This window comes from Protopterus annectens, chromosome 11.part0, assembly GCF_019279795.1.
Source record: "Protopterus annectens isolate FY-2018-M chromosome 11.part0, PAN1.0, whole genome shotgun sequence".
In the NCBI taxonomy this organism is placed as follows: domain Eukaryota; kingdom Metazoa; phylum Chordata; order Ceratodontiformes; family Protopteridae; genus Protopterus; species Protopterus annectens.
The window spans coordinates 1,389,449,938-1,389,522,026 of record NC_056745.1 but is presented as its reverse complement, the minus strand read 5'-3'; positions in this window follow the sequence as shown (position 1 = coordinate 1,389,522,026).

Here is a 72,089-nt window from a genome sequence, read left to right as displayed (position 1 = left end):
TACAATGCCCCTTTTGGTATGTACCTCACAAGACATCTACAACAACTGGAAAGGCCACAAAAATACCTCACAAAGAGGATTACTGGCCTCAAAAAGATGCCTTACGCAGACTGTCTCAAAAAACTCCAGCTTTACTCTGTCGCATATCACCTACTCAGAGGCGATCTCTGCCTAACATACAAAGCTATGTCAAACCCAGAGCTGTTGGACATGCTCCACTTAAAGAAATCTCAATCCCTCCAAGCTACATGCTCTAGGGACCTAAACCTTGTCACCACAATAAACAGAACATGCTGGAGGGATAGATTCCTGTCCCAGAGACTTCCCATACTCTGGAACAGACTACCTATCTAAGTCAAACAGAGCTCCTCATTAGCACTCTTCAAGAAAAATCTTGACGATTGGATGGGCAATAAGAAATTCACCCCAGGGATCACTTCTATGGTTCTGCTTGACAGGGGCACAGGAAAATAATTTTCTTGGGTGGCGAAAGCCAGGGTACCTTTTTGGCTAGGCTTGTATAGGCCCTAGGGCCAATAGCCTTGTACCTAAATATGAACCTATGAACATGCTGGAGGGATAGATTCCTGTCACAGAGACTCCCCATGCTTTGGAACAAAATTCCTATCTACATTAGGCAGAGCCCCTCACTAACACTCTTCAAGAGAAACCTTGACGAGTGGATGGGTAACAGAAAATACACCCCTGGGATCACTTCATTGGCTCTGCTTGACAGAGGCTCAGTTAATTAATCAATGGGGTGGTGAAAGCTGACACACTCTGGCTATGCTTATAGCCTAGTACCTACCTATGAACCTATGAACCTATGCGTGTGTGTTTTATATAAATCAAATCTCAAAGTGTGTGTGTGTGTGTGTGTGTGTGTGTGTGTGTGTGTGTGTGTGTGTGTGTGTGTGTGTATGTGCGTGAGAGCTACTTGGGCAGGGACATGAAGCACTGGTCATTGGACAGAGAGGGTGCTGGAGGTCTTGGCTTGACCCCTGAGCTGAGACTTTAACCCTATAGCTGTGCCAGTGGGGAATCTTACTGGGGATCTGGAGAAAGAGGTAGAAACCAGCCCCAGACTGACTGTGATTTCTGTGTGCTCTTAAGGGAAATTGTACTTTACTGTGTGTATACTTGTCATCCTCCCATGTGTACATCCCTCACTGCTGCCAGTGGTGAGAACTGAGACTCCTTGATGACTAGGCCAATGCAGGGGCATCACAACCACAACCATAGCAAAACAAAACATTACAATTTCTAAATACAGTAAAGTACCCTAATCTGTATAATATAAAGTTTTCTGGCCCCTGTCCAGATTCCATAATAAAACTTAGTCATGCTTTGAAAACAGTTTGTAAGGTATACAATTATTAGAAACTTGGATTTGATTATAGCTTTGCAGTTCTAATCGTTAAAACACTATTAAAACTATTAATACCCTCCCGTCTAGACTAAACTTCAGGCCATCCTAAAATCTAAACTAGAACAGTATTACAACAAGGTAGCTAGATTTGCAGTTGATACAAATTACAGAACACGTCACTGTTCTGGTCTAAATTGACTAGAATTATCCTAACAGCTAACACAGACCCTACCTCTCTTAACACATAAAGTGATGTATAATCCTTCTCCCTGCCCAGCTGTAAGTGCAATTCTTCATCATGACCTTCCAAATTGTCACCTTTGATCTTCTGAGAAAAATCTGCTTGACAACTATAAGTCTTACAAAAGGTTTGGTCAAACCCTGTACTCACACAATGTAACAAATGTCTGGAATGCAATTCCTGCACCAATCAGGGCAATACATAATATTTGTTTATTTAAACTGCAACTAATAGAATTCCACTCCAACTCCTGGCTTTGCACTTGCTGCTCTCCTGGCTACTAATTTCATCATATTCTCCTGTAATACCTATATCCCCTTGTCCTTCTTTTTATTTCTCTTACACTTGTTTGCCTTACTGTTAATCTTGCTTTTACTCTTTGTTTCTCCTGTCTCCCAAATCTACTCCACTTATCACCTCTAACAAATACATATTTCTCACTCTCTCCTTCTCCTCTGTATCCAGAATGTTGCTCTCTGACAATTGTTTTATGAATGAGTAATATACTCACTCGCTTATAACATAACAACACATTTCAGTGCTACATAATATTGTATTTATCTTGTTTTACTGGTGGTATATGCATATTATTTTGCATGTCATATATGTGTTTACAGTACATTGTAATATGATGTCAGTTTTCACCTATGTATATGTATCTTCTGTTCTTATATATGTGGAACTTTTCTCCCTGAGCCATCACTGAAAATGGATAAAATTTTCCCATTGGACTTTTCTAGTAAACAAATAAAAAAATAAGTAAATAAATAAACAACAGTTACAGTGATAATATCTCTCCATAACTCCCACACTATTTCTTGTTGATCTAATCAAGATTCCCAGTTGCTTCCTTTTTCCAGACACTGTAGATATCCTGATATATTCTGGATCTCTACCTCTTTTCAGCTTTAGCAAAAAAAAAAAAAAAAGCCCCAGAATGAACAACAAGTGAGATACACTACAGCCCTTGTTCAACAATTGTATCTGACCTCTTCCATCCATGATATATACTTTGCTTGCTAAATGGCCCGATTTACCTCATTTTATTTTTTATTTTATTTTTATTTTTTTTATATTTTATATATATATATATATATATATATATATATATATATATTTTTTTTTTTTTTTTATGGCCACTGGCTACACATACTGTACTTATAGGCACCTTTTTGAAGGCACATTTTGCATGAGTCCACCTCTGTGGTTATTTTCAAGCTTGTTTTTTAAGTTCAATTTCATATTTGTAAATGAATTAATGGGATTTCCAACCCCACCAGCCGGGATAGTCAAAAGGCAAAATATCCCCCAGTGATATTTCCTAATAATTTCTTTAATGTGTTTGGAGTCAGCACTGTAAATTAAATCCAGTGCCTTTTCAAAAGAGGTGTTATCCCTTTATTTTTATCTTGATTAATCCAACATATTTGTCTTTTATAATATGAGAATACAGATGGTTTATCGCTCTGTGTGAACCTCCTATGATAGTTTATCCAGTAAATTAACTGTGTATCTTCTCTCAATAAACAGTAAAATGATAGCAGAAGAAATCCCTTAGTCACAGACGCTGAGCCCGTAAAGCTGGCATCAACCCAATAAACATTCTTGTTTTATATGGCTCCATTGTAAGACATACAGATGTGACTCTTACCAGGCTGAGGAAGGGAAGACTAACAGTTAGTTGCTTGTCTGGTACCAGGATCCAGTTACTGCTTGTCTGGTGCCAGGATCCATCAGCTCACACATGCACTCAAGTGTATAAATAAGTATGAAGGTGACTGATTAATGTTAGGAGCTCAAACAAGAAAGTCCACTCCCTACAGTTGTTCTCTTTCTTGAGGACATCGGTGACTGTGTAGTAACTAAGACATGGTTTAAAGTAATTGAGAGCACTCTGGCTGAGCAGGGCTATAACACCTTCCTCATGTTTAGAGCAGCTACTGCACAGGAGGGGAAAAAGATGGAGGTGTCTCAAGCTACATCCAGAAGAGACACATATCAAGGCCGATAAAGCAGCATGATGCACTAGGGCTTCTTCATGTCCAAATAACCATCAGAAAGGTCCCGTGCCATGTTTTAGCTAGCTGTAGAACTTCCTGTATGACAAAAGAAAGCCACAACACCTATCTGCAGGAACTGGAACCACTCAATATTAAACCCAATATCATTTTCCTAGGTGATCTAAACTATCCAACTATACAATAAGAAACCTACAAGCACTACTGCACAAGCACATGGACTCCTGGACTTTGTCAATACAAATACCTTAGAACAGTCAGTTAGTGTACCCACTAGTGGGTATCTGTATCTGTATCTTGTCCTTACTAATATAGGAGCATCCTGCACCATACCTTGTGTATCTTCATCACTTGTTAGGTCTGACCAAGGTCTGACCATAAAGCAATTTCATTCTAAATAAAACTGAAGCTATATATTCCTTCCACTCAATGTACCTTTAGAAATAGTCCTGTCTGATACATTGGCAAGCTTCAAATCCCCACCAAACCCAGTTAACTCTACAGAATATGCAGAAATGTACACCACCACACAATACCAGCATGTAAACAGTTGAATAGATGCAAGAACAAGTGCAGGACTAACTCCAGAAAAAAAAAACATGGTAGAACTATAATATCAACAAACTTTATAATAAAAGGAAAAAAAATACTAAAAGTAAGAAGAGTAATTATCAGAATGTTGGAGCCCTTGCCACTGAAATAAACAAGTCTGAGGTTAAAACAGCTACTCAAGCCAAACACAATCATAAGAAATGTTTTCGTAATGTTTGTAATCTTAAAAGCACAATGCAGCAATGCACTGAACTGATTGGAAACAATGTTACCTATGCTGAGGTTGAAAATATAGCAAACCTACTATCCAATAAATTTCTCTGAATTTATAAACTGAGCAAAATGTGTATGCAAAAAAGAATTGTTTACCATTAAGATGAGAACACCTAATATCACTCATTAGTATATTGCATTGAAAAAGGTGAGTGATTTACTTGAAAAAAATACTAATGATATTTGCATTAATTTTTAACAAAAACCTTGATATGGATTATTGTAAATATTTTTATTTGTTATGTTTTAATAATATGTTTGTATTGATATATTGTGATTGCTGATAAAAATTGAATATGTTTTAAAGGTAAAAGTACTGCATTGATGAGTCCTGACTATATCCATGGATGCATGTTAAATAACATGAGGTGTGATTTAGCCACACCTTTAACAGCATTGTTCGATCACAGCCTCCATACAGGTTTTGTACGAAGTGAAACAGAGAACAGCTACAGTCATTGCCCTGAATGAGGAAGGACCAACCTAGCCAATTACAGATCTGTTAGTCTGAATACACTCATATGCAAAACGATAAAAAGACTTATCATGGAAGTAATCAATCAGGAAATAGGAACCTCCAAACACTGGACTCATCTCAGTTTGAATTTATCAAGGGAAAATCATGCTTGCTCAACCTGGTGGATTTTTTTTAAGGTCACCAAAACAATGGATGAAGGTGAAATAGTACACACTACATACCTGAAACTGGCCAAAGATTTTGACACAATTTCCCAATCAGGCATAGTAGAAAAGCTAAATAAACTGGGAATAAACCCCAGTGATACCTGCCGGATTGTCAAATTGCTCACAGATAGGATGCAGGAAATAAAACAATGGAAGTTAACTCCACAAAGAGACCAGTCACCAGTGGAGTCCCCCAGGGAGCTGGGACCTCTCCTATTTGACATCTACTTTTCTGAAGTAAAAGCCAATACCAAAGGGCTCTAGCTGGGTAAGTTTGTAGATAACTGCAAGCTAGGAGCAGTCATTGAATCCCCAAATGACTTAGCTATCTTGCAGGATGGTTTGTCCCAAATAAATAACTAGCGCCAAAATAATGGACTGAAAATAAATAAAAAATACATTATTGCATATTTTGGGAATAATCTAGCCCAGGGAAATACTGCATTGACAATATGACCTTAAGAGTTAACCCAGAGTCAACCCAGCTTTTTTGCAACTTAGGAACTTATATGTGGAGAGTGACCTAACTTTTGACCAATATGTGGCCATTGTTGTAAGAAAGTCCTTCTATATTGTAAAAGGGATTATGTCTAGCTATAGTGATGCCATTTGCCCCATTTATTCAGCCCTCATTAGGCTAATCATTAAATATAATACCCACTTTGCTATGTCTCTATCCAGACACATGCAACAACTGGAACACCCACAGAGATTCTTACTAAAAAGATACAAAACCTAAACAACATTTCCTACATGGACCGACTCAAAGCCCTGTCACTACAGACTGCTAAGAGGTGACCTGTGAATGGCATACAAGGCATCTTCTGACCCAATACTGATGGATTTACTGCACATCAACAAGTCAAATGGTATCAGAAACATTCAGTCTAGCAACATCAACACAACTTTTTGGAGGGACAGGTATATCTCGCAGAAGATACTACTACTTATTTGGATACAAACACTATTCCTTGTGAAAAATGAATCCCATCTTGTATTATGCCTGGATGAAAAATAACTTTTTTTTCTCTTCTAGCTATCCTGACAGTACACCATTTCTTAACATTCCCATTATAGTTTTCAGTTCAGTACTATGTATGAATTCTTGCAACTTTTTCTTCTGCCTTTGATGAATAAGTGACAGTAGAGAGCATTTCTAAACCACGGTACAAACAATTCTTTTTACGTTCGTTTATGTATTCTCTCGGTAAGGCATCTAATATGTGAATCTCCTTGCTAGGTCTACATGGAAAATCAGTTAATTTAATCTCTGCTAAGATAACAACATGTGTTGTTATGTGCAGTGGTGGTTTATACATATGCAGAAGCTTACGGAAGTGCTGTGGGGTGGTTTGTCTTCAGGTTCATCATAAGCATGTCTATAGTAAATAGTGCCAATAGGAAGGGTGAGGTGAATGCAGCAGACAAGACAGAGATACATTAAAGATGTCACCTGAGTAGTTTACTTTTTAGCTTTGTTATGAATGCTGCACTGTATAAAGCTATGGTGTTACTGAAGACATCTGTGTAGTTGCCTTATGGGGTACCTTTCTGTCTTATGCAGATGATTATGTCATTATACCCAAGTCCAGAATTTAGCTTGAGATAGCAGTCTGTACTTAAAAAAAAGACATTTGCATGTTGTTGGACTAGAACTTAATAAGAAAAGGCTGGTATTGATTAACGCCATCACTAAGTGTACACTAATTGTACACTTTTCTGAATGAACAGACAGCACACACATAACTCACTCCTTCTTCCTTTATAATTTTAGTTTTCCTACTGATGTTCTTGCAGTTTTAAATAATGATGGTGATTCATAAAAGTTACCACAAAATATAGACTACATTAGTGTAATCTTTCTGAGTGGCTAGATGCAAAAAATGTGGTAGGGATATTCTTGAATACAGATCTTGTACAATTAGTGTACACTTAGTGTAGATGTTATTGAATCTGGTGGGTTTCAGGCTTTTGGATTCTGTCTGCAGAATTATTTTTTCACACAACCAGGTCATTTTGGGAGTAACAGATCTGATACACTAGAGGGTATAGAAATCAATGATTGCAAGTAGCAGACGTTGAAATCTGCAGTGCAATTCTGGAAAACATAAACAATTGTAATTTCCTAAAAAGTGTACTTTATTAATTACACCTTGCTACCTATATGTACTTATGTTTTAGCTATTTACATGCATATTCCTACTTGTAATAATACTGTTAAGAACACTCCCTGGGATTCAGTAAACTTTTTTTTCCTTGCAGGAACAGTGTAGCTGCTCCTATACAGAATATGGCCGCAGAGCGATCCAGTAAACTACTGTTTTGACGTGCACGAGCCTGCCTACACTATTCCTGCACAGACACCACTGCATAATGCTAATTACCTCGTTTGCTGGTGAAAACCATGCAAATGAGGTAAATTAGTGATTCAGCAAGCAGGCAGGCATCAATGCAAGAATAGTGTTAGTTACTACTAGCCGAATACATTTCTGCAAAAATTAACACAGAGGCATGACAGCTCAAATAAAAGCATGCATTATGATCTTTAAGCATGCCAGTAGCCAAATATATGGCCATTGGCATGGAAAAGTGTTTAATGTTTACAAAAATAAATATTTTTTTGGCCAATCTCAGCCGTTTAAGCATATGGCAGCGGTGCACAAACGAGATTGTGTTGAAAATAAAAAAAAATGTGAAAACTCAATTTTAAGGGAAATCTGCATTTTGCCATTATAGTCTATGGCATGCAGAATCAAAACAATACCAGGGAACAGTGTTTGTTAAGGGGAAGGGCTCTTGGGTAGTGCAGTAACTATGGACTAAGGCAGTGGGGTATGCAAATGAGGGGAAATTTACTGAATCACAGAAATATTCCAAGTGCCAAACTGCACCTAACCATGTAGGTGCTATAACATGATCGTGTAAGCAGGAGGAGCAACAGACATGAAAAGGGGGTGTGTCATGCATGGTGTAAGCACATTGGACCTCTATGGCCCCCAGATAAGCTTAGCTAAGCACAACTAAGCAAGGGTGTGTGTCAGAGGCTGTATTGACTTATTCCATGAAATGAAGAGAATGTCCGCATCCAGGGAGGGCCATTTCTTAGAGTTTACATTAGCTAAATGGGTTTGCAAGGCATGCACCGGGTCTAAAACAAAAAACAAAAAAACAAACAAAAAAAAAAACCCTGGAAATAGCAGGACTGTTTACATTTGGGCACTGGGTTTGCGCAGTGCACCGCAGGGCTTAAAAGGGACAGAAATGGGAAGGGAAAAAAAGTTAAATAGCAGAATAACAGCAGTCAAGAACAAATTACATAGCTAGCAGGTGGAATGCATCATAGTCAGCCAATCATACAGGCAGCATCTGCAGCACAACAGTATAAACTATGGAAGCATCTTACAGCCTGCTTTTTCCCACAAACTCTGCACCATTGGTGTACACATGCGGGGGAATTTTAACCGGAAAAATGTTAGGGGCTGCCATTGCTTTGATCCATCAGTATGAGCTAGAGGCTGAGGGCGGTGAGGAGGATAATGCTGACAACTGCCACAGGCCGAGGATGAGGAGGAGAAGAGTGTTCAGACCCAGGGTAACCTACGAGGGGCTACATGATCTGGAGATAGAGCACTACAGGGTGGACAGAGACATACTTCAGCAAATCATTGAGTTGTGCCAGCCTCAACTCAGACCTAGAGTCAAAAGAGAGGAACCCATCCCAGTGGTTACCAAGGTATGTGTAGCCTTAAGAATAGTAGCTACAGGTACTTTCCAAAGAACTACTGGGGACATCATGGGGGTTTCAAAAGCATCTGCATCCAGGGTACTCCACCAGTTCCTGGATGCCATGCTACCACATGCTGGTGAGCACATTTACTTCCCTAGCACCCATGAGGAGAGGACCAGCAATATGCATCTCTTCCACCATGTAGCAGAATACCCGGAGGTACTGGATGTGATAGACTGCACACACATCCACATCAAAGCACCACCCAGTGAGCAGGGTAGGTTCTATATAAACTGCAACGGATTCCCCTCCATCAACTGCCAGGTCGTGTGCAATGCCCAGGGCATTATCATGAATGTGTGTGCTGGCAGCCCTGGAAGCTATCATGACTCCCACATCTGGCATTCATCACAGCTGCACCAGGCATTTGTCAGTGGGGGCATCCCGTATGGCCATCTGGTGGGGGATGCTGGCTATGCACTGGAGCCATGGACGATGACACCCATCAGAAATGCACACACACCCACACAAGAATGCCATAATGAGGTACACGCACAAACCAGGATCATTATAGACCATGTGTTTGGGATGCTCAGGTCACGGTTCCACAGCCTTGACATATCTGGTGGAGCCTTGCAGTACTCTCCAGTTACATGTGCACACATGTTCATAGTATGTGCAATACTACACAATATGATCCTGCGGAAACAGCTGCAGCAGGAACAGCATAGGGAAGGGTCACACAGCCCACCACCATTGCCATGGTCCCCACAGGTACAGAGGGACTCAGAGGAGGAGGAGGCCGCTGACCTACTCCTGTAGGCAGACAGAGGCATGCCCAGTATGCTCAGGCCTTGGCAAAGAGGCAACACATAACACACACACACTGACAATGTAGGGACCCCAGGACTTGACACCTCTTTTTGACTTGCACACACAGTAAAATGGATAACACACACATCATATTAACTGTAACTTACCATGTATAGGCAGTGTACTGTGTGCATCCAACATAAGCTTCCCTCAAGCACCATCCTCGCAACTGCCACAAGCACAAGGTAAGTCAGTCTTCTTAATAATAAATGAATGGATTAGTTTGTTTTGGTAGCATATATATGGTAATACTGCATGCATTCAAGGGAATGGGGTGGCCTACTGGGATAGCAGCAGACAACTGACAGCTATGTGGGACACCAGGAAATGTCTGCCGAAAACTGGCCTCCCCATACTATGCAGTAGTACCCAAGGTGGCAAATCCCACTGCAGTATATGTGTGGGGACAACTAACTGGGGGGTCATAGGTCACAGGCATGGATGTCAGTGTGGGGGTCCCATACCCACTCCTCACACTCACACAGCAAGTCAGCTGTAGAAAACCAGAGAGAAATGTCTGGTAAAGGCACACAAATGGTGGCAATGTTGAATTATCCCCTACAAACTCACACAGTGATAGCACAGCAGGTCTTGCAGTTGCAATAATGCTATGAAGGGTAAGAAGTCTGAAACTCAAATGTATGCCATTGCAATCTGACCTGTGCTCTTTACTGATATGCCTCTAGTTCCCAAGACAGGGCACAATAGTATGGTAAATGGAACCAAAATGTAAAGAAAATATCAGCACAGTCTGTGCAAATTTGTACAGTTGACAGGTGCCCCCTCCCCATATACCCACAGAAATGCAGTAACATGTATGTTTGCAGGGAAATAGCAGTGTAACACACATTGGCAGGGCTGTACCAATATACATGAAAACATGTTGCCTGTCCACAATATGCAGGGGTCAATGAGCTATGTGTATGTGTGGTTAATACTGTCAGGATCTGGCCAGCACATGCTCCTGGCAGTCGTCTTGTAGTGCCCTAGGTACAGTGCCATGTTTGACAGGGCCATGTGCAGATAATTGCATTGCCAACTGTTATGCATGTCTGTGACACCCACTGCTCTGCCACTGACATACCTGGAAGTCACAGTGCTATGTGGAATATACTACACATATAATGGACATCTTGAAGGATGTGTAGCCGAGGTGCTAAGGCTTTTGTGAATATAATGCTTTTTGGTACTGTTGTCAGTGATTATTTTCAATAATAGTTTTTTCTTAAGTTTGCTTTTACATATAATGGAGATGCCTGCACAGTAGAATGCACTCTGTACCCACATCCATAACTCCCAACCTCTGACAGCAAGATGCCTGGATAAGGGCAGAAATAAAAGTGGAACAAAGGCACAATGATAGGCATGTGTTGTAAATATCGCACTTATATACTGAGAAAGTTGGTAGGGTGAGGGGTTTGCAGTAGTGGGAATTCTCTGAAGGTTATGTAGTCTGAAACAGTAATGTCTGTCATTATGTTGTAACATAACTTCAATTATATGTAACTAACTTGCCATAAAAACACAAGTTTATGTAGACAGGGTGAAACCTCTAGCCAAAGACCTGGACAACCTGCCAAAAAATGTACAAGTGAGAGGTATGGTCATACAAGGATATGACATCTCAGGTTGAAAGATACCACACTAGCAGGAGATCCCCACCAAGTATATCACCAAGTTACTGGACTGTTTACACAGTACCTCATCACTCAACTGGCTGCCGCCACACCTCACAAATGGCCTTGTTGGGCAAGAATGTCCATAGCTGCCCTCATAATATTGATCTATGCATCATAGAACTAGTATTTCTCTGGTAAAGCACTGTGATGATCTGAGGATGCCTGGCACTAGGTAATGGCACAATACATTGCAGTGTCAGACTACAGATATGTCAGAAAATGTTTGCTAAACAAACCCAGTACCCCAAGGAAAGTCCTGTGTACTCCTAAGAGGTATGGCTGTAGCACACAAAACCCTAGACCGGAGTGCAACTGTCTTTGGAATGGAGTCACACTCTGACTATAGAAGGTCACACTGGGCATGCTCCTACACTTAGAGAATCAAAGGACATGTTGGAACCCACATAGGACTATATGACTGTATTGTGTATATATGTCTGTGCATACAGACAGCTATGTACACCTTAACTGTCCCCCCCTCCCACACACACACACACACACACACACACACACACACACACACACACACACACACACACACACACACACACACACACACACACACACACACATCAGACAGGATTACCCTCAGCTAGCTGTAGGTGGCCCTTATGTGATATATCTGCATCTGTTGCGTGAGATACACAGACATATATATGGGCAACAGATAACATATGTCAAGCATACACACACATAGATGTGTGGAACTGAGAGACAAACAGAGATAGAGAGACACAGGCAGACACAGACAGAGTGAGTCACACACACGGATACCCAGAATGCCATACAGTGATGTCCTGCTGTAGACAGTGGCATACCAGTTGTAAACAGTTGCATGTGCGGCATAAAAGGTGAGCTCCATTGTGTAATAGTTCTGAGGTTGGGTTTGTAATATCACATCACCTGCATGTGTGTGTGTGTGTGTGTGTGTGTGTGTGTGTGTGTGTGTGTGTGTGTGTGTGTGTGTGTGTGTGTGTGTGTGTGTGTGTCTGTAGGTCTAAGTATTAGGAGACTGCTTCCACTCAGTAAACTTCACATTGCCCTACTTCACAAGATCTGCTGCTGTCCTTCACCTTAGAAGTACCATTGGACACCTATCACTGCTATAAGCTCTGTAGCATGTGTAATAACTGTGTAACACCATAGTACAAATAAATAGATAGGTAGGGGTTCTGATCTCAATACTGGCAGCTGTGTGTATGTGACAGGTGTGTGTGAGAGTGAGGGAGTGTGTGCTTGTTTGTAGGTGAAACAGTTTTAGGCCATTCCCACCCACAACACTTCCCAGTGTCCCCACTTTATCAGTCCTGCTGATGTCATTCCCCTTATCAGCACCTATGGCCAGTTGTCAACCCAGTAAGCTCTGTAGCATGTGCAATAACTATGTAACACTATAGTACAAATCACTAGATAGGTCGTTTTTTTACTCTCAGATATGGCAAATGTGTGTGTGGGTGTGTAAGTGTGTATGTTTGTAAGAAGTATTTTGATAAGTTTCCCACCCAGTGCCCTACTTAATTAGTCCTGCTGATGGCATTCCCCTTATCAACACCTTTGGCCAGTTGTCAGCACAATAAGTTCCGTAGCTCATATGATAACTGTGTAACACTATAGTACAAATAACTAGATAGGCAGGGGATCTACTGTAAGATCCAGCAAATATATGGGTGGGTATATAAGTGTGTATGTTTGTAAGAAAAAGTATTTTGATAAGTTTCCCACCCAGTGCCCTACTTTATCAGTCCTGTTGATGTCATTTCCCTTATCAGCACCTTTGGCCAAATGTTAGCCCAGTAATCTGTAAAGCACATGCGATAACTGTGTAAGACTATAGTACAAATCACTAGATAGGCAGAGGTTCTACTCTCAGATCTGGCAAGTGTGTGTGTGTGTGTGTGTGTGTGTGTGTGTGTGTGTGTGTGTGTGTGTGTGTATGTGTATGTTTGTAAGAAAAAGTATTTTGATATGTTTTTCACCCAGTGCCCTACTTTATCAGTCCTGCTGATGTCATTCCCTTATTAGCACCTTTGCCCAGCTGTCAGCCCAGTAAGCTCTGTAGCATGTGTGATAACTGGGTCTACTTTAGGACCTCGAAAGTTTAACAGCTTGAATGCATATGGATCGAACCATATGCATCAAACTATTAAACAATCGAAGTCCAAAAAATATACACAAAAAAAAATTAAACTAGTGTAGGCAGGGGGGGGCAAGCCCCCTGCACCCCCCCACGGGGGCTGCATCCCCACACCCCCGCTACTTTAATATGCCAACTCCAAGATCACACTACATTGAAGTAAATAGAAATCTCCACCTACAGAGATTTCTATTTACATTTTTGATGTTTAGCGCTTTCAGTGTACTTGTGTCGAGAATATTGTATTCAATAATCTCGGACTTTGAGCACATAAAGTAGACCAGTGATTACATAATGCTATAGTACAAATCACTAGATAGGCAGGGGTTCTAATCTCAATACTGGCAAGTAAGTGTGTGTGTGTGATACCATTATACACTTCCCATCACCTTACTTTTCAAGGCCTGCTGATGTCATTCACCTTAGAAGTACCTTGGGCCAAGTTGAATTCATATAAGCTCTGTGGTGTGCCTGATAACTGTGTAACAGTAAAGTAGAAATAACTAGATAGGTTGGGGTTCTAATCTCAATACTGGTAACTGTCTTTGTTTGGGTGAGAATCATATCTTGTGTGGGTTATACCATTTTGATGTGTGTACCATCCATGCCTGTTTACCATCTCCCGACGGTATTACTTTATATAGTGTGTTAATGGCATCTGCCTCACATGCAGCATGTTAAACCATTGTACAGGCCATACCAGTCATCTGTACAGATGTCTACAGAATATCTGGATGTTTGCAACCCATATATGGTCTGTGTCCCCTAACAATGGCCATGTATGTGATATTGTTGCCAGATAGGTCACAGTTAGTGTACTGCCACACATGCCAGCATCAGATATCATACCTGACTGAAACATCATGCTGATACAATGTCTGTTACCCTATCACTTGTCCAGGCTTGTAGGAGCAATAGATGACTCCAGTTGCTATTTCTGGTGGGTTATCTCACCATCCATGAAGGCATTTACAACATTACGTGTTGTAAGAGGCAGTGGGTTATGTCCCATGCATATAATCTATGTGGGGCATGTCATGTGTATGTAACACTATAGTACATTAAAGTGGATATGTAGATTTACAAATATGTCTATTGCCAACTGTATTTGTGTTACTGTATGCACATCCCCTGTGTCAGTCTTTATTGTGTGTATGCAAAGGATATACCATTTTGTCTCCCTGGTCCACCCTGTGAACTCAGGAATATATATCACAAAGCTGTCATGTACAGTAATATGCATGCCATCACCAATTGCATCAGGGTTGAGTGTATGGGAAAGAAATGGCAGAGGCAACAGGTGCTGACATGTGAATCTGTTGTGGTCAATCTAATGGCTATGCTTGTGATGGACCTACTGACAGTACTGTAGTAACCTGTTCCATATGTATGAGCCTGTGGTACTACACAACACTGAGGTGACATGTCTGAAGGCTACCTGTCTGTGACAACGGTATGTATGCAATGTCACACTGTCTGACAACAGTGTCCATCACACACTGTTGCATGCATACACACCTGGTAAACATACATATAAAGGTGTACCTTGGCTATGAAATGGTCGGTGTAGTTCCCCTCTGCCATACTCCACTTTGGTAATGTCTGCAGGGCCACAGCCTGCAGTCACACAGACACCTGGAACACAGAATACAGCATGTCAGACTACATTCAGTCAGTGGTACTAACAGCAATAATGCATCATGGCTAATAAGGTACATACACCTTTATGTGTACCCATAACAAATGCAAGCAGACAGCACATTGCACAGTATTACATAGCTACACTGTACTATATTCACTCTGTGCGTCAGACCCATATTAGCCTGTCCTTGCATCAATGGTATGGATGACAGAGATGTGGCACAGGTATCATCATATGCACAGGGTGTGGTGTGGGATTGCCAGAGGCCTAGGCTGGGCCATACGGTTGACATCCACGTGTGTGTGTGTGTTTTGATGGGTATCCTATAGATTGGCTGTGCAGAGGTGCTGTGTCTGTCTGGAGGTGACCTGCCTGTGATACAAATGTGTGTGTGTGTGTGTGTGTGTGTGTGTGTGTGTGTGTGTGTGTGTGTGTGTGTGTGTGTGTATGTATGCACTCAGTCACACCATGTAGCTGCCCTACACAGGTGTATATTGGACAGCTCTGGACTGTACATGGCAGGGTGTCCAGTTCACCATCTCCAGCCATGGACATGTGAACTGGCCCTGCCAGGGGTCTCACTGGCACCACCAGGCTCAAGACCAGATGCAGTACTGCTTCCTGATGGTGACTGCTGTCTGCTGGATCCATGTCCCTGATGGGACTGGCCAGGACCAAGTGCCCATGGCCTGCTCTGTTGTGATGTGGACAGCAATCCTCCTTTAGTAGTGCTGGTGTCACTGCCACTATGACAGTGTGAAGGTGCATAGCCCCATAAACTCTCAGCTGATGTTGGTGTTGACCTATGTCCACGTGGCCAACGCCCATCTCCCACCATATGCTCTAGCACAGACATGCCATGGTCGAGGATTGCCAAAGTCTCACCCCACCATCTATTCATGGCATCAGTATTTTGGTGTCTGGCCTCAACAAAGTCATGTATGTCACCATGTAAATCAGGAAAAGTTGCATCCAACACCCTGTGTATTTGTCTGGTGTTGCACTCACTACATGCCTGTGCATCCATGACAGCCTGAAACATGCATCTGGTGACACCTGCTGTGGCACTTGTGACATCGGCTTGATGAGCAGCAGTCCTCCTGCAAGCACCCCTGTCCATATGCCTGTGTGGGACCTCACCTGCACTCTGGCTATTGCCAGTGTCTACACTCACACTTGCCATAGTCACCACACTAGCCTGTTCCATGCCACCACCTGTCAACTGTCCATCTTCTGCGGCTGCTGGAGACGGGGCATGGGTGTGCATTGTGACTGTGTGCGGGGATATTGTGGATGACTGTGGGATGCTGACCAATAACAGAGATTCAGCCCCTGACAACAACACCTGTGCCTGAATATGACTATCATCATTTCCAGAGTCTGCAGAGACACTGACATCAGATTCTAAGCTGGAGGGACCAAGACCACCATGAAGACCTGTGGGGGGAAGACAACATATGTAAATTAATACCTGCACTATAGCCTTTGCTGCTACAAATGCACACACACACACACACACACACACACACACACACACACACACACACACACACACACACACACACACACACACACGCACACACATACAGGTGAGGTGGCAGACAGTCATTACACAGACCTCACAATAGCCAACTGGTGACATTCACAATGCAGTCACACCACTACATACACACCCTGGACAGGCCCCCAACATCATGCAGTGCAGCTTTTTCCACTTAATGTTGCTACTTATATACACTTCTGTGATATGTGAGTAGTGTTAGTAGGTGATGGCCCTTTACGTAGCGCACACTGCACCCTTGTACACATAACTGCTGCTCACCTGTATAGCACAGTGGCAACTCCTACACAATGTACCTCTCAACTGTGCAGAGTGTCGCTGAATGTCTACATGTGTGGCTCATATTTCTGGTCTGTTCGTTATAAATCCTGTGTTTGTCTGACACATTACTGGGATGATATGAGGACTGATGTCACTAATTAATGACATATTTTGAGTTTCACACTTCAAAACCTGCAGTACATGTTTATATGTTACAACAGAACCGGTTACACTAACAACCTTCTAAGCTTTCAGTGGATATTATAAGTGTATACACCCCTGTTTACATGCCAGGTTTGTCTGATATATAACATGAGACCACAGAAATCATGTGATAACATTTCCCACCTTTAATGTAACCTATAACCTGGGCAATCCAATTGAAGAACAAACACACTGGTTAGGGGTAACATGTAGAAGTTGAAATGCATACAATAGGCTAGTTGCATGACTGTGCACACCCTTAAACTAATACTTTGTTAAAGCACCATTTGATTTCATAACAGCAGTCAGTCCTCTTGGGAAGGTGTGTATCAGCATGGCACATCTCGACTTAGCAATATTTGTACACTCCCTTGCAGAAGCCTTCTAACTCTGTCAGATTGCAAGGGCATATCTTCTGCACAGGCCTCATCAGGGCACCCCACAGATTTTCTGTTGGATATATGTGTGGACTGTGACTGGGCCATTCTAAAATGTTGATTGTCTTCTGGTGAAGACATTCTTTTATGGAGTTTGATGTATGGTGTGGGTCATTGTTGTGTGAAAAGGTGTAAGTCCTCTCCATCCACAGCTTTCTAGCAAACACATGAAGATTTTGGGTCAAAAGAGACTGGTATTTTGAACTGTTCCTAATCCCCTCTACCTTGGGTAAAGGCCCACTTCCAGCTTATGAACAGCAACCCCAAAGCAGGACACTGCCATCACCATGCTTCACCATGGGAATAATGTTCTTTTGGTGATGCACAGTGTTTTTCTTGTGCCAAACAAGACTTTTGGTATTGTGGCCAAAAAGTGCAATCTTGGTCTCATTACACCGTAACACATTTCCCCACATGCTGTTGGGAGACCTGAGGTATTTTTCTTGAGAAATTCGCCAGACCTGGATGTTGTTCTGTGTGTGAGAGGGCTTCCATCTTCCAAACCTACCCCATAGGCCAGACATGTGGAGAATAAGGGCGATTCTCGTCACATGTAGTACACAACTGGTACTGGCCAGATATTCCTGCAACTCCTGTAGTGTTGCTGTAAGTCTCCTGGCAGCCTCCATGGCCAGTTTGGGTCTTGTGTTTTCCACGCATTTGGAGGGATGTCCAGTTCTTTGCAATGTCACTGTTACCCCATATTTCCATCTCCATTTGATGACTGTCATCACTGTGTTCCATGGTATATGCAATGCTGTGGAAATGTGTGTGTACCCTTCTCTGGGCTGATACCTGTCACAAATGAGATCCCTTTGCTGATTGGTAAGCTGTATGCGAACTATGGCTATTGCTGTAGCAGGCAACTGAGTAAATTTAGGATAATCCTGGTAGGATAGCTGACTGTTATTTGCTGTTAATCAAAGAGTCTCTGTAATTGATGGTAGGTGTGTACCCAAAAAGACGTAATGCTGTAATAATATCGAAAGCTGCTTCAACACAGTATTAGCTTCACCCTGTGCACACATTTGTATCTAGCTTCTTGTAAGTCTTTTAGATGTCATAATTGCTCCCCTAACACATTTATTTGTTTTACAATTGAATTGTACAGGTTATAGGTCACATAAAAGGTTGGAAGGGTTTGGAAATGTTTTATTGTGCACTCATTTTTATATATCACAAATACCTGGCATTCTAACAGTTGTGTGTGCACCATTTATATGCACTGTATAACACTAATTTAAAAAATATGTCCCTAGTCTTGGGCCTTCGTCCCCTCATTTTATCAGTCTTTGTCCAGATTTCTTGCAATGACAGGTTGTGAGGTATGCTACAGATATGTTGCATCTCCTGCAAATAGGCCCCTGCGATGACCACTGTGATGCAATGCAGTTAACCACACCACAAGTGACCATGCAGATATCACAATATGACTGAGAGTTAACAGTTGTGTGTATGGTCACATGCATGATCTTAACATGCCTGGGGTACCGGCGAGCCACAACAGGACAATCCCATACTCACCAGCTTCAGGCTGCTGTCCCACATCCAGACCAGAGGTACTTATGCAGTTGTGGGGGAGAGGTATTATCAGCAGACTCACATCTGGCATTGTTACAAGATGAATGCTACGTTTCTGCACAGGTACAGTAAAAGCTATGATAGTACACAGTTTGCTGTCCCTCACCATAGATGTGCACTTGTGTGCATTACTAAACCCCACCCACCAATACAGTTTGAACTGACATATGCATCTGGATACTCTATAGAAGCCAGTATTACTGCTACATGATTAAACTGATGTGGACTGTGGCCTTACCTGGACGCTCCTCACCTGTTGCCTGGGTGCCACCTACCTCCACAACTTGTGTTTCATGTGTTTGCTGTTGTGTGGGGCTGCTTCAAGGTTGGAAAGGAGCTCTTCTGTTGCTGTAAGTGGGGCCTGTGTGGCTGGACCCCACCTGTAGCAGTACTGTCCCTGGCCACAGCAGCAGCCCTTTGCCAGGCATGACGTATCAGGTCAGTTTCTCAATGCCTAATCTGATCATATGTGTGGCCATGGTGGTCCAAGGTGTTAACTTTGTGGAGAAGGTTGTCCCACAGGGCAGTCCTCTCTCACAGATTTTGTTGGCTATGGTCGAACAGCACTGCGTGGTGCTGGATTATTGCTTCAGTGATTGCTGCATTCTCCTCTGCAGTGTATGCTGGCTGACGTTGCATGCCACCTGGAAGACATAAACAGGGAAACACATCACAGGACCTCAGACATTGCCCAGAGTTATTTACAGAGCCAGCACATCAATATTGCCTATCATTAGCCACCACTTACAACCAAGTCATAGCCCTGTCATCTATCAGCACAGTATGAACCTGTATTGTACTCCTTGTCCTGATGTGTCATGTTTCCCCCCCAATGAAGGCCAGCACATTGCATAAACCACCATTCACCATTCATGTTTGTGTAGAGGGATGACAGTGGTTGTCTTCCTTGCAGATGGGATGTCAATGGTGTTCAGGCTTTGCTTGCATACAGTGTGCAATGGAGCTTAAAGCATATGCCTGAGTTTATGTAGGATGCAGACAGGAATGTTATCAGGTCCCATGGAGATTTGTTTTTATTGACTTTGAGATGAGGGGAGGGGTGTGGGTGCTGTGGATATCCACCTATACTGATGGTGAGCCGGGGGTGATGTTTGTCCTAATCCTGTCTGCAGCAGGTTGGCTATAGCTGTAGTGTGTGCGTGTGTGTGTGTGTGTGCATGTAGTGTGACTGACCATCATTACAGGGTGGTTTGGGTTGTTGCCTCTGAGATTGCAGACATATGTAAAGATGGCATTGTGATTGCCCTTGGTGGATGTGTCCAATTTGTACTCATAGTTAGCATTACAGTAATCTACCTGTGACCTTATATACTCATTCAGACAAAGGTTGACTTGCTGCCAAGTTGGTGCCTGCTCCTACTTTGCCCTGTACAGCCAATATAGTGACCAATTATGTGGTTTGTGTATTGCTGCTCTCCAGCAAAGGGGATTACTCTACTTTGGTGGGAGACAGGTTTTACAAGTAAGGTATTGCTGAGTCCATACAGCTATGTAGGTGGCCATATAGCTGTTTCTAGTAGGCATGAACACCAGGTCATAACACAGTTGGACACTACTCCAATTTCAGCCTGATAATCATGCTTATTCTAGTGCCCATGACTGTGTCAGGGCAATGCAACACCCCTTAGCTGTAGAAATCTAACTCTGTTGGATGCGCAGAAACTAAGATTACACATGTGTACAATATGTACAGCTTATGTATCTGGCATTTTGCATCCCATGTCTGTTGTTATGAGGCAGCCAGGCACACCTACTCATACATACATGTGCACAGGTAATACCTGATATACATTTCTGTTCTATGTCAGTATGGCAGTATGTCAGTATGGCACTCTGTATTTACACTCTTGCTGCTCAGTCATTCCTGTCAACCTGTTAGAGCAGGACATCTAGAGGATGCCGCACATAGATGGGGGGATGGGCCAACATTTTTGACACTTTCTTAATATTGCTGTAACTCACTTAGGTCATTTGATAGCACACTAGCCTTTGCATTCACAGACATACCCTGGAGGATGTCCAACACTCATATGGCAGGAAGAGAGGAGAAAGGCTAGGAGTGTGGTAGTGAGGGTAGGAACTTTTAATGTCAGCAGTATGACTGGTCTGGGGACAGAGCTAGCAGATATGATGGACAGAAGGAAGGTTGATATATTGTGTGTGCAAGAGACCAGATGGAAGGGGGGGGGTAAGGCTAGGTGTATCAGAGTCGGGTCCACATTGTTCTATAATGGTGTGGTGAACAATATGCCAAGAGTGTGTTTGGAGGTGAAAAGAGTGTCGGATAGAGTGATGTTTATGAAGCTGGATATCAATGGTATAGTTATGACTGTTGTTAGTGCATATGCTCCACAAGTTGTGTGCAATGGATGAGACAGAAAAACTTTGGAGTGAGTTGGATGAAGTGGTGATGACTGTACCAAAGGGTGAGAGAGTGGTGACTGGAGCAGATTTCAATGGGCATGTTGGTGAAGGGAACAGAGGGGATGCAGAAGTGATGGGTAGGTATGGTGTTAAGCAAAGGAATGCACAATGTGAGATGGTGGTGGAGTTTGTAAAAAGGATGGACATGGCTGTGGTGAATACATATTTTAACAAGACAGAGGAGCAAAGGGTGACATACAAGAGTGGAGGAAGATGCACACAAGTGGATTATATCCTATGCAGGAGGGCCAGTTTGAAGGAGACTGGAGACTGTAAAGTGGTGACAGGGGAAAGTGTAGTTAAACAGCATGGAATGTTGGTCTCTGGGATGACATTGGTGATCAAGAAGAGGAGGAGGAGTGTGAGGGCAGCACCAAGGATTAAATGGTGGAAACTGAAAGAGGGTGATTATGAGGTTGAGTTCAGGGAAGTGTTAAGACAGGCAGTGGGTGGCTGTGAAGAGTTACCAAATATCTGTGTAACTACAGCAGAGCAAGTAAAGGAGATGGCTAGAAAGGTGCTTGGTGTAACATCTGGACGGAGAAAGGAGGACAAGAAGACCTAGTGGTGGAATGAGGAAGTACAGGGGAGTGTACAGAGAAAGAGGTTGGAGAAGAAGAAGTTAGATTGTTAGAGAGATGAAGAAAGTAGACAGGAGTATAACAAGATGAGGTGCATGGCAAAGAGAGAGGTGGCGAAGGCTAAGGATGAGGCATATGAAGGGTTGTATGAAAGGTTGGACAGTAAGGATGGATAAAAGGACCTGTACTGACTGGCCAGACAGAGGGACCAAGCTAGGAAGGATGTCCAGCAGATAAGGGTGATAAAGGATAATGAGGGAAAAGTATTCTCAAGCAAGGATAGTGTGTTGAGCAGATGGAAAGAGTACTATGAGGGTGCTGATAAATGAAGAGAATGAGAGAGAGAAGGTTGGATGATGTGGGTATGGTGATTCAGGGAAGTGCAACGGATTAGGAAGGAGGAAGTAAGGGTAGCTATGAAGAGGATTAAGAACGTAAAGGCTGTTGGTTCAGATGACATACCTGTGGAAGCATGGAGGTGTTTAGGAGAAATAGCAGTGGTGTTTTTAACCAGATTGTTTAATGACATTTTGGAAAGTGAGAGGATGCATGAGGAGTGGAGAAAAAGTGTTTGGGTACCGATTATAAGAATAAGGTTGATATGCAGAGCTGTAGTAGCTACAGAGCAATAACATTGATCAGTCACACCATGAAGTTATGGGAAAGAGTAGTGGAAGCTAGGTTAAGAAGGGAGGTGAGGATTCATGATCAGCAGTATGGTTTCATGCCAGGAAAGAGCACTCCAGATGCAATGTTTGCTCTGAGAGTGTTGATGGAGAAGTACAGAGAAGGTAAGAAGGAGTTGCGTTGTATCTTTGTGGACTTAGAGAAAGGATATGACAGGGTGCCTAGAGAGGAATTGTGGTATTGTATGAGGAACTCAGGAGTGCTGGAAGAATCTCTAAGAGTTTTACAGGATATGTATAAGGGTAGTGTGACTGTGGTGAGTTCTGTGGTGGGAGTGACAGATGCATTTAAGGTGGAGGTGGGATTACATCAGGGATCAGCTCTAAGCCCTTTTTTATTTGCAGTGGTGATGGACAGGTTGACAGACAAAATCAGACAGGAGTCCCCGTTGACTGTTATGTTTGCAGATAACATTGTGATCTGTTGTGAGAGTGGGGAACAGGTTGAGGAGACCCTGGAGAGGTGGAGATATGCTCTAGAGAGGAGAAGAATAAAGGTCAGCAGGACTAAGACAGAATATATGTTTGTGAATGGGAGGGAGGCTAGAGGAATGGTGAGGATGCAGGGAGTAGAGTTTGCAAAGGTGGATGAGTTTAAATACTTGGGATCAACAGTTCAGAGTAATGCTGAGTGTGGGGAAGAGTTGATGAAGAGAGTACAGGCAGGATGGGGAGGGTGGAGAAGAGTGTCGGGAGTGATTTGTGACAGATAAGTACCAATAAGAGTGAGACAGAAGGTCTACAAGAGGGTAGTAAGACCAGCTATGTTATATGGGTTAGAGACAGTGGCACTGACCAAAATGCAGGAGTCAGAGCTGGATGTGGCAGAGTTAAAGATGTTAAGATTTGGACTGGGTGTGATGAGGGTGGACAGGATTAGGAATATGTATGTTAGAGGGTCAGCCTAGGTTGGATGGTTTGGAGACAGAGCCAGAGAGTAGCATGATTATGTTGGTTTGGAAATGTGCTGAGGAGGGATGCTGAGTATATTGGGTAAAGGATGGTAAGGATGAAGCTGCCAGGTAAGAGGATGTAGTGATAGAGTACATGTATGGATGTGGTGATAGAGTACATGCATGTAGTTGGTGTGACAGAGCAAGATGCAGAGGACAGGAAAAAATGGAGACAGATAATCCACTGTGGCGACCCCTAATGGGAACAGCCAAAAGAAATAGAAGGAGATGTTGTAGTCAGTCTTCACATGTTGCCAATGATTTCCCAGACATAACACAACTCTATGAGTAAATGACTACAAATATGAGGCACACATATGGTCAGTGTGCATAACACTGGACATTTGAATGGTATGAGCTCAGTATATCACATGCAGTTCAACATACACATCTGCAACAGTAGTTTACTATGCAAATACCCTGTATAGATCTCACATTTCTGAGACAAACATTTATATCATAGTTGTATTCACAATTAATATATGGATATCTACAACATCCCAGTAGCTGGCCTAGCAGGTCACAGTCAGTATTGTTCAACACACACTCCAGTAGTAGTCATATGTGAGTCTTCCTTTCCTGGGGTGACTCAGGGGCCTAAGCTGTGAGCCTTGTCACTGCAGACAGACCCAGATGCTATAGCCATAGGTTCTGATCAGCAATACATCAGTACAGCAAGTCTTGTTGAGACGTATTTGTTGAACTTCCTATTTCCCATCATTACATACCCCCTACTGCATTCCATTACATGCTTACTTGTTTGACACATCTTTTTTTCCAAGTATGGTTGGTTTGATTCAAATATGTGCAGGTTGGTTGGTTGATTTGTTTGTCTGTCTTTCTGCCTCTCTCTCTCTCTCTGAGATGTTGGGTATACCTCTGTTTTGCATAGGCAGCAGCTTGCCTTTTGTAGGTAATGCTCATGAGCAGCTGATGGTCTGTGCACCAATTGGTATCCCTCTTTTGCTAATTGCATGCAGACTAGCTGTGTTGTTATTCCTATAGCAAATGGCATGGCAACACACTCCTATAATTGAGTACTTCATGTGGGCATTTCCCCTTTTCCTTGCCTGCGAGGAGGACTTCATGGAGGTGTATGAACAACAGAATCATAGAAGGTAGTTGGAAATACCTCTTACAATGAAAACTGTGGAGACAGCCCAACAAACTGGGGGAGAATGTTCAGACATAGGGACAGAATGTAAGTATTGCTGTTATACAGTTGAATTAATGCTAGTTTAACAGGGCTTGTGTGGACATAGCTTTTCTGCACGAATTTAAGTTTGACAGTGTTATGTGGTTGACATAACTCTCAACTGTAGGGCTATCTGCAGAATTGCCAGATTTTGGACTCATGTCTGGTGTGCTCCTCAGACATTTTTTGTCTTTGGAAAATCAGTAGCATACTGTGGGGATTACACTCAGTAAATGGTATCATCCATTTGTGTTTCTGACTTCATATCCTTCAGAAAAGATATGTTACAACAAACCCCAATACACCAGCAACTGTCTCAGTTTATAACAGCAATATTTCACATATGCCCCTGTTTTTGGGCCTCTGTCCCCCAAGTATGTCAGGCTTTGTCCAGATGTCATGCAGTAAGAGGTTGATAGGTAGGGTATATCATTTAACGTCTTATTCCTGATACCATCCCAATGATGTATCAGAATGCCAGACATGTTATGTGTAAGAGGCCTTATATATGAGGACAAAGCCGGGACATCCCGTGAGACTCTGAAGAGTTGAGAGGTCTGTGTATATCTGGCAATTGTTGACAGACTGTCAAGATTGTGTAGCAGTGTAGTGTGTCAGTGTTATTTGGCCTGTGTAGAGGGAGTAGATGTATGTGTTATGTCTTCTTTTCTATCTGCTGGTTTATGGTGCTCCAGTTTCTGGTGGCCTGTCAGCTGATATGTTTGTAGGGGCAGACTGAGACATGTCCCATACCACAGTCAGGTGTCATACTACACTGTGAATTGGGCCAGTATATGTAAGGGTAGTGTGTGAGTGGCAAACATGATAAGATGCTTTGGTTCACACAGTCCTTATACTGCACTGTTCCTTTGGCTTATCGGTATGTCACTGTGACTGTGGTGATATTGGTTGTGGGTATGCACTTTCACACTGGTGTGTGTTTTTCAGTGCTGTTACATTCCCTTAGAGCCTGATATATTTACAAATGCATGTGTAATTCCCCATAGCAGTCTGAGTGTAGTTTGGACGGTGCTTGGTGATATGCTTAGCAGCTGAGTGTAGTTTCCCTAATGTGGTGTTATGTCCAGATATTTGCAGGATGTACTGTTTCCTGGCCCCCATAAGTGCTGTGTATTTCTGACACATCAGTGGGATGATGTGAGGATTTAAGTCACCAACTAGTGAGAAGTAACTGAGTGTTGGACTTGTGCTATTTCAGTCAATATATGTTAGGGCAGACAGGAGGGTGTTACTGCAGCAACTGTCAATTTATCTACTCCAGTATTTCAGATATGTCCCTATTTTCATGGCTTTCTCCACCCCACTTTGTCAGGCTTGGTCCAGATTCATTGCACTAAGAGATTCTGAGCATACCTCTCAACTGGCCAAATTATTTCAGAATGTCCAGGTTTATTGTTCATATTTCTGGTCTGTTCCACAGGTTCATTATTTTTATTTAGTCCAAAAAATATCCAGCACTAGGGAAAGGTAAAAAAACATTTTAGAAATTCAATGTGGCAAATCCCATGAATACAATAAAAGCAAATTGGTTTCGGCTAAAAAGTTAAAGCCTTCTTCAGTGCAACAAAAAATATTCATTGGGGCAAACCCTTACAGCTGCTTATATATATCTCACTATCTCATTCTACACATTCTACCTAATAAACTCTTCCTGCAATTGCTTTTAGTCCTTTTTAATTTAATTGCATTTTTTAAACTGTGTTTGGTCTAATATTGCTGCATACTCGTGTGCTAGCTTGCACTGCATGTGAATTGTTTTTACTACTGTTTTTGCTACTTTTCTGTAAAAAAAAAAATAAATAAAAACTGTAAGCCTGTTTCCTACCTTTCCTGTAACTAGTGTTCCAGATACAAATTTACTGTATCCAGGACTGTATGTAAGCTTCTGAGCCCCCCCCCCCAAGCCTTTCTGTGTTGGAGGGAAGCCTTTTAGCTTATCAGTTGGAGTGGTAAGCACTAGGTAACCTGTCTACCACTTAAAGAGCGGTTCTGGCCCTGAAATTGTAGTTATTGACCGTTTGGGCAATCTTTCATCTCTCTCAACTTTCTGATTTGAAAGCCTGCATTTGCACTTGTTTCTGTCCTGTAACTCTTCTAGTGCAGATACAGATTCTTAGTTTTAGCACTTAAATTTGCTTGTTCATGCTCAGCACTTGTTCAGAACTTGTAAGCACTAAATAAGCTACTAATTACTATAGCACGCAATCTTCCTCATTACCTGGAGGAAAACCGTTTTTGTACTTACTTTTCTCACTTGCTTAGAGAAAAACAGCTCTTGTACTCACTTTCCTCACTTATCTAGAGGAAAATAGTTTTTTATTCAGGCATGTCCAAGGGTCAGCTCTCAGTGTTCTCTCCTGTCTATCTGATGAATCTGGGCATCTTGAGGCAATGCAGAAATTGCCTCATGTACACAGACAACCCTCTTCTCCTACCACCCAACACTACAACCTGTGAGTGATGCACTTATCTAGCCAGACTGGAGGTAAAGCTCTCTCCAACCAAGACTGAGCTTGACAGTCATGAGAAGAAGGTAAATAATTGCACCACACCACACTCATCACATAGTCTCACTAAATCTACACCACCAAAATCCACACACAGTAACACAAAAACATTCGCAGAGGTTCTCAATAATAATCTGTCTAAGCAACAGAGACCTCCAAAGCAGAAACGCAAGCAACCTCCATCCCCCAACACAACCCAAATGACACATAGCCCACAGACTCAGTGTGCCACTCAACCACAGCCAATAATGCAAAACAACATACTCAACACACTAGTCATAGGTGACACTGATGTCCAACTCACCAGGCTAAACAAGGAGAAGGTTACTGTCAGCTGTCGGGTGCCAGGATCCACCACATAACCCATGCACTCAGGTAACTCCACAACAAGTACAAATATGACTCTGTCATTGTCCATGTTGGTGTGAATGACCTGAGACATACCTCCCTGGACTACATGAAAAGATGCATGGAAGAGCTCTCTGATCTTGTAGCCCAGGCAGGTATGACCCTAGCCCTGAGTAGCATTCTGCCATCGCCCAGAATGATACCGCAGTACAAGGACAAAATGATTGACTTCAACAATTGGCTAAGCTTCTGGTGTCATTCTAAGGGGATCCAGTATCTGTCTGCTTGGGATGACATGGTCGACAGACCACAATGCTTTGCCACAGATGGCCTGCACCTGTCGCCCCTGGGATTCCAGATACTGACTAAGGCTCTTGCTGCCCCTATAGTGCCTTTTTTAGGCAGGGTTCAAATAACAAATTCACTACCATAACAGAAACAGGCAAGGAAAAACTGAGGGTAATGCTACTCAATGCTAGAAGTCTAAATCTCAAAATGCACTCACTTGAGGCACTCCTTAAAATGGAGAACATCGATATCTGTGCAGTGACTGAGACCTGGTTCAAGGCTCCAGACAGCACCCCTGCACTACCAGGCTATAACTCATACCACACTTTTCGGCCATGTAACCTGGACTGAAACACCAAAGGTGGAGGTGTGTCCATATTCATTAAGGATATCCACACCTCCAGGCTAGTTGCTCAGCATAATGCATCTGAGGTTATCCAAGTCCAACTAACTCTGGGCAAAACTGCAATCCAAATTGTAGCTTGTACAGATCCCCCACCATGCCCCAGAATTCCCACTTCTCTTTTCTTGATGTACTGGAAAATATTAGGGTTCAACGAAACACCCTAATAATGGGCGACTTCAACTACCCCACCATTAACTGGGAAAACTACTCGTGTACCAACTCCTTAGCGCAATGCTTTCTGGAATTCATAAACTCCAATGCCCTAGATCAACTTATCCACACACCCACCAGGGGCAACAATATCCTAGACCTAGTCATTACCAACATGAGTGACCGGTGTTCCAGACCTGAAGTCAACTCCTTGTTGGTCCAATCCGACCATAAGCTTATCACCCTTGATATCCACATTACGCCCCCACCCCCCATTAAGGAAACCACAGTAAAAAATTTCTCCAAAGCCAACTTCATGCTTCTTAAGACAGAAGTGGTAAACTTCATGACACCCATGCAGATGGACAATACAGTTACAATTGCTGAATCCTACACAAATGCACTCTATAAGCACTTACACGAGTGCGTGGATCGTGCTATCCCAAACAGAACCAAGACGCTATCCTCTAAAAAAAGGAAGCCAATCTGGTGGTCCCCTGCCATAAACAAACTGTACAACTGAAGGAAGAAACTGTTGCAAAAGAGAGTAAAATCCCATGAGTGGAAGAGCTCCCTGGTCAGCCTCAATAAGAAGCTGAGATCCCTTATAAGATCCTCCAAAGCTAGCTATGAAAACAAAATTGCCACTAAATCCAAGGACAACCACAAAGCATTCTATAGCTATGTCAAGAATGTAGATGGCAACACCCAGATCTGCTCTGAGTTACAGCACAAAGGCAAGAAAATTACAGAACCAACTGATATTGCCAACATCCTGGCAGATCGGTTCAGTGCTAACTTTACCCCCCCTCTCACCCTCTAAAGGGCCCATATGTATACAGGAACAATGCAGAGTCCCTGTAATCACAACTACGCAGGTAAAAGCTGCACTCTCTAAAGCCAAAAACACAGCATCCATGGGTCCGGACAACATCCCAGGCTGCGTTTTACATGAACGTCAGAACAAACTGGCTCCCCACTTAAACATTATGTTCAAGAATAGCCTCGCATCAGGCTTTGTGCCCACTGAATGGCACACAGCAACAGTTATCCCACTCCACAAAGAGGGAGCCACCACTGATCCCGGGAACTATCGACCTATTAGCCTAATGAGCCTGGTCTGCAAGGCCATGGAACGTATCATTATGTAACTCATAAACAAAGACATTGGTAACCTCCAAACTCTGGATCCCACCTAGTTTGGGTTTGCGAAAGGCAGATCATGCCTCCTGAACCTGATCGACTTCTTTGAGGCAGTCACCAAAGCCGTGGATGAGGGTAAGGTGGTTCACACAGCCTATCTTGACCTCGCCAAGGCTTTCAACACCATCCCCCATTCTGGAATTATAGTTAAACTCACTAAACTATGTATAAATCCCTATGTCACAAGATGGGTTGCCAATTGGCTCACTGACAGAACCCACACTGTAAAAGTTGCAGACTCCAAATCTGACCTCAAAGCAGTGACAAGTGGAGTACCACAGTGTTCCATCCTGGGACATTTCCTGTTTGGTATCTACTTCTCTGAAGTACAGGCTAACACAGAAGGCCTCTGGCTAATAAAGTTCACAGATGACTGCAAACTAGGAGCCATAGTCAAGTCCCCAAATGATGTGGACATCCTACAGAAGGGCCTCACTGAGACAGATGCCTGGTGTCAGAGCCATGGCCTCAAGCTCAATGCCAAAAAGTGCAGTGTCATCCCCTTTGGTAAAAACTCTGTACCCATGAACTACCACACAGACAGCAATCTACTTAACACCCAATGCGTGATAAGAGACCTTGGGACCCAGGTGGACAGTAGTCTCTCCTTTGATAGTCACATCGCCAGAGTAGTCAGGAAGTCCTTCTACATGGCACACCTCATCTTAAAAGGGTTCTCATCCAGGAAAAAATAGGTCATTGTTCCCCTCTACTCATCACTCATTAGACCCATTATAGAGTACAATGCCCCTTTTGGAATGTACTTCACAAGACATCTGCAGCAGCTGGAAAGGCCACAGACGTACCTCACAAAGAGGATTACTGGCCTCAAACAAATGACCTACACTGACCACCTCAAAAAACTCCAGCTTTACTCCGTAGCATATCGCCTACCCCGAGGTGATCTCTGCCTAACATATAAAGCTATGTCAAACCCAGAGCTGTTGGACATGCTACACCTAAAGAAATCCCAATCCCTCTGAGCTACATGCTCTAGGGATCTAAACCTTGTCACCACAATAAACAGGAAACGCTGGAGAGAAGGATTCCTGTCCCAGAGACTTCCTATACTCTGGAACAAGCTACCCATCTATGTCAAGCGAAGTTCTTCATTAGCACTCTTCAAGAAAAATCTTGATGAGTGGATGGGAAATAGGAAATACACCCTGGGGATCACTTCTGTGTCTCTGCTGGACAGTGTCACAGGTAAATAACTTTCTTGGGTGGCGTAAGCTACGGAACCTTGCTGGCTAGGCTTACATAGGCCCTTGGGCTGATAGCCTAGTACCTACCTATGAACCTATGAACCTATGAACCTCATTATTTTTATTTCCCTGGTAAATCACTGTGATGATCTGATGATTTCTGTCAGTAAATGATGACATACATTTCAGTTTCAGAACTCACATCCTTCAGCACATGTATGCTGTAACAAACCCTGTCACACTGGAAACATTCTACATTTATAAGAGCAATATTTAAAATATGTCCCTACTTGTGGCCCATTGTCCCCCAATTTTGACAGCCTTTGGCCAGATTTCTCACACTAAGGGGTTGACAGGTATAGTTCTGAGGTATGACTCCACTGCATGATATATATATATATATATATATATATATATATTTAGGGTCTATATTACATGAATGAATGATCAAAATGTCGAGTACAACATACTCAACACACTGATCGAATGTTCATGTAATCGGAGACTCCAAATGTTGAAATTTGGAGTTCCGAAATGTTTTGGCCGGCCTTCCTAGTGAGTGTAGCATGTGACATACACATGTTACACTGTTCATAATGGGTAGGTAAGAGGCTGCTTTCTTTTATATACCAACTCCGAGATCACTGTACATTGAGGAAAGGGCAATTTCCTGGTAATAACTTGTGTAAGAAATCGTTTTTGATTACCAGGAAATTGCCTTTTTCCTAATGTACAGCAATCCCAGAGTTGGTATATTTAGTTAGGGAGGGTGGGGGGGCACAGCCCCCCTGATTGGGGGTGTGGGGGGTGAAGCCCCCCACTTTGTTTTAAAAGTAGGTGTGTTTGTGTAGGTGTTTAAGTGTTTGATGTGAGAGTGTAGGGGTTTGCATGCATTGGTTGCATATGTGTGTGTTTTGTATGATAGTATAGGGAAGGTGTGGGATGAACAAAATCTTTTGATTTTGTATTTTTCAGGGTTTTAAGGTTTTGATTATATGAACATTCAATCATAGTGTGTCAAGTATGTTGTACTCGACATTATGATTGTTCGTTCATGTAATATATATATATATATATATATATATATATATATATATATATATCTTCTTCTTCTTCTTCTTCGATCACCTTTTCCCGGTTAGGGCGCCACAGCCGATCACCCTTGTCCGCACATTTGAATGGCAGTGAGTTTTCTGATTAGCCGAGTTGCCAGCCCGCCAACCTTCCACCCACACCACACATACACACACAACACCCTAGTATCCAATCCACCTGCAGCATGTCTTTGGGATGTGGGAGGAAACCGCACCGAGAGGAAAAAAACGACCACAGGAGGGACATGAGACATGCAGACAGAAGGCACCCCAGCCGAGGATCGAACCGGAGAACCTCTTGCTGTGAGGCAGCAATGCTAACCACTGCACCACCGTGGCCGCCCATATCTATCTATAATATATATATATATATATATTCTTTATATATATATATATATATATATATATATATATATATATATATATATATATATTATATGCATAGCTCTATTTATATTACGTATATATTTTCCATATATATTCATCTCCATACATATATACATGTGTATATGTATATATACAAAACCTGACTGATTCTACAGAATATTTTACCTAATGTTGAATAACTCTACTGCATGATATGTTTGAAAAAGCATCAACAATACTAACAACTCAAATGGTGTAGTGGTACATTGCTCTGACTATGCTGTACAAGGTCCTGGGTCCGAGACTTGGCATGGCAGATTATTTTGTTGCTGGGCAGAACAATGACTGATGGAAACAGAGTGATTAAAGCAGATTTAGACAGTTGTAAGCAGGTTTGTGCGGGTTTGCATGACGCTAAGCAATGCTAACATATGATTAACCATACAGATGCTTAATCTGTGTTGGCTTCACTTATCATCATGCAAACTCGCTTACTCCCATTTACTCCAGCTTACACCCATACTAATTTCTTTAAAAGAAAAGAAAAAGGGGTGATAGGAAAGTGGTGAAAAAGGGGCATGCAGAGGAAAAAACAATATGAAAGATAGCTAGAGATGTGTAGGATGGGTGTAGGGAAGGTCCATAGCTCTCCATTTCTTATACAGCAACAGCTGTGCATTTGTGCATAATTTGGAGGTGCATTTGGACACTCAAACCCCAGAGAGAGGGGTGAGGACAACAGAAATGTGTTGTCAAGTCACCTGGACTGGATTATATGTGTCCAGTGGACGTGTGCGTAATGGATAGCTATGTATGGGGCGATATATTTTTTGGGGACAGATACTTTTTTCTTTTTTTTTAAGGTGAGAGTGGGATGTTAGGGAAGGATTATAGGTACATCTGGGGAGGTAGGATGAGTAGCGAGACAGACAAGACAGCAGACAGGGGTAGTATATGACACATAAGGGGGATAAACACATTTGACAGGGAGGATGGTTGGGAATCTGAAGCCCATATGGTTACAGTGGGACTGAGTTCTCCACCCATGGGTAGTCAGCACTGCAAGAGTAGTTTCTGGACTAGAAATTATAGTTTATTGGCCGTTTGGGAAGCTTTTCCATCTCTTTCAACCTTCTGATTTAAAAGCCTGTGTTTGCGCTTGTTTCCTGCCTTTCCTGTTACTAGTCTAGTCCAGGTACAGATTTGCTGTATCCAGGACTCTTTGTAAGCTTCTGAGCACCCCAAGCCTTTCTGTATTGGAGAGAAGCCTTCTAGCTTATCAGTGGGAGTGGTAAGCACTAGATATCCTATCTACCACAGGAGGAGTGGTTTCTGGCCCAGAAATTATAGTTTTTTGGCTGTTTTGGAAGCTTTTCCATCTCTTTCAACCTTATGATTTAAAAGTCTGTGTTTGCACTTGTTTCCTGCCTTTCCTGTTACAAGTCTAGTCCAGGTACAGATTTGCTGTATCCAGGACTCTTTGTAAGCTTCTGAGCCCCCCCCAAGCCTTTCCGTGTTGAAGGGAAGCCTTCTAGCTTTTCAGTGGGAGTAGTAAGCATCAGATAGCCTATCTACCCCAAGAGGAGTGGTCCCTGGCCCAGAAATTGTAGCTACTGGCTGTTTGAGCAGTTTTTTTTCCATCTCTTTCAACTTTCTGGTTTGAAAGCCGCACTTGTTCCTGTTTCCCGCCTTTCCTATAACTAGACTAGTCCGGTTACAGAGTTGCTGTATCTAGGACTGTTAGTAAGCTTCTGAGCCCCCCAAGCCTTTCTGTGTTGGAGAGAAGCCTTCTAGCTTATCAGTGTGAGTGGTAAGCACTAGGTAGCCTATCCTCCATGGGAAGATTGAGTTTTGACCCAGAAATTGTAGTTTATTTAGCTATTTGTGCAGTTTTCCATCTCTTGCTGGCTTAAATGCCTACGTTTGTACTTGCTCCCTGCCTTTCCTGTAAGTAGTCTAGTCCAGGTAGAGATTTTCTGTATCCAGGACTCTTTGTAAGCTTCTGAGCCCCCAAGCCTTTCTGTATTGGAGGGGAAGCCTTCTAGCTTATCAGTGGGAGTGGTAAGCATTAGGTAGCCTATCTGCCACAAGAGGAGTGGTTCCTGGCCAAGAAATTGTAGCTATTGGCCGCTTGGGCAGTTTTTTTGCATCTCTTTCAACGTTCTGGTTTAAAAGCTGCACTTGCACTTGTTTCCCACCTTTCCTGTAACTAGCCTAGTCCAGATACAGAGTTGCTGTATCCCGGACTTTTGGTAAACTTCTGAGCCCTGCAAGCCTTTCTGTGTTGGAGGAAAGCCTTCTAGCTTATCAGTGAGAGTGGTAAGCACTAGGTAGCCTGTCTACCATGAGAGGAAAGGTTCTTGGCCCAGAAATTGTAGTTTATTAACCATTTGGACAATTTGTCTGTCTCTTTCAACTTTCTGGTTTAAAAGACCACATCTGCGATTGTTTCCCATCTTTCCTGTAAATAACCTACTGGGGTAGCACTAGAAAGTCTTAAACTGATACAAGCCTTCTAGCTTAGAAGAGAGACTTTGGAGTTATTAAGTATCAGTTTTCTGTACTTGCTGTACTTAACTGTTTTCCACCTAAACGGAGATTTTCCAGCGTTTATTGTGATTTAAAAGCTTGTTTTTTTCACATATTGTACTTATTTGACTGTCTGCACTTTTAAAGTTATTTTTTGTTTAAATAATTTTTTTAACTGTTGTAGGCTACATACTAAAGTGCGATAGCCTTTTCTGATCATTTGTTGTCATTTAAAGCTGTTTTAAGTGTATTTTTTACTATTTTTGCCTTATCTTAAAAAAAACAAAAAAACAAAAATTCCTTGTTTCCCACCTTTCTAAGCTAGTATAGTCCAGTTTTCAGGCTAGTGCTGAATTCAGGGCTGTGATACTAGTTTCTGAGTTGCCCATACCTTACTTGGATAGAAGGAAGCTTCTCTGTTCACCTGTGAGAGAGGGGAGCTGTGAGCAACCTATCTGTCCCTGGAGGAGTGGTTCCAGCCCAGAAGTTAGTAGTTTATTGACCATTTTGGGATAATTTCTATCTCTTTCATTTCCCTACTATAAAAACTGTGTTTGCACAGTTTTGTGCACTGGGCAGTGCTGGTTAGCTATGGTTACATTATTCCCAGCTCCACTAAGTCTCCTCTTTAGTTTTTCTTTTGAAACTAGACGAACTCTCAACCTAAGCACTCAAAAAGCATCTTACAGCCCAGCACTTGCTCAGACCTAATAGCAAGCACTAATACACCCTGACACTGATTTCCCAGCAGGGCAAGGCTCTTTATTCACCCCTCACCAACCAAGTGACTAAGCAGCTCACACTACTATTCAGGCATGACCAAAGGGCAACTTCAGGTGCACTCTCCAGTCCAGCTGATGAATCTGGGTATCCTGAGGCAATGTTACAACTGCCTCATGTACACAGACAACCCTCTCCTCCTACCACAAAACACTAACATATGTGAGAGATGCAATTATACAGCCAAACTGGAAACTAAGCTGTCTCCACCAAAGACTGGAACAGACAGTCAAGAGGAGAAGGTTAACACTTGCACCACAACTCCAGCCACACACAGATCTACTAAAACAGCACTGGCAAAAAATACACGTAAATACACAAAATCATACTTGGAGGCTCTAAATAAAAACCTGCAAAAGGATCAGATAACTCCAAAGCAGACACCCAAACAACCTGCACTTCCCGTCATAAATCAGACAACACATAAAACACAAAATCAGTGTGCCACACAATCACAGCTCTTAAGGCAAAATAACATACCTAACACACTAGTAATAGGCGACTCTATAGTCAGGCACACTGATGTCCCACTCAATAGGCTGGACAAGCAGAAGGTTACTGTTAGTTGCCTGTCGGGAGCCAGAATTCGCCACATAACACAAGCACTCAGGTCACTCCAGAACAAGTACAAATATGATTCTGTCATTGTTCATGTTGGTGTGAATGACCTGAGATGTACTTCCCTGGACTACATGAAAAGAGTCATGGAAGAGCTCTCTGATCATGTAGCCCAGGCTGGTATGATCCTGACCATGAGTAGCATCCTGCCCTCACCAAGAATGATACCTCATTATAAATAAAAAATGATCAATTTCAACAATTGGCTAAGCTTCTGATGTCATTCAAAGGGGATCCAGTGTCTGTCAGCCTGGGACGACATGCTCGACAAGACACGTTGCTTCGCAAGAGACGGCTTGCACCTGTCACCCCTATGCTTTCAAATACTGGCCAAGGCTCTTGCTGCCCCTATAGTGCATTTTTTAGGCAAGGCTCAAAAGTCAAACCCACCTCCATAAACAGCACAATTAACAAAAAACTGAGGGTTATGCTATTCAATGCCAAGAGTTTAAATCTCAAAATACACGCGCTCAAAGCACTCCTCAGTATGGAGAATGTCGACATCTGTGCAGTAACTGAAACCTGGTTCTAGGCTCCAGAGAGCACCCCAGCACTACCGGGCTGCAACTCATTCCACACGTTTCCGTCACAGAACACAGACCGAAACACAAAAGGAGGGTGTGTGTCCATATTCATCAAGGATACCTACACCTCCAGGTTAGTGGCACAGCATGACACCTCTGAGATCATCCATGTGCAACTAACACCGGGCAAATCTGCAATCAAATTGTGGCCTGCTACAGATCACCCTCCATGACCCAGGACCGCCACTCCACCTTTTTGGAGACACTGGAAAACATGAAGGTCTTACCGAACACCCTGATATTGGGCAATTTCAATTAACCTACCATTCACTGGGAAAACTACTAAATTACAAATTCCCAGGCCCACCTCTTCCCGAAATTCATCAACTCAAATGCCCTGGATCAGCTGGTAAACTCCCCTACCAGACGTGAAAACATATTGGACCTGGTCATCAACAACATGGCAACAGGTGTTCCACACCGGAGGTCAACCCGTTGCTGGGTAGATCAGACCATAAACTAATCACTCTGGATGTCCACACACTACCACCACCCCCAACTAAGGAAACTACAGCAAAAATCTTTTCTAAAGCAAACTTCACCTTACTTAAGACAGAGGTGGTAAGTTTCACAACCCCCATGCTAAAGAATGACGCTGCCCAAGATGCAGAAACATTTACAAATGCACTCTCTGAGCACCTACAAGGATGCATGGATTGTACCATCCCTAGCAAAACCAAGACTCACTCCTCTAAGAGAATGAAACCAGTTTGGTGGACTCATGCAATAAATAGGCTATACAATAGAAGAAGGAAACTAGTTCAGAAAAAAGCAAATCCCAAGATGGAAAGACATCCCTGATCAGTATCAGTAAGAAACTAAGGTCCCTCATGAAATCATCCAAGGCTAACTTCAAAAGAAAAATAGCCAATGATTCAAAAGATAACCACAAAGCCTTCTTTAGCTATGTTAAGAATCTAAGTGGCAACTCACAGATATGCACTGAACTAATGCAAAGTAGCACAACACATATGGAACCTACTGATATTGCCAACATCCTGGCAGATAGATTCAGTGCAAACTTCACCCTCCTCTCACCTCCAAAAGGGCCCACAACAATACCGGAAAAGTGTAGTGTCCCAAAAATCACAGACAAACAGGTGAAAACAGCCCTTTCAAAAGCCAAAAACACAGCGTCAAAGGAACCAGATGGTGTCTCAGGCTGCGTCTTGCAAGAACTACAGAACAAACTAACCCCCCACCTAAACACGCTGTTCAACCTCAGCCTCTCCACAGGCTACATGCCCATAGAATGGTGCACAGCAATGGTTATTCCACTCCACAAAGGAAGGCCACAACTGACCCTGGTAACTATCACCCCATAAGCCTAACTTGCCTGGTCTGCAAGGCTATGGAGTGCATCATCATGGAACTCATGAACAAAGACATTGGGAACCTCCAAACACTTGACCCGACCCAGTTCAGCTTTGTTAAGGGCAGATCATGCCTACTAAACCTGGTTGACTTCTTTGAGACAGTCACCAAGGCCATAGATGAGGGAAAGGTGGTTTACACAGCCTACCTTGACCTCACTAAGGCTTTCAACACCATTCCCCACTCAGGTATTACAGAAAAACTCACCAGCCTGAACATAAATCCCTATGTCACGAGATGGTTTGCCAACTGGCTTACAGACAGAACTCACACGGTAAGAATAGCGTGCTCCAGGTCCGACTCTAAACAAGTCACAAGTGGTGTCCCACAAGGCTCGGTCCTGGGACCCCTACTGCTAGGCATATACTTCTCAGAAGTACAGGCAAACACAGGAGGACTATGGCTAACCAAGTTCGCCGATGACTGCAAACTGGGAGCCATAATTGTCTCTCCAGCTGACACGGACATCCTCCAAAAAGGCCATACTGAGACAGACACCAGGTGTCAAAGTCATGGCCTCAAGCTAAATTCCAAAAAATGCATAGTCATCTCATTTGGGAAAAACAAAACACCCAAGAATTACCACATAGATGGCAGCCCCTTAATACAGAAATGGTAATAAGAGATCTGGGGACCCAGGTAGAAAGTAATCTCTCCTTTGACAATCATATTGCCAAAGTAGCTAGGAAATCCTTCTATGTGGCCCATCTAATTACTAAAGGGTTTGCATCTAGAAATAAGGAGATTATACTGCCCCTCTACTCGTCACTCATTAGACCCATCATAGAGTACAATGCCCCATTTGGTATGTACCTCACAAAACACTTCCAACAGCTGGAAAGACCACAAAAGTATCTCACCAAGAGGATTACTGGCCTCAAACATATGTCCTATGCAGCCCAACTGAAAAAACTCCGGCTGTACTCAGTGGCATATCGTTTACTCAAAGGTGATCTTTGCCTGACTTACAAAGCCATGTCCAACTCAGAATTGATGGACATTCTCCACCTAAAGAAATCCAAGTCACTACAAGCCACATGCTCTAGTGAGCTAAACATTGCCACAACAATAAATAGAACATGCTGGAGGGATAGATTCCTGTCACAGAGACTCCCCATGCTTTGGAACAAAATTCCAAATTACATCAGGCAGAGCCCCTCACCAACACTCTTCAAGAGAAACCTTGATGAGTGGATGGGTAACAGAAAATATACCCCTGGGATCACTTCATTGGCTCTGCTTGACAGAGGATCAGTTAATTAATCAATGGGGTGGCAAAAGCCGACACACTCTGGATAGACTTATGAATGCCCTTGGGCAGATAGCCTAGTACCTACCTATGAACCTATGAACTGTGTATGTTTTTATTTTCCACAACAGTACTGCTCAATACTCTATGGGTCTGCCCTCACTTTACATCTACCTATAGCTATAGCTTCTGTAGTACAAACATACCTATTAAACTGTCAGCCTGGAATGGTATGAGGCAAACTGTGACAAATCTGGGTGCATGACTAGAGGGCAATCATACATGTCAGGTTTACATATCTGGTACAGGAGGTGTACCCTGAACTGCTATATGAGTGTGCTACTGGCATATGTCAATTGGTTTCCTATCTGTGTCCAAGATTACTTGCAGCAGTGACCACTAGCCTTGACAGTGTGACACTTGAGAGAAATGTATTGGAAACATACCTCTCAACCTCTTAGAACATGACATCTGGACAAAGCCATACATAAGAGTGGGGCAAAGGCCCATAAATATGGACAATTTTTAGATATTGCTCTTACAAACTTAGAAAGTTGATAAAATAACAGGTTTTGCATGTGCATGGCTTTTCTGATGGATATGACATATGACACTTGCATGTCTATCATTATTTTCTAACTTCAGTTTATAATGGTTTGCCACTGATTTGCCATTACACCATTACTTTATGTAAAATGGAATACAAATCTGAGACAAATATCTGGACATTCAGTGAATATCTGTACAGTTGAGAGGTATGATTCAGGAAGAGTGCATATTATATGTACCTATACTGCTGTCATTTGCAGGCATGTGGTGGGAAAGTTGAACAGTTGTACACAGTTTATTAGTATACTCTTCATACAGCTACTAGCAACATTTACTTACCCATAAAATCTGTGGGGAAAATATCTGTTAACACTACCTGATTGTTTTTACATTTATTCTTGATTCCTTGTTTGTAGATATGCACACATCTTAGTACCACTCCCTGGATTCGAACCATGTCTGGGTATGCAAAAGTAACAGCTATGCTTTTTCTCATCACACTAAGCTACTGCAGACCTGCTGTTTCTTGTTTCAATGGTTTCTGCCTAATAGTCTCTTGGTTAGACAGTCTGAACTTGTAATTCTGTGATGCATGCATGACAGATAGTTATTGTACTGTGCATTACTCCTTTAGATTACTACAACCTGGAAAGCAAAGGTTAACACAAGGCAATGCTGCATGGTACACACATTGATACTTTCCATATTACTATTCAGGGTTCAGAGCTTAGTGCAGGATATATTTCACATTTAATTTATATCTAACTTTACAGCTATACCATCTATGGTTTCTCCTAACAGTTTGTTCACAGATGCCCCTCAGTTAATGTATGCTGTCACAGCCATATTTGATGTGAAGAACCTGTATACATTCTATATATGTCTACAACAACATACCAGAATAAACACAATAGTTTTTTTATTGTACTTCAATATTCATCAGTCATACTTTTTTATTTATTCAGTTCACACAGTAATAGTATACCTACTAGCAGAAAGCAATGCACTCCTTCTTAGCTATTTTAACAAAATACTGCAAAATAGATTTGTACACACCAGCCTGTTGGCACAGCCTCAGCAGTCTGTCACTGTGGCCTTTCATGTTCACAGCCCTCTCTGCTGCAGCTGTAGGGGAAAAAACAACATATTATGCATATCTGTCTATCTTATTCTCAGGCTAGTATTTGCTGCAAACTAATTGATAGTGATACTTACACCCTCCTGGAGCATTCTGGGTCCATCCATATTGGATCCAGTGGTCCAAGAGTGCCCCCTTCCTATGCTTTAGGTTGGCATAGTGGTGCCATACCTGCTGACAATGCATGACCTTCGCTGTCATTGGACCATTTTGAAAAGATTAAGCTCCGCTAAGCAGTGCGCAAATTCGCTAAGCTGGTTTTAACACTGCTTAAAGGGGAAGTTGTTGAGCAGTGTTTAACAGTGCACAAATCCACTTAGCTGAGCTACCTGCTGCTTAGCATTCATGTCTTAGCAATGGTTACACTTGCTAAGCATAGCTGAGCATTGCTAACCATTGCTCACTTTTAATTTTTTAAATATATCAGAGGACTGACTTCATTTATTAAGTGTATATGATGTACTTTACATGACATCCCTCTATGTGCTTTCCTTACATTGGCAAGGGGGTTGGCTATACTGAATGGGGCAATTGCGTGTACATGGGTGGTTTTACATGTTATATGCACTCACACTTACATTGTATACCAGCTACACTACTCTACTTGACAAAAACAGTTGCTACATAATTTAAATTTAAAAAATAATTTTAACACTACTTTCCCATATAAAAATAAGTTGCCTGTCTTGGTACTCAAACCATGAACACCTGCATGTAAAGTCAGGACTCTAACCACTACACTATCTCAGCTAGGGAATTTCACCTGTATATTTGCATTTATCTCCTATGGGATATTTAAGCTATGATAAGCAGAGGGTCATAATGTGCACACCTGCTTAGCTATGCTTAAACATTCCTTAGCCAAGAAAAAATATAATATTATTATTATATTATTATGTTATATAGTGAGTATTGTGGTATTCTGACACGTCATTGAGGATTGCAGTCGGGAAATAATGGCATACATTTGGCTTTCAGGCTTCTATCCTTCAGAGATTCCTGCTAATACATATCCTGTTTTCTATCAACTTTCTAAGTGTGTGAGGGCAATTTTTCAGAACTGTCTCTTTTTTATTGTTTTTCATCCCATTATTTGTGCCTTTGTCCACATGGACTGCTGTCAGGGAATATTGGCATACATTTGCTTTCAGACTTCTATCCTTCTGTAATTCATGCTAATGCATGACCTGTTTTCTATCAACTTTGTAAGTTTGCGAGGACAATATGTATGATGTGTCTCTTTTTAGGGATTTATCCACCATTATTTGTGCATTTGTACACATTTCCTAATTTAGCTGGTTGTGGAGGTGACATACAGCACTTTTACAATGCAGGGGGTGTGTCACAGAACCTGTCACACACCCCCTGCATTGCTTTCCTGCTGCCATATGTATTTCAGTGTCCGTGGACACTGAAAGGATCATTTATTTAATTTCAGGTCTTTGGACACTGAAATACTGGCATAATAATATTAATAATTCTCTAATATCATGCCAGATCCTATAACTTTCTGAGTGCAGCGGGCATGTTCAATGTCCATGCACTACTTGAACATGCCCCCTGTACTTGTTCATGGTTCATGTCCGTGTAGGTTAGACAGCAGCACGCCTTCATGAATATGCAAGGCGCATTGCTGTGCTATACAGACACCAACCACTCCATGCAGGGATAGTGCTATTCCTGCACAGAGTTTATTGAATCCCAGGTACTGTCTTTTTTCTTTTTTTTTTCTCAGCTCACTCCCATACAACAAGGTATCCTGTACAATATTCCCTTGAAGGAAAGCTTGTTATTTATATCCAGGGTTTTCCTAATATCTCTGCATTTTCATTTGGTTCTGACTAAAGTGCAAAACAAAGACACTAATGATTTGACAGTTCTTTATATGCTAAATATAGAGACTGTTGCATTTCTTTTCAAGCTGAGAAATGAAAATAATTATGTGTGCAATGTCAGTTTGGAAGAATACCAGTATAGGTAATTCTTGAAGACAATGTCTAGCCATAGTTTAGATAGATTTGAATGTCCTTGGTATCTCAAAGTGTTATATTTCTTTTATTTAATAGTTGGATATGCAGGACTTTCTAAATCTCATAGGAAAGGTTTAAGCAGTGGAAAATGTTGTACAAATGGCAATTGCAGTAGGGTGATTTCAAATGGAAGATGTTCTTTAATAATTTGCATGTAAAGACCAATATGAAATGCACGACTTTAACAGAACAGCAATGTTGATTCATTGCATGTGCAGTAGAAGAAATCAGTGTTCACATATTTTTCCAATGTAAAAAGATTAGGGGAGTCTGGGAAACACTTTTTTTTCATTTGTATAACTTTGGAAATATTGTTTCTATCCTTACTTTTGTTTTGAGGTTAAGGGAAAGAATAGGACTAGGAGGTGATTTTCAGGTTGAACTGTTGTATCATTCTGTTTAATTGTTTTATTTAGTGAGCTATATACTGTTATTTAATAAAGGACCACAACATTTTTCAATAAGCATTATGGTAACTTTTGTATCCCACCTGCGCCACCACCTGCTCAGGCAGAGACCTCACTTTAATGTCTCATCTAAATGACATAAAAACTTAAGACTGCAGTAGCCCCTAATTCTGCACTGCAGTATCAGTAATAGAAATTAAGTTTTACCTATACTATAAAAAATACAGTGACTACATCCCTTCAGTTATACCCTTTTCTAAAGCACATTACACTGACAATGCAATACAGGCCTACTATCTAAAAAAATAAAAACGAAATCAATTTTCCTATGTCACCTTTCTCAAAAAAGAAAGTCATGATGGATACAACACAGCCTCACAATTTCTCTCCAACAGCATCTATTGCTTCTTGCCAACCTGATCTGTCATAGAATTGCAAAAAAAAAAAAAAAAAAAAATAGATCTTCTGTGTAGCATAGCTCAAACCATTTAAGACTCCTCAAAAGGTCAGTAATCCTAAATGCACCCTAATACAACCAAACAACTAGGTCACCAACAACAGATACAAATTATCAGTAATGAGTGCTTGCTGTTAGGCATTCTGCCATCCAGAAATATATCCCTAACACTTCTCCCAGTCTTTCAACAGCTTTTCTATTAACCAATACTTTTAAAGTCAACAGTAACTGCACACTTATCAGTCAGACTTAACACCACTAAATATATTATGAATTGCTGCCACCGATACACAAGTCAACCATCTACTTACCACATACCTTGATAACAAACTTACTGGACACTTCTTATCCTGAACAGGCAAACCACTCACAAAATCCCTAAAAGACCTCCTTGCAGCACTATATGACTTTTTGGTTGACATTGCCAAGTCTGTTAAATTAACCGACCTTCCATTACCTTTTAATTGCCCCAAACCTGTGAAAATGAAAATGCAACAAACTATCCGAAAACATATTCAGTCTTCTCAGAACATACTTAGCTCATGGCTTTCTACAAAGAAGACTTCCTGTGTATCCTGTAAGAGTACATTGGTCTTTAATCGAGACTTCTCTGTATCCTGAAATGAGTATACTTGTCATTATTTTAAAGTATAATTTCTGAAGTCCAGATAATGATACTTATATAAGCGCCCAATCCCATGTAACTGAACAAATTCACAAGGCTGGATTCATAAAAGTTACCACAAAATATACACTATGTGTACACTTTGTGTGCATTTTCTGAATTCAAGAGCAGCACCACCACAATGTTTGTGTTGTCTATTCACTTAGAATAATTTGTGGTAAGTTTTAGGAATCTGGCCTACAGTCTGTAGTCAGTTATTTACACCAGTTTGTACAACGCACTGCCCTTGTAATAAACATCGGTGAATAAATGGTAAGTTTTTCTAAGCTCATATTAATTCCTGAATTTCTAATTGCTGATGCATTGACTTTCTCCTCTTCTTAAAAGTAGAAATGATAAATAATGCCAAAGATTGTTCTCCAGCAACACATAGAAATGTTGCATTCTGTCCATTCAGGCATCTTATCTATTGTCACTGTGAGCTACAAACTGATGTTCTGGCTCCAACCTTCCAGTTTTATTGTCTTGCAGTGGAAGACTCCCTTGTGGTTGCAGTTTGACCATTTTCTAACTGTAAATTAGTAAAAAACAAAAAATGGGAAAAAGCACAAAGAGCTAAAGATACCACACTTTTAATAAATCAATTAAGCACTTTCGTCCAAGGTATAAGGGCTTCAACAGAATGAAAAAAAAATAAACAAAACTTGCTTAAATCAAGTGAAAAGGTTTCCCATTGGATAATTAAGACACGGTCAAATTCAAGCCCTAATTAGTTTGTGATTGTTCATTATTATAACTCTAAATTATACGGATGTAATTCCAAACACAAACTCTCAAACTCAAATATACTTACTTTCTGGCACCATGTAGCATATGTATGTTTGTCAAGATGCTCAGTCAGCAATGCAAAAAGTATTTTTTCATTTCTGACATACCTAATATTTGGTTGCTCATCTGGACGCTCAACAAATGGTGAAGATGCTTGTTTACACTGATTCATACAAATAATTTTACCACAAGGTATGCAGCGTTTTCCAACTGTGCATTATAATCTTTAAAGCTATATAAAAATCTATATGCTACATCCGCCACCATTTTCTTCTTGTGAATAATTGATCATTTTCTTACTGATCTTCATAAATACCCCGGAAATCTACGGTATAATAGACAAATCCAAACTGTAGCACTGAAATACATCACTTCTCCTACTAGCTTAGGTCATTTGTCTTATGAGAAGCTAGGAATTATATGAAAATGTATTGTGAATGAACAGATAAAGAATCCTTGAATATACTTCCATAGTTGGCAGACAGTTCGATTACCATGCAAAGTCATAGCAATAATATTCTTAACAACTTTTCCATTTGTTTGCAGGCTTATGAAGATTAACAAAAAATATCACAAACACAATTTTGATGCTATGTGAGGCATAAATACCAATGCCAGTAGGACTCAGGACTAAAACTGTGCAGGAACTGAAACTAAAGGAAAACTGTGTTATTAAGAAAAACTAGATGAAAATGAATGGATAATGGGTAAATGACATTTATATGTATCCAGAAGACCTGAATTGTATAATTACAGCATTGCTTACTGCTTAGGAAGTCATTTCAACTATTTAAAAGTGTTAAGTTCTCTTCAGTTCTAGATGCAAACCAGGGTTTCTGGTAGACAAAGCTGGAAGAAAAATGATCCACACTGGATATATTAAGGTGCAGACTCTTTATAATTCTCCTTGGTGCTTCATCAACACTAAAAGAGCTTCAAACACAAGCAATTAAAATCTTCAAAGGTGTTGTAAATATAATTAATGTTCTGTTTTTGTGGAAGTTAGACACTTAAAGACTATGACAAGATACCTAAACTAATAACAAATTGATTAAAGATGCACAGCTTTAGGTTAAGCACCTGTAAATGTAAAATAAGTGAAACCAGTCTGAAATATGTTTCATGTTCTAACACCTGGGGGCTTGTACCCTGCTACAGAAAAATGATGGAGTAGTTATGCAAATGCCAAAGCCAGAAGACAAACAGAAATTGCAGAGGTTTTTAAGAATGGTGCAGTACTTTGACAATTTTGCACCTTATATATAGAGATAACTCTACCTATAATAAAATCATTAGAGCAATATGTGGCCTAGGAATACAGCTATGATCTGGAGGTGAGGTATGTCACACATATTTGGTTATTTATTATAACAGCTTTTATATGTGTTCCTACATACATATGGTAATATGTACTTCACAGCTGTATCTTTACAAGTTCCTATGAATTAAGCTCTTCTTCAGGCTCCGTTGAAGACTCAGTGGAGTTGTATGGTGTACATCGCAGCCTGCAGCTGATGATCTCTGTCAGGATAGGAATACTGCAATGAATTTAGGTGCAATGCTGATTGCCCCAGGTGGTCACCATTGCTGATGATACTTGGACCTAACTGTCAGTTGGTAAGGTTGCATAGTATGTTCCTTATATGTACTTAGTGGTCAGTTTATGCAATCAGTTAAGTAATGCAGGGAACTGCACAATACTGGGTGTAATTCTGAACACAGTTATCTCACTATTCTGTTCAATTCCTCCATAGATTTTTTTTTGGAGCTGGTTGATCCCTCCCACAACCATCACACTTTGAAAAACATTAATTGAATCTTCAAGCCAGTCCTCCTCAGTGCCACTAACTTGCATCCATCCATCCATACAAATAGTTCAAGCAAGGACATTGATGCCCTTCTAGCTTGCCAATATACCAAAACACTTGTTCCCATAATAAGTGTCCAGGCTTTTCTTGAAAATATCTAAACTAGTACTTGCTTTAATGTAATTTGGTAGTCTGTTTTATGCATCAGCTGCTGTCTGAGGGAACCAAGTACACTTCTCATTCCTATAGAATCTTCTATATAGGTTGTCTGATGATCTTTTAGTGTTTTTTGATAACCCCAAACATGCCCAGAGGTAGTTGTCTCTAAATACCCTATATACCTGAATAGGATCTCCTCTTAGATATCTGTAATAGACACTGTACAAGTTCAGATATTTTAGTATTTCATAATAACTTAAATTTTCACATCCATGGATGTCCTTAGTATATTTTTGCTGTACTCTTTCTAGTTTACTCATGCTTGTTTTCTTATTGGGTTTCCATATTGTTATTTCATACTCAAGTTTGGGTCTAATGTAACTAACAAATAATGACTTCATCATTTTAGATTTCCTAGACTTTATAAATCTTTTTATACAACCTATAGTTCTATAACTATCATTAACCAATTGGTTGATATGGTTAGAAAAACTCATAGCTGAATCTACCCATATACCCAGTTCCTTAAATGAGTCTATAGTTTCAATAACTGTGTGCTGTGTTAAATATTCACTTTTCAGTTTCTGTCTCCCAAATGTCATGTGCTTAGTTTTTGATGTATTTATCAGCATATTATTCTCCTGTGCCCAAATGGTCAATTTAGTCAAGCTATTTTGCAGACATGCCTTATCTGTAGCACACGTCATTAGTTTACCCAATTTCAGGTCATCTGCATATAGACTGTAGAACACCTCAGATGAAAAAGTTAGGTCTGAAAGATACATTCTAAACAAGGAAGGGCCTAGAACAGAGCCCTGTGGGACACCCTAACTGTCACCAATGATTTCACTTGTCCAGTTGCTGTATGATACTTAACTTGTCCTATTTGTAAGCCATGCAGCCGTCCATCTTATCAAGAGTACATCAGTACCTAGTTGTACTAATTTATTGGACATCCATGGATGTCCTTGGTATATTTATGCTGTACTTTTTCCAGTTTACTCCATGCTTGTTTTCTTATCGTGTTTTCATGTTGTTATTCCATCCTCAAGTTTGGGTCTAATGTAATGATATCACAGCACAATGTTTCATTCATAGCTATTATTATACTGTTAAAGAACATTATGTTACAGGTGATAATAGATCTGTTTTCAACATATGTATGCTGATATATGGTTTCAAGTCCCAATCTATCCAGTTCTGATGATAACTTTCCAATATTACCTTCTCCATTATTTTTCCACAACATGAAAGTAGACTTAAATGTTTATATGACTCTGGGTTTGTCCTACACTCCTTTCCCTTGAAGACAGGTTTAATAAGTGTATGTCTCCAATCTTAAGGACTCTCCTCATATTTATATGACCTAGTGAGTAATAGATATAATGGTACCATGAGTTCTTGCTAAAGTGTTATCAGGTCATTGTTACTTCATTGCTTTATGTCAGATTTTTCACTTTCCTTTCTTTCTTACAAAATGTCCTAGTCAGGATTTCTAACCATCTTCTTCCTTACATTGCTATCCTTAAGTGGCAGCCTCATTTCTTTAATCTGGTAGTATATCCTGATGTACTCTTTTGATTCACAGTTCTCAAGACATTGTTAGCAGAGGTGGTTATAGCAGTGAATACTGCTTTGTGTTCCTTCCTGAAATTTAGTAATGTAGTTTGTCTTGTTAAACTAGGTGTTATTTCTGTGTAGTGCAATGAACACTGTGAGTATTCTCCAAAAATGAGAAAATTACAAGCTTGATATTAAAACGGTGCTTGTGAAAACCCATAAGAATTGTTTAGATTGTGTCTTGAACCAGGGATTAAAAGCTGACAGTGTCAATGAGCAGTGACAGAAGTAAAACAGCTTTAAAAGCTGTCAGATACTTCACTCTGGCAACTTACAAACAAAAGGTGTATCTGAACAAAGTATCTTAACACATTTTAAAATGTTTTGACACAATTTCCACCTGCTCTCAGACAGTACTGAATGTTTTAATTGCTTTCAAAGGCTTTGAAAGTCAGCAAATCACTTTGTGTTCCTACATTTTTTCTTTCTTTTTTTTTTTTTATCTTTAACTAGTAGTAGATGGAGATAAAGCTCTGTGCAATACAAATAATTATGATCAGGTCTCACTGATCACAACCCTTGTTATGTGTTCTTGACATAGTTGTCAAGATTATTCTGCCAAGCTTTGCTCTTGAGATGAATTTCTTGGCATCCACATCTTGAACACATAAGATGGTAATGACTAGAGATACAATCAAATTATCTATATTTTACATAGCTGCACATTATAATTTGTATCATTCAGAACTGCTGAACATGTCTTCTTTGACAAACACAGGAATGGAGTTTTTTCTATTTTCTTTTTAATATTTTTATACTTTTTGGTGAAAGCACACTGTGCTATATTAACTATGATAAATGCTGATGTTTACAACACTATTTGCTGCATTGCTTGATGTCCTTTACAAAAGTTTACCTATTCATACAATAAGCACAACAATGCTGATTTGCGCAAAGCTGTGATTAAAAAAACAATGCGATTATTTTATGTTGGCTAGGAGTTGCATGTTGAACTATACTGTCTACATTTACATTTTGGCAGAGATAAGGCATGTTACTCTGCACTCTATCTATCTATTTATATATGTATATAAAGGTCTAAAGAAAAAGGATGACAGACTCAAATATCAAGCTTCACACAATCGACAACAAAAGTTCATCTTTATAAACATCAACACATTACTACACATTCACCAAGCAAAAATCTTGGTGCATGCAAAACAGAGATTAAAAAAATAATTAAAACATCACTTTTTCAGCAAGCAAGTCCCACTGCATTGCCACACCCGCTGCTAATTATATATACTAACTCCGAGATCATACTGTCTTGGTGAAAGGGCATATATCCCTACTTTGAGAACTGTGTCATCTTGGACATCTGCTGACCATCTCTGTAGTCGACTTAATTTTGTCAACTGAACAGAAGTCAAGAAAAGAGGGAGTTGTCCATGTTCAGCATTCAGTTCCTCATATGTATGTGTGTGTGTGTGTGTGTGTGTGTGTGTGTGTGTGTATATATATATATATATATATATATATATATATATATATATATATATATATATATATATATATATATATATATATATATATATATATATATATATATATATATATATATATATATATATATATATATATATATATATATATATATATATATATATATATATATATATATATATATATATATATATATATATATATATATATATATATATATATATATATGGTATTCACATGGTTGACAGTATATGATCAAGTTTTTGAAAATCTGACGCTTTTGAATGGAGATTGCAGTATAGTGATGATTGGGGCATTTACCCTTTTCCCCACTAAAGTGAGATCTTGGACTTGGTATATATAATTTCCAGGGGGTATGGTGGGTGCAGGGGGGCATGCCCCCTGAAAAAACAGAGAAAAAGGCAGAAAGGAAGATTTTTGTGTTTTTTGTGGTTTTTTTTTTTTGAAGATCGAGTTTTCGGAAACTCAATCATATGGTCTCGACCATATGAATTTTGAGTTTCTGAAAACTCTATCTTCTGACATAGACTCACACACACAGATACATATATATATATATATATATATATATATATATATATATATATATATATATACAGATATATATATAGAGAGAGAGAAAGAGAGAGAGAGTGTGTGTGTGTGTGTGTGTGTGTGTATATATATATATATTGTGTAACCCAGCCACTGGGGATGCACAAGCCAGTGCATTTCTTTGTGCCGGTCCCAAGCCCGGATAAATGGGGAGGGTTGCGTCAGGAAGGGCATCCAGCGTAAAACTTCTGCCAAAAATTACTGATGAGAACTTTCATAATTGCATATTACGGATCGAGGCCGGGTTAACAACGACCGCCACCAGTACTGTTAGCCAACAGGGTGCTGGCGAAATTGGGCTACTGTTGGCGAAAGGAGAAGAGGAGGGCGGGCGCCCAAGGCAGGAAGATAGGAGGAAGGTTAGGAGTGTAGCAGTGAGGGTAGGAACTTTGAATGTTGGCAGTATGACTGGTATAGGAGAGCTAGCTGATATGATGGAGAGAAGGAAGGTTGATATATTGTGTGTGCAAGAGACCAGATGGAAGGAAGTAAGGCCAGGTGTTTAGGAAACAGGTTCAAATTGTTTTATCATGGTGTGGATGGCAGGATAAATGGGGTAGTTATACTAAAGGAACAATATGCCAAGAGTGTTTTAGGCGTGTGAAGAGTGTCTGACCGAGTGATGTTTATGAAGCTCGAAATTGATGGTGTAATGATGAATGTTGTTAGTGCATATGCTCCTCAAGTTGGGTGTCGATGGGAGAAAGAGAAATTTTGGAGTGAGTTGGATGAAGTTGTGGTGAGTGTACCCAAGGGTGAGAGACTAGTGATTGGAGCGGACTTTAATGGGCATGTTGGTGAAGTGAACAGAGGGATGAGGAAGTGATGGGTAGGTATGGTGTTAAGGAGAGGAATGCAGAAGGTCAGATGATTGTGGATTTTGAAAAGGATGGACATGGCTGTGGTGAATCTTTAAGAAGAGGGTGGAGCATAGGGTGACGTACAAGAGTGGAGGAAGATGCTCACAAGTTGATTATATACTATGTAGGAGGGCCAGTCTTAAGGAGATTGGAGACTGTAAAGTGGTGGCAGGGAAAGTGTAGTTAAGCAGCATAGATTGGTGGTATGTAGAATGACGTTGCTGAGCAAGAAGAGGAGGAGGAATGTGAAAGCTGTGCCAGGGATTAAATGGTGGAAGTTAAAAAGGGTGACTGTGAAGTGAAGTTAAGGGAAGAGTTAAGACAGGCACTGGGAGGCAGTGGAGAGTTACCGAATAGCTGGGTAACTACAGCAGAACTAGTAGGGTGACTGCTAGAAAGGTGCTTGGTGTGACATCTGGACAGAGGAAGGAGGACAAGGAGACCTGGTGGTGGAATGAGGAAGTACAGGAGAGTATACAGAGGAAGAGGCTGAAGAAGAAGTGGGATTGTCAAAGAGATGAAGAAAGTAGACATGAGTATAAGGAGATGAGGCATGGCAAAGAGAGAGGTGGCAAAAGCTAAGGATAGGGCATATGGAGGTTGTACGAGATTGGACACTAAAGAGGGAGAAAAGGACCTGTACCGATTAGCTAGACAGAGGGACAGAGCTGGGAAAGATGTGCAGCATGTAAGGGTGATAAAGGATAGTGAGGGAAAGGTACTCACAAGAGGAGAGTGTGTTGAGTAGATGGAAAGAGTATTTTGAGAGGCTGATGAATGAAGAGAATGAGAGAGAGAAGGTTGGATGATGTGGGGATAGTGAATCAGGAAGTGAAACAGATTAGCAAGGAGGAAGTAAGGGCAGCTATGAAGAGGATGAAGAATGGAAGGCTGTTGGCCCAGATGACATACCAATGGAAGCATGGAGGTGCTTAGGAGAAATGGCAGTGGAATTTCTAACTAGATTGTTTAATGAAATTTTGGAAAGTCAGAGGATGCCTGAGGAGTGGAGAAAAAGTGTTTTGGTGCCTATCTTTAAGAATAAGGGTGATGTGCAGAGCTGCAGTAACTACAGAGGGATAAAACTGATTAGTCACAGCTTGAAGTTATGGGAAAGAGTAGTGGAAGCAAGGTTAAGAAGGGAGGTGATGATTAGTGATCAGCAGTATGGTTTCATGCCAGGAAAGAGCACTACAGATGCAATGTTTGCTCTGAGAGTGTTGATGGAGAAATACAGAGAAGGTCAGAAGGAGTTGCACTGTGTCTTTGTAGACTTGGAGAAAGCATATGACAGGGTGCCTAGAGAAGAGTTGTGGTATTGTATCGGGAGTGGCAGAGAAAGAGTGGTACAGGATATGTACGAGGGTAGTGTGACAGTGGTGAGGACTGTAGTGGGAGTGACAGATCCGTTTAAGGTGGAGGTGGGATTACATCAAGGATCAGCTCTGAGTCCTTTCTTATTTGCAGTGGTGATGGACAGGTTGACAGATGAGATCAGACAGGAGGCCCGTGGACTATGATGTTTGCAGATGACATTGTGATCTGTAGTGAGAGTAGGAATCAGGTTGAGGAGACTCTGGAGAGGTGGAGATATGCTCTAGAGAGCAGAGGAATGAGGGTCAGCAGGGCTAAGACAGAATATATGTGTGTAAATGAGAGGGAGGGTAGAGGAATGGTGAGGATGCAGGGAGTAGAGTTGGTAAAGGTGGACGAGTTTAAGTACTTGGGATCAACAGTTCAGAGTAATGGTGAATGTGGAAGAGAGGTGAAGAAGAGAGTACAGGCAGGGTGGAATGGGTGGAGAAGAGTGTCAGGAGTGATTTGTGACAGGCGGGTATCCGTAAGAGTGAAAGGGAAGGTCTACAAGAGTGTAGTGAGACCAGCTATGTTATATGGGTTGGAGACAGTGGCATTGACAAAAGGCAGGAGTCAGAGCTGGATGTGGCAGAGTTAAAGATGTTAAGATTTGCAATCGGTGTGACTAGGATGGATAGGATTAGGAATCGGTATATTAGAGGGTCAGCTCATGTTGGACAGTTTGGAGACAAAGCAAGAGAGACGAGATTGCGTTGGTTTGGACATGTGCTGAGGAGGGATGATGGGTATATTGGGAAAAAGATGCTAAGGATGGAGCTGCCAGGTAAGAGGAATAGAGGAAGGCCTAAGATAAGGTTTATGGACGTGGTGAGAGAGGACATGCAGGCGGTTGGTGTGACAGAGCAAGATGCAGAGGATAGGAAGAAATGGAAAGAGATGATCCGCTGTGGCGACCCCCTATGAAGAAAAAAAAGAGAATGATGATGATATATATTGTGTGTGTGTGTGTGTGTGTGTGTGTGTGTGTGTGTGTGTGTGTGTGTGTGTGTATATATGAATTCCACTACATATTTAGACATCTTTAGCAATTTTCAAATTCAGTTTCTCGAGAAAATTAATATTTATTATAGAAAACATATTCTACTGCTTTTTCTCAATTTTTATTGAAAATTTAAACATATGTACAATATTTGCAAAGAAGAAAAAATTGTCTTAGGGGAATTTAATAAAGCTCACATGTTTTTACCATGCAGTTATCACCATGCTCTGCTTACATGGCTGTGAATGTTTTTAGATTCAGTAAGCACTGCTGAGTGATGGGCATGCATGCACCAACACAGAAACTTCTGTTGCATGCAAATCACCTCATAAGCAGGTGAATCTCGTACAAATGAGGCAGGTGGAATGATCCAGCTAGCAGATAGGCATCTCTCCAGACCCCGTGTCAGTGTCTGTGTGTCTGTAGTATACACAGAAAAATTCCATATATAGGAGTGCAGATGGAGAAAAGGGATTGCAAAAATGTAGATTTGTGGACAGAAATGTCATTCCACTACACATATGACTGAAACTATCATACTATATGTCAGAAAAATTAAAAGATATAAGTTAATTTAATATTTTTTTAATAATCTGGGCATGTTTGTGCAGCATGCCACAGTGCATAAACATGCTTTATAGGAAAAAAAAAAAATGAATTAGTATGTGACAGCAATGTATTACAGGACTGTACGTGGAGTCCCTACAATGGTGCATTGGAGCTGCTGCTAATGTGGTTGGGCTCTGAAGCATGTAGTTTCCAAGCTGTGAGCACAGATACCTATGGAAATGAGGTGGAGGTACTGAATAGCAGAAAGGAGTAATTGTGTCCACATATCCCCTTTGTGTAGGCATAGACCCATGTTGCTGTTTATACAGAAGGTAGCTGACACGGGGGGGGGGTGTCTATTGACTTCTAAGCTCATGTCAGCTTAGGTGCACATGTTTGCATGGTGCACAGCCTGGCAGAGCGTGTTCCCTACAGGGGGTGTGACCACTAACTTCTAAGCTTTGTTTACCTTCCCTGTGCATGTTTGTGCAGCATGCCTCCGCACTGAGTGTGTTTAAAAAATGTATTTAATTAGGTTTGACCCTTGTTTAACCTAAAATAGGGCCATGAAATTATGTTAATTATATTGTAGGCAGGTGCAATGCATCATAGATACCCAATTACACAATCTGCACCTACAGCAGAGCTCTGTAATGTTTACATACACCCTACATTTTTATTTTCCCCCAATACTCTGCTCCATTGGAGTATACAGTTGGGAATTTTAATTGAGAGAATACTGGTGGCTGCTGCAGGTCTGCTACATCTGTATGTGCTAGATGCTGAAGTCAGTGCTGCTGCTGCTGCTGACAATAGGCCTAGACAGAGAAGGAGAAGAGTGTTCAGGCCAAGGTTAACCTTCCAGGAGCTACACATGAGCTGGAGATTGTAGAGTCCTACATGGTGGACAGGGATATACTACAACAACTCACTGAGCTCTACTGCTCTCAACTCAGAACCAGAGCCAACAGTGGGGAACCCATCCCAGTAGAAACAAAGGTGTGTGTAGCCCTTAAGCTACTATCTACAGGTACTTTCCAAAGACCAACTGAAGACATGATGGGGGTCTCACAGGTATCAGCATCCAGGGTGCTCCACCAGTTCCTGGATGCCATGCTACCACATGACAGTGAGCACATTTTTCCCCTCACTGCTGAGGCGAGGGCCAGCAATATGCAACACATCTACTGTGTAGCACATTACCCTGAGGTACTGGGTGTCAGAGATTGCACTTATGTACACATAAAGGCACCACCTGGTGAGGAGGGTAGAATCTACATCAACTGCAAGGGGTACCACTCAATTAACTGCCAGGTCATGTGCAATACCCAGAAGATTATCATGAATGTGTGTGCTGGCAGCATTGGCAGTTATCCTGACTCCAATATCTGGCATGCATAACAGCTGTACCAGATGTTTGCTATGGGGGATATCTCACATGGCCATTTACTGCAGGATGTTGGCTATGCCCTGGAACCATGGATGATGATACCCTATCAGAAATGCACACACATTCACCGAAGAATGCTATAATGAGCCACATACACAAACTAGGAACATCATAGAGCATGTGTTTGTGCTTCTGAAGTCACGTTTCTGGTCCCTCAATATATCTGGTGGAGCCCTGCAGTACTCTCCAGCCACATGTGCACATATGTTCACAGTATGTGCTTTGCTACACAATATGATCCTGTGGAAACAGCTGCAGCTAGATCAGCAAAGAGAGGGATACACAGTCCCACTCCACTGCCTAGGTCACCACAGCTGCAGTCACGGGAAGACTTGGAGGAGGAATCCCCTGATGATGTCCCTGTAGTCAGACATAGGTGTGTCCAGTATGCCCTGGCTTTGGCTAAAAGACAATGCATAGCTCATTTACTGACAACCTAGGGCCGTAGTGACTGACACCTTCCTCCTACTCACATACATATGCAAAATTGATGCCAGGCTGCCCACACAACCTGTACCTATTCATGTATTGGCTGTGTACTGCTTGCTTCAGACAGAATAAGTCCTGAACTACAGTATTGTCAACAGCTTCATTCATAAGGTAAGTCGTATATATGGCTTTGCTGCATTTATGCAAGTAAATATAGTGTCTATTTGGACACAAGTAACATCCACATTGGACTACAGTTACCCAGTCCACTAGCATGTGTTCCTATGTGTTCATATGTGTTCCATATTCACTATGCCTCATGGTTGGAATATGCACTACATCAGGCAAGGGAGATTTTAAACAGTGGGGTCACATGATAGTTGGACTACTGTATATCCCAGCAGATCATGTGATGTTGCTCCCCCACATCCAGCACAGCAGTTTCCCCATATAGCCGCTTTAACAGTGGTTAAACTCTTGTTGCAGTTAAAATCTTTTTTCTAGAGGCCCATTTAGCTGCTTAAAACCTTCATTTAAAGGCTCACTGCTGCTTTTCAGCTTTGGGAAACATTTCTGCAGTTTGTTCTAAGTAGTGGGGATATTTGTAGCATTTCCATATTCAGGCTTGTATTTGGGCCTAGTGTTTGTGGAGGCTGTGTTTCTGAGCACATATTCAGGGACATCTTGGTTTAGCCAAAGCCATCAGGCATTTCAGTGAGAGAGAATTGTTTGAGGTCATTGGCTGACTGAGGTCACCTGGACTACAGCTTAGACTAAGCACCTCATTGGTTCTTTTGAGATTTCTTTCTTTCTTAAAAGCTGTCTCAGGTTTCAACCTTCTGATACCTAAGAAGTTCAGTTGTGAAAAAAAAAATGTTATCTGCTTTTACTGTATGTGTGTTTCTTCCTACTTTATTTTGCTTTTGCGTCATCTTAAAGTACTCAATTGTATTTACTACTGCTTGGTGTAACTCATTCTAAGCCTTTTAGTTTAAGCACTTGGACTTCAGACGATTTTTTACATTAAGAAGGTTTGTGGTCTGCACTGTAGTGGCAGAACAGGTAGCTTACATCCTTCTAAGTTGGGAACTGCTCATTGAGGGCTCAGTCTCTGTTATTCTAAAAGTGTATTAATTCTGGTTTAAGCACTTGGGCTTCAGGCCAGTTATTTTACATTAAGAGGTTTCGTGGTCTGCACTCTTGAGGGAGGAGAGGCTGGACTCTGCCCTTCTGAGCTGGGAATTTCTGGTTAAAGGCTTATAGTGCCTGTATATTTGAACTGCTTCTTACTGAAATTGGTAGACCTTGTTTGCTGTAGCATAGACTAGATCCAGGCCTGCTGAATCTAGCTTTGTTTGTATAACTTGAGCACTAATCCAGGCATTCTTTAAAGTATTCAATTGTATTTATTACTGCTTGGTAGTAACAGATTAAAGTGTAGCCATCATTCTAAGTCTTTTGGATTAAGCATGGGCTTCAGACCAGTTGTTTACATTAGGAAAGGTATGGCCTGCACTGTGGTGGCAGGACAGGTAGCATCCTTCTAAGTTGGGAACTGCTGATTGAGGGCTCAGTGTATGTTATTCTAAAAGTGTATTAGTTCTGGTTTAAGCACTTGGGCTTCAGGCCAGTTATTTTACATTAAGAAGGTTCGTGGTCTGCACTCTTGTGGGAGGAGAGGCTGGACTCTGCCCTTCTGAGCTTGGAATTTCTGGTTAAAGGCTTATAGTGCCTGCATATTTGAACTGTTTCTTACTGAAATTGGTACACCTTGTTTGCTGTAGCATAGACTAGATCCAGGCCTGATGAATCTAGCTTTGTTTATATGCTTGTTGTTTGCTTGTTATTTCCCTGAAATGCTAATTCCACCTAAAATGCGGCTTTTCAGCGCTTCTGTGGATCCCTAGTGATATCTGAATTGCTTACTGTACTTATTTCCTTGTTTCACTTGAAAGAAAGTTACTGTTTGTAACTTTTGCATTCAAGTTATCTGTAACACATTGCATTTAAGTTACCTGGCACTTGCTCACTAAAGCAATTATATAAGTCAGCACTAAAAATTAAAAGCACTACACCCTCACAAACTCCCATTGTGTACCTTGTTCCCTTTGGCCCTTTTTTTCAATTATAAAGGAATTCCCAATACTATTCTAGCATGTCCAAAGGTCAGCTGTCAATCTCCTCTCCGGTCCAGCTGGTGTATCTGGGAATCTTGAGGCAATGTTACAACTGCCTCATGTACACAGACAACCCTCTCCTCCTCCCAACAAATTCCAACACATGTGAGAGATGCAACCATATAGCCGAACTGGAGGCTAAGCTCTCTCAACTCAGTACTGGTGTAACCAGTCAGGAGGAGAAGGAAACCACACTCACTACAATTCCAGTCTCACATAGACCTACCATGACAGCAAACCAAACACATAAACACACAAAAGCATACTCGGAGGTTCTAAATAAAAATCTGCCTAAGCAGCAGAGACCTCCAAAGCAGACACCCAAGCAACCGCTACCCCAAAACAAAACATGTGCAGCACATAGCTCACAAAGCCAGTGTGCCGAACAGTCACAGCTCTTAAGGCTAAACAACACACCTGATACACTTGTAATAGGTGACTCTATCGTCAGGCACACTGACGTCCCGCTCACCAGGCTGAAGAAGGAGAAGACTATGGTGAGCTGCTTGTCGGGCGCTAGGATCCGCCACATAACACAAGCACTCAGGTCACTCCAAGGCAAGTACAAATATGACTCAGTCATTGTCCATGCTGGTGTGAATGACCTGAGATGTACCTCCCTGGACTACATGAAAAGAGACATAGAGGAGCTCTCTGAGTATGTAGCCCAGGCCGGTATGACCCTGACCTTGAGCAGCATCTTACCCTCACCAAGAATGATGCCACAATATGAAGACAAGATGATCAATTTCAACAATTGGCTTAAGTATCGGTGTCATTCAAAGGGGATCCAATGCCTGTCAGCCTGGGATGACATGCTCGACAAGCCACGATGCTTCGCTAGGGATGACTTGCACCTGTCACTCCTGGGCTTTCAGATATTGGGAAAGGCTCTTGCTACCCCCATAGTGCCTTTTTTAGGCAAGGCTCAAAAGACAAAACCCACCTCCATATGTATCACAAGGGATGAGATGCTAAGAATAATGCTACTCAACACCAGAAGTCTAAACCTCAAGATGCATGCACTCAAAACTCTCCTTAGCATGGAGAACATCGATATCTGTGCAGTAACAGAAACCTGGTTCAAGGCTCCCGAGAGCACCCCAGCACTACCAGGTTATACCTCATACCATGCTTTACCCCAAAACTTGGACCCGAACCACAAAAGGAGGGGGAGTATGAATATTTGTCAAAGATACCCACACCTCAGGTTGGTGGCACAGCACAAGCATCAGAGACTATCCATGTGCAACTAACAGTGGGTAAACTGCCTTCCAGTTTATAGCCTGCTGCAGACCACTCTCCCAAATCCAGGAACCCCTCGGCCTTCCTGAGAACACTGGAAAATATGAAGGTCTCTCCAAACACCATTATATTGGGCAACTTCAACTACCCAAACATAGACTGGGAGCATTACTCTAGCTCAACACCTAGCCCAAAGGTTCCTAGAATTTATAAACTCAGATGCTATGGAACAACTTGTTACCACTCCCACAAGAGGAGAACATGCTGGACCTGATCATCACCAACATGGGGACTCTATGCTCCAGACCAGAAGTGTATCCTCACTGGAAGATCAGACCATAAACAAATCTCACTGGATATTCACATCCCGACCCCACCCCTGCCAGAAAACCACAGTGAAAAACTTCTCTAAAGCAATTTCACACTCCTCAAAACTGAGGTGGAATCCTTCAAAGCCCCAGGCCTGTGGAAAATACAGCCCAGACCACAGAATCCTTTATAAATGCATTCTATGAACACCTTCAGGAATGCATGGATCATATCTAATCAGATAAAACCAAGACCAATCCTCCAAGGCAGGCGTCCTGTCTGGTGGACCCCAGCCATAAACAAACTATATACAATAAAGGAGGGAAGCTACTACATGATAGAGCAAAATCCCAAAAGGGAAGGCATCTCTGATCAGTATTGGCAAAAACTACGACCACTCCTTAAAATCATCTACAGGCCAGCTTCGGAAAAAAATTGCACAGGACACTAAGGATAATCACTGGTTTTTCTTTGGATTATGCTAGGAACCTGGGTGGGAATTCCCAGATATGCTCAAATTTGTCCCAAGTAATGACAAAAATACAATCGAGATCCACAGACATTGCCAACATCCTAGCTGACAGTGTTCAGTGCAAACTTCTCCCCTCCCCACCAAAAAGGACAAATATCTATCCCAGCAGAGTTCTGCCCCTGACATCTCAGATGCTAAGTGTAAGAGCCACCCTCTCCGAAGCAAAAACACTGAGCATCAATGGGACCCAAGACAGTGTCCCAGGCAGCGGATCCCTACATGAACTCCCAAGAAGAGCTAAATCCAAACACCAAAACTACAGTTCAATCTCAGCCTTACTACAGGGTGGCATGTACCCAAAGAGTGGCGTGCAGCAAGTCAGTGGTCCTCTCACAAAGGTGGTGCCTCAACGGATAATCCCCTAATGAATAAGTCCACTATGCAATCCATGGACTTGTATTTGTTACCTATCAGAACTGGATCTTCAGTTTAGCAATCTATTCTTGAAGATAAGGACATACTAAAACCACCACCCCCTCCTTACCTCAGAAAATAAGCCTTGGCAAAATAGCTCACCAGTAAAGTTAGTGATGGAGTTCAACCTAGTTGTTGGTGTTGGTCAGATTGGTTTCAGTACTTATTGATTTAGTACTAACTAACAACTACTTAATGTTTCAAAATGAGTTCTTCTTGCAAAAAATAGGAGTTGCAATGGGGTCCCCTTGTGGCGGTAGCATAGCTAACTTAGTCATGGATTATTGGGAATCAGAGTACATCTTTAAAGGTAATAGATTTTCTGACACCTTTGTGTTTTACACCAGATTTCTGGATGACATTTTCATTTTGTTCAATGGAGATGAAGGTGACAGTAATCTAGTATTAAACTACCTTAACAGTACTACTGATTTTCTACAATTTACATCCACATTTAATTCCAACACCATTGCATACCTAGATATAAGCCTGAGTAAGAACTATGTATTGAATGCTTTTACAGCTAGGATTTTTAGGAAAAACACGTACTCTAATACTTTCCTCCATTATACTAGTAACCATCCCTTTAACCAAAAGAAATCTGTCATTAAGGGGCAATTGGTGAGAGCTTCTAGAATGGTCAGTTTGGATGAAGAGTTTATTGATGAGTGCAGTGTAATTAAGAATATGTTCCTCCATAAAGGGTATCCCGAACCTCTTTTAGATATGATCATTCAGGAGGTGATGGACAAAAGACGTGATAGAGTTTATGTCCCACTTTTAAGTCCTAAACCTACTGCATCACCTATAAGTCTAGGAATTATCTCAGAAGAAACTAACAATAATGTTATTGAAACCAATAGTCATGTGGACACTAACACCTCTACCAATTTTATTACTACTTTTAGTATACAGTAACCAATGTTTAGCCATCTTGAAGAAAAATTTGGAGTTATTCAAGATGTACCCAAATGTTTATCAAAAAGTAGGTGGGGTCCTAGAGTGACCTTTAGGAGGGGTAAAATCCTCAAAATATTATTGGAACAACATGATACTTTAGTGGTTAGAAATCCAGGCATGAACAAATGCTTAAATTGCAATTACTGTAAGTTTGTGGAGGAAACAACTTCCTTCCAGGTTAATGGCACACTGTATAGGCTGAAGGGCAAATACAATTGTAACTCTACTTTTGTTACATATCTAGCAAGGTGTACATCCTGTGTAGCCTTCTATGTAGGAAAAACCAAGAGAAGACTACGAGACAGAATGTATGAGCACCAATATGCTATAAAGAAATGTAAACTTGAGAATGCTCTAGCAAAACATATATCTTGTTGTAAGAATCATGCCTTTAAATTTATTGCCATTGACCAAATTAAAGTTGACAATAGGGAAGGTCCGAGACCTCTCAAACTCGAGGAACTTGAATTAGCCTGGCAGGTGAGGTTGAATTCTTACAGCTTCCCGGGCCTGAATGACTCCTGCTTGATTAGCAGTGTGTTAAAATTAAAAAGCCTTAAGAGGTGAATGAATATAAACATGCTGTAATTGTAGCAGTATACATCTATTTTCCATATGACTTAAACTATGTTGTGTTAAATAACAACTTATTAAGTAGGTTCATATTACCCCATAATGTTTTTATACCTGGGTGCCTCTTTTTAATTATAGTTGTATCTGTGTTTGCTGTTTGGTAGTTAGCTTGTTTTATCTACCTTGTTTAAATAGTTTTAATATTATGACATACATAAGTATTGCCTCTTTAACTTGATGAACGTAATTAGTACTAATTCATTGAGTTCATGTGTATATATAATAAATCTTTCACTGGATGTGACTGTTTCTGAAGAAGTCAGCTGCTGGAGCTGACGAAAAGCGCTTTAAAAATAAATTCTTTTTACGACTGCATATTTGCCACTGAGCCTGCCTTTGTGTTTATTAGTTGTTTTGCCAGTTAGTGTTGACATGTGCACATATGTTCACAGTATGTGCTTTGCTACACAATATGATCCTGTGGAAACAGCTGCAGCAGGATCAGCAAAGGGAGGGATACACCGTCCCACACCACTGCCTAGGTCACCACAGCTGCAGTCACGGGAGGACTTGGAGGAGGAATCCCCTGATGATGTCCCTGTAGTCAGACATAGGCATGTCCAGTATGCCCTGGCTTTGGCTAAAAGACAATGCATAGCTCATTTACTGACAACCTAGGGCCCTAGTGACTGACACCTTCCTCCTACTTACATACATATAGTAAAATTGATGCCAGGCTACCCACACAACCTGTACCTATTCATGTATTGGCTGTGTACTGCTTGCTTCAGACAGAATAAGTCCTGAACTACAGTTTTGTCAACAGCTGCATTCATAAAGTAAGTCATATATATGGCTTTGCTGCATTTATGCAAGTAAACATTGTGTCTATTTGGACACAAGTAACATCTGCATTGGACTAGAGTTACCCAGTCCACTAGCATGTGTTCCTATGTTTTCATATGTGTTCCATATTCACTATGCCTCATGGTTGGAATATGCACTACATCAGGCAAGGGAGATTTTAGACAGTGGGGTCCAGGATAGTTGGACTATTGTGTATCCCAGCAGAACATGTGGTGTTGCTGACCCACATACAGCACAGCAGTTTCCCCATATAGCTGCTTTAACAGTAGGTCATTAATGGTATATCAGCAGTCCAGGCAAACTCCGGGCAGTAACATAGAAATCGTGCACACATTGTATGTCTCACTTAATGCAGGAATAACAACATACTTTCTGGTTGGCAGCTTGCCTGGCTCAGTGGACTTGGGAAGTTAACATGGGTGCTGCCGTTGATGGTTCAATTCTGCAGGTATCCTCGTATTTTGCATGTGAGGCATTATTATGTTGGTGTTGTCACAGACTGTTAGTCTGTGTGTCGTGTAACATTATGAACTTCTCTCACATATTACTTATATCAGCCAGCTGGAAAATTCCATGGACATTTTGTGTGAAGTGCAGAACTGCAGAAACAGGGACAGATGTCAGTGTCTCTAACAGACAAAATCCAGACTGGACTGCAGGTAGGTGTGGCCTGGAGTGTGCTTATACATTGTTTTAAAGTGAGAAAGTGAGTGCAATCCTGCTGCCCCCTTGATCAAAATGACCTGTTATGTATAATTATGTCTATACATACATACATATATGTATACATATCCGTCTGTCACTACCTCACTCTCACATACATAGTATATGTATCTCTATGTAGTTTTAAATAGATAAATAGCTATATATATATATATATATATATATATATATATATATATATATATATATATATATTTATACTGCAGCTATATACATATATAAAAATGTACATCTCAGTCTCTCCCCATATATCTACATAACACATATACATATCACACACACACACACACACACACACACACACACACACACACACACACACACACACACACAAACAGAGCTACATTTACATATACATCACTGTTATATACAGAAATATGTGTGTGGATGTCTGAAGTAGTATCACTCTGTAGGCCACAGATACTGTTCAAAACAAGCGTAGTTTGTGTAATCTATAAGTAGTTTGCCTGCAATCATATATTAAGCAGACATCAGCTGTGGCATGTGTGATAAGTAGTGTGTAACATGAGGTAAGTAGGGGTTCTAATCTCACTGCAGACAACATGGTGCTTGTGTGTATGTGTATATCCCCAGCCAAATAACTGAGAAACCTTCATTGGCTCACAAACATACACTTTCTGGCCCTGTAAGTTGCTGCTGGTCTCCAAACTGCCCTTTTCTACAAGGCCCAATGATGTTGTCTACCATCATAAGTTGTGGTGCATGCCATAAATACTGTGATCTCTAGTGTATAAGACTAGATTGGAAGGGGTTCAAATTTCACTGTAGGCCAATTGGTCTGTGTGAGTGCATCCCCATATCAAACAACTAAGAAGCCATCTTTGGCTAACAAATTACAATCATTATGCACTTTTTGGCCCTGTAAGTTGCTGCTGGCTTCCAAACTGCCCTCTTCTACAAGGCCTGAAGGTGTCATCTACCTTAAGCCTACCAGCTGCCATGGCATCATCTGAATGAAGCCATGGCATGTGCCATAAGTGCTGTGATCTGTAGTGTGCAAGACTAGATAGATAGGGGTTTTACTCTCACTGCAGGCCTCTCGGTGCATGTGTGTGTGTATCCCCCTACTAAACAACTGAGAAACCCTCATTGGCTAATAAACTGCAATGGTTATGCACCTTTTGTTCCTGTAAGTTGCTGCTGACTTCCAAACTTCTACAAGGCCTGAGGATGTCATCTACCTTAAGACTACCAACTGCCATTGTAGTATCCGACTTAAGCATTGGCACTTGCAACAAGTAGTGTGATCTGTAGTGTGTAAGACTAAATATGTGCAGGTTTTAATCTCACTGCAGGCCACTTGTGTGTGTGTGTGTGTGTGTGTGTGTGTGTGTGTGTGTGTGTGTGTGTGTGTGCGCATGTCCATGTAATATAAATATGGTTACTTCAGTAACGTGTAAAGAGGTAGGGTGTTGCAGAATTTTAGTTGTAGCAGGTGATGTGGCCCTCCAAATGACTGACCACAACTTGGCCTGCTGATGTCATCAAGAATAATATGTCCTAAACTGACAGTACTATCAGAGATGAGGTGTGTTGCATGCATCACATGCTGTGATTTGTAGTGTGTACCATTACATAGGTAAGTGTTCTAATCTACATACAGCCCACTTGCACTATGTGTGCGCTGTGCTGTGTCCTGTAAGGAGTAATTGGAAGTGATGCTTTCCTGAATTAAGCCATGTTTGTGTGTTTGGCTGTTAGAGCAATTTACATCAGCTTATGGAGCCATAGTACATTTGAACCTCGCTTGCATACTGGCCATACAGCCATAGCAGTCGTAGACAACTATATACCCTTATTTACATGATCAGCACATCTTGCTTCAGTCCAAGAGGGACACAGACAGAAGCCCTTTGGTGAAATGACTGTCGCTAAGCCAGTCCTACAGATGGCATGTGCTGAGGTGACTGAGGTACTCTGCTTGCCATTAGCCAGGGCTCTGTTACAAAGGTGGGTTAAAGTCTGGTAGACAAATCTCTTCCACCAGCATGTATTATTAACAGCACATACTAGGTTAATGTCCTTACAGCGATTAATCCATGCACTATGCCACCTACAGATATGCAGCATTAATCAAGCACAGTTACGCATTGCCCCATATGCAAGGCAGTAATCATGTCTGAGTAGTCTATATGCCACAGGCTACAATAACATTTATTTCAGATGATCCCCATTGAAAACTTGCTGAAGACATGAAGTTTCCTTGTGAGGGGCCATACTGTTGTGTGCAAGTGCCAGTACTGCTTGGAAAGCTCTATTTCCAAATTGCCATTGCACTCAGATATTGGCATGCTGAGGGAAGAGTACATGGAAGTTATGACCACGTCAGTAATGGGGGATTGTGCTCCATTTCCAAATTGCCATTGCACTCAGATATTGGCATGCTGAGGGAAGAGTACATGGAAGTTATGACCATGTCAATTACCGGTGATTGTGCCCTCAGCCATGACAAGTGATTCCTGTCATACCACTGGGGAGACACGGTGATCTCAGGCAATTTAGGTGTAAACCTGTGTGGCCAGGTCTGTGTGCCCAATTCTTTCGCACCTGAGTATGTACATCACATGTTGCGACTGATGTCCTACATACCAGGTACATAGGTGTTAGTGATGGAAGTGATACTATATATATATATATATTATATATATATATATATATATATATATATATATATATATATATATATACATGGAGTTTATGGCCATTACTATGTCAACAGGCATTTGTTCATCAATACCCTCTTGTATGATATTGACATAATTCACAGACTCCATGAGTGTTCACACTTTGGAGGCATTCAGGGCTGTGTTACAAATCTCTGTGTTTGCCCATACCTTACTTGGATAGAAGGAAGTTTCTCTGTTTACCTGTGAGAGAGGGGAGCTTTGAGCAGCCTATCTGTCCCTGGAGGAGTTGTTTCAGCCCAGATAATTAGTAGTTTATTTGCCATTTTGGGCTAATTTCTATCTCTTTCATTTCCCTCCTATAAAAAAACACATTTGCTCAGTTTTGCTCGCCTGGCAGTGCCGGCTAGCTAGGGTATAACTATTCCCGGCTCCACAAAGTCTCCTCTTCAATTTTTCCCTTGGAACTAGACAAACTTTCAACTTAAGCACTCAACTCATTCTTTTCTCAGCCAGGCACTTGCTGAAAACTCATAGCAAGCACTTATAAATCCTAGCACTAGACCCCCCCTACACTGTACAGAAGGACAAGGCTCTCTATTCGACCTTACCAGCCATTCAGTAAAACAGTTCATTGTACCTATCCAGGCATGTCCAAAGGGCAGTTTCAGGTGTACTCTCCAGACAACTGGTGAATCTGGGCATTTTGAGACAATGTTACAACTACCTCGTACACACAGACAACCCTCTCCTCCTACCACCAAACACTAATACATGTGCGAGATGCAATTATACAGCCAAACTGGAGGCTAAGCTCTCTCAACCCAAGACTGGATCAGCCAGTCAAGAGGAGAAGGGAAATACTTGCATCACACCACCAGTCTCACATAGACCCATTAAACCAGCACAAACAAAAAAACGCACATAAATACACAAAAACATACTCAGAGGCTCTAAATAAAAATCTGCAAAAGCAACAGAGACCTCCAAAGCAGACATCAAAGCAACCTCCACCCTCAAAAACAAACCATGAAACACATACTTCACAAAACCAGTGTGTCACACAATCACAGCCCTTAAGGCAACATAACATACCCAACATACTAGTAATAGGTAACTCTATCATCAGGCACACTGACGTCCCAGTCATTAGGCCAAATAAGGAGAAGGTTACTGTTAGCTGCCTGTCGGGTACCAGGATCTGCCACATAACACAAGCACTCAGGTCACTCCAGAACAAGTATAAATATGACTCTGTCATTGCCCATGTTGATGTGAATGACCTGAGACGTACCTCCCTGAACTACATGAAAAGAGACATGGAAGAGCTCTCTGATCACGTAGCCCAGGTCGGTATGACCCTGACCCTGAGTAGCATCCTGCCCTCACCAAGAATGATACCACAGTATAAAGAAATAATTATCAATTTCAACAATTGGCTAAGTTTCAGGTGCCATTCAAAGGGGATCCAGTGTCTGTCCTCTTGGGATGACATGCTTGACAAGCCACACTGCTTCGCTAGAGATGGCTTGTACCTTTCACCCTTAGGCTTTCAAATACTGGCCAAGGCTCTTACCACCCCCATAGTGCCTTTTTTAGGCAAGGCTCAAATGACAAACCCACCACCGTAAATAGCACAAGTAGCAAAAAACTGAGGGTAATGCAACTCAATGCCAGAAGTCTAAATCTCATAATGCATGCACTCGAAGCACTCCTCAGTATGGAGAAAATCAATATATGTGCAGTAACAAAAACCTGGTTTAAGGCTCCAGAGAGCACCCCAGAACTACCAGGCTACAACTAATACCATACATTTTGGCCACAGAACCTGGACCAAAATAAAAAAGGTGGGGGCATATCCATATTCATCCAGGATACCAACATCTCCAGGTTAGTGGCATAGCACGATGCTTCAGAGATAATCCACATGCAACTAACAATGGGCAAAACTGCAATTCAAAGTGTAGCTTGCTACAGATCACCTACCATGTCCCAGGACCCCTATTCCACATTTCTGGAAACACTGGGAAACATAAAGGTCCTACCAAACACCCTAATATTGGGTGATTTCAATTACCCTAACATTAACTGGGAGAACTACTCAAGTACTAACTCCCTTGCCCAATATTTCCTAGAATTTATAAACTCAAATGCTCTGGATCAACTGGTCAACACTCCCACCACAGGTGACAACATATTGGACCTGGTCATCACCAACATGGGTGATTGGTGTTCCACACTGGAGGTCTACCCCTCACTGGTTAGATCTGACCATAAACAAATCACTTTGGATATCCACATTCCGCCCCAGCCCTCAAATAAAGAAACCACTGTGAAAAACCTTTCTAAAGCAAACTTCACTTTACTTATGACCAAGGTGGAAAGTTTCAAAGCCCCCATGCTAAAGGATAACGCTGTCCAAGCTGCAAACTCCTTTACTAATGCATTCTATGGGCACATACAAGAATGCATGGATCATGCTATCCCAAGCAAAACAAAGACTCACTCCTCCAAGAAAAGGAAATCAGTCTGGTGGACCCTGCCATAAACAAACTATAAAATATAAGGAGGAATCTAGCACAGAAAAGAACAAAATCCCAAGAAGGGAAGACATCCCTGATCAGTATCAGCAAGAAACTACGATCCCTCATAAAATTATCCAAGTCAAGCTTTGAAAGAAAAATTGCCAAGGACTCCAAAGATAACCACAAGGCATTCTTTAGCAATGTCAAGAATCTAAGTGGCAATGCTCAGATCTGATCAGAGTTAGTGCACAATGGCACAAAATACACTGAACCGCCCGATATCACTAACATCTTGGCAGACAGGTTCAGTGCAAACTTTACCCCCTCCTACCCCCACAAGGGCCCATAACCATACCATAAGAATGTAGAGCACTTGAAATCACAAATACTCAGGTTAAAACAGCCCTCTCCAAAGACAAAAACACAGCATCAACGGGATTGGACGGTGCCCAAGGATGCATCCTACACGAGCTCAAAGACAAACTAACCACTCACCTAAACACTCTGTTCAAACTCAGCCTCTCTACAGGCTACATACCCATAGAGTAGTACACAGCAATGGTTATTCTGCTCCACAAAGGTGGAGGCACAACAGACCCCAGGAACTATCTCCCTATAAGCCTGACTATCTTGATCTGCAAGGCTATGGAGTCCATCATCATGGAACTTATTAACAGAGACATCGGGAACCTACAAACACTGGACCCTACCCAGTTTGGCTTTGTTAATGGCAGATCATGCCTCCTAAACCTGGTGGACTTCTTTGAGACAGTTACCAAGGCTATAGATGAGAGAAAGGTGATGCACACAGCCTACCTAGACCTCGCAAAGGCCTTCAACACCATTCCCCATTCTGGTATTACAGACAAGCTCATCAGCCTAAACATAAACCCCTATGTCACAAGATGGGTTGCCAACTGGCTCACGGAGAGAACCCATATGGTGAGATTTGTGGGAGCTAGGTCCAACTCTAAGCCAGTTACAAGTGGCATTCCCCAGGTCTCAGTCCTAGGACCCCTCCTGTTTGGCATATACTTCTCAGTGGTACAGGAAAGCACAGGAGGACTATGGCTGACCAAGTTCACAGATGACTGCAAACTAAGGGCTATAATTGACTCTCTGACTGACACAGACATCTTCCAAAAGGGTCTCACTGAGATGGATACCTGATGTCAAAATCATGGCCTCAAGCTAAATGCCAAAAAGTGCATAGTCATCCCCTTTGGAAAAAAAGTACCCACAAACTACCACATAGGTGGTAGTCCCCTAAATACGGAAGACATAATAAGGGATCTGGGGACCCATGTAGATTGTAATCTCTCCTCTGATAATCACATTGTCAAAGTGGTTAGAAAATCCTTCTATGTGGCCCACCTAATCATAAAAGGGTTCACATTCAGATCAAAAGAGGTCATTGTGCCCCTCTACTCATCACTCATCAGACCCATCATAGAGTACAATGCCCCATTTGGGATGTACCTTACAAGACACCTGCAACAGTTGGAAAGACCACAGAAGTACCTCACCAAGTGGATCACTGGTCTCAAACAGATGCCCTATGCAGCTTGACTGAAGAAACTCCAGCCCAACATACAAGGCCATGTCCAACTCAGAATTGATGAACATGCTCCACCTAAAGAAAACCATATCCCCTTGAGCTACACGCTCTAGGGATCTAAACCTCACCACAACAATAAATAGGATGTGCTGGAGGGATAGATTCCTGTCCCAGAGACTTCCCATGCTTTGAAATAAGATTCCACTCTTCATTAGGCAGAGTTCCTTGCTAACACTCTTCAAGAGAAACCTTGACGAGTGGATGGGAAACATAAAGTTTACCCCGTGGATCACTTCATTGGCTCTGCTGGACAGAGGCACAGGGAACTAATCTAAGGGGGCGGCGAAAGCGAATGCATTCTGGCTAGGCTTATAAATACCTTCAGGCAGATAGCCTAGTACCTACCTATGAACTTATGAA